Below are 72089 nucleotides of genomic sequence, written 5' to 3'. Positions count from 1 at the left end.
AGGAGGGGAAACATGCAGACAATATCACTACACTAAAATATAAATTAAGGATGGGAGGAAGAAAAGCAAGACATCTTTTGGAGAAGTCTGTTTTACAAATTTTAGCAACAACTAATTGTAAGACAATAAAATGATAGGAAGATTTTAGAGTGATAAGGTAATATTTTGAAACGTTACATAGGTCATATGAGATTATTATCACTGATGAAGCTAAAATTTGAAATTATATAAACATTGTACCAAACATTACATCAGTTTTGTTAAGATACAATATTTATCTCTAATTATTCTAATAGCCACTTCTAACCTATTAAAAAGCTTCAGTGATGAGAACTTCATATCACTTTGTTTAGTCTTCATGACGATCATAGGAATTAAACATTATAAACTGTAATTTTCAGATAAACAATAGTATCAAAAAAGAAGTGAACTCTGGGATGTTCAGGAAATTACTTATATTCCTGTGGCTAGTAAGTTCACACCCAGACCTGCTGGATTACAAGAACCCTAGCTGGCCCATCTTGGTCAGCTGATTGATTGGAGCAGCAGTGAATTAGAGGTGGGAGGAGCACAGACCTCCCTTCAGCTTTTTCGGAGGGACAAGGAAGCCAAGTCACACAACATGGGATTGAATTTATCCCACTGATAGCCAAAAGCTAAAGGTTCATTTTATGCTTCTTTTGTAAAATGGCCTCCCTTATCTGATAAAAATATTCATTCCAAATCTCCACATAAACCAGTCATTTTCAAACCTCTTGTGGCTCCATCAGCTAGCTTCCTTCATTGCTCCAGGATCCTAGGGCACAAACTAACCCTAGCATAAGGTTCCCAGGATGCTTCTCCATGTAAAATGCTGCGAGATTCATAGACTTAGGCAACATGATAGATTTAATAAATGGGCTTTCTGTAACAGCACCCTTTGGTAACTAAATCAGTTTTATCTCTTTAATACTGATCTAAAATCCAGCTCCTGTATGAGTTCATAATCATTCAAAATTATTGACAATTTCATTAAAAGGTATTTTTCTTTGTTGTCATAATATTTGTATGTACAAATAACTCATGAGGTTTTATTCTGTCATGATGATCAGTTCATGGCAAGATTGATTGTTGCTAGCTAAGGCTTCTTGAATAAAAGAAAACTGTACCTAATTATTTGTAAAATTCAGGCAATAGTAAGATCTTGTAATTCTATATTAAAGATAAATTTCTGAATCACTGATGAAAATTGTCAGAGCAGTGTAAACATACATTCAGTTAATGAGTTGATTTTCACTTTCATATATATTACACTAAAATTAGTGTAATCTTGTACATGCAAGAAATAGCCATATTAAATTTGAAACATCAGATATATTAAAGTGTTCCTTTATATGTAAAAAAAAAAATTCCTTTATATCATGTGTAATATATCAAATAATGCATTGTTTTGCATGGACATTTCTTTGACAGGATCAATATTATTTTAGAAAAAGTGGACAAGAAAATTCTTTGGGCAATACAGGTAGTGTTTTATACTGTGTCACCATAATCCTTGTGCTCCCTGCCCTCCCGTGTGGTTGATTTGAAAGTTACAACATCAAAAAAGCCAATAGAGTGTTCACTGGAATTTTCAACTTCACAGCACCACTCAGTTAGTTATGTGTTGATCACTGTTTGAAAGTGAGTTGAAATGTGTCCTGGCAAATTGTCGAACAAATGTTCCAAATGACTACAGGATTCATCTGTTCCAAATTGGACTATTCAATACTTTCATACTGGGGTCCTTATCAAGCCCTTTGCCTCTAGAAAATCACACCAGCTCTCCTTGAAATGCCCTAAAATAAAATTTTTAAAAGGGAAGATCATAGACACTAAAAATGAAAAAGTCACGTTAGAATTAAAAAAGAATTGCAAATGCACAGAAAGAACCCTGATGAACTCGTTATATATATATGTAAAGGTTGATAGTAAGCACTGTCCTCCCAGCTTTTAAAGTTTAGGGTGAGTGTAAATTTTGCCTGTGTTTTATTTAAAACAAGAAGACTGAGAGACAGTGATGTTCTTCCTCCTGTCCTGACCTAATTTACAACTGCAAAACCTGTGCAGCCACCTAATTTTGACTCCGTATTTATTTTTGAAAACATTTTTTGGCAAGCGATTTTGCTTCTCTGCCATTTCCCTTCCTTCTAACATATTTTTCTTGTTAATGGAGAGCATTGTGTTGATGGGATAATTCATTCATAGAAGAGTGCTTTGAAATTCCTGCTCAGTTGCTTTAACAAAAGAAAAAATTTTAAATAAGTGCAACAATTTACAAGGTTTGTGCTAACACTTCCTAGAATGTATACCTGTTGATACTCTAATTGAGTGCATTCTTGGGAAGAAAAAGAGAAGGACCCATGCACTTCCTGACTTTTTTTTGGACTAAAGCTAAAACTGAAATTTAAACATGTTTCTGATGGTAGCCTTCTCATAAAAACTGAAAAGAATGATCACAGCACTTATTTCTCCCTGAAATTTAAAAGTTATTTACACAGGGATACGGTAATAAAGTGCAACAAGAAATAAAACTAGAACAAAAATACTGAAACTAAATTTCTAATACCACATTCAACAATTAATTTTGAACATATCTTTTCTTAGAACTGTGTGGTGAATCTTTATATAAACGGTGATGCTGTCATATGTTTTAGTAGGTACAGTATATTCAAAAGAGTGGCCAATTTAAATGTTCTCTCTGTTATTTCTCTTTAGTCATAGGTTAATCTGTTTGTGTCTTTTAACTAGAAATAATTTTTGTCTATAGTTTGTAATTTGATTTTTGTTACTATTCAGATCTTTAGAGTGACTTTAGTTTAGGCTTTTTATGATTTTTATTTTAGCATAGTTTTAGATTTACAGAATAATTGTCAGTATAAGCCAGAGAGTCTCTGTATAGCCCACACTGACTTTCTGCATTACTAACAGAGTGGTGTGTCCTATTAGTCACAAGTAATGAACCGATAATGATACATTATTATTATTATTACTATCTAGAGTTCTTACTCAAGTTTCTTCAGTGTTTCTGTAAAAGATATCTCTTCTGCCCCATTTATTTATTCAATCTTTTAGTTATATCAGTATGCACTCTACTTATAAAAATTTATTTTATATTTTGTGTTATAATCTAATAATAGTTTATTTCTTTTACTCAAACTATTTTAGCTTTGGCTACAAGGAGCCCATTAAGTTGGCTCCTGTGTTCCTTTGAAATTCCCGTCATTGAAGTATTTTTGTTTTGTTTCAGCACTTTCTTATTTTCTTGTATTATAAAATAATTATAATATAAAATTATAAATTATATAAATATATTAAATTATAAAATAATTTTGGAATAGTACAGATTATTTGCAGATAGCTGGAGTATGATATTAGTTCAAAGTTAATATAAGTATTTAGTCATATATAGATAAGACTCTTATAAAGCATAATATATTAAAATTAAGACAGCATCAAAATATAAAGATTACAATGTGTCAGACATAAAAAATAATGTTTACTACTGTTATAGGTTAGATTTTGTCCCCAAAAGGATATGCTGAAGACCTCATTCCCAATGTTTGTGAATGTGATGTCATTTGGAAATAGGATCTTTGCAGATGTCATCAAGTTAAGTTGAGGTCATACTGTATTAGGGTGGGCTCTAATTTTGGCTGATGCCTTTATAAGGAGAAGAAAGAGACACCAGACACACAGAATGAAGACATCCATGTGAAGACAGGGGTAATGATTAGAATTGTTTTCTCACAAACTAAGGAAGACCTGGAGCTACCAGAAGCTAGAAGAGGCAAGGAAGGATCTATGCTTAGAGAACTGCAGTGAGCATTACTCTACCGATATCTTGACTTTAGACTTCTGTCCTCTAGAACAGAGAGAGAATAAATTTCTGTTGTCTGAAGCCACATGGTTTCTGATACATTATTATGGCAGTCTTAGGAAACTTATGGAACTTAAGCGTCAAAATTCAAAATACTATTTTGAGTCCTTGATGGGTCAAATATATATAAAAAAATACATGACAGTATCACAGTAAATTGTAGTTTTAGAAAACTTCTATTTAATTTATATTCAGTGCTAAACTCTGTTCTAGCATAGATTACATCATAGTGATTCTGTAATATGAAACAGTTAATATCTTCACTTTATTTTATTTTATTAAAGATATTTATTTATTTATTTCTCAGAGAGAGGGAGAGAGAGAGAGATCGAGAGTGCACAAGCCGGGGAAGTAGCAGGCAGAGAAGGTAGGGTAGGCAGAGGGAGAAGCAGACTCCTGGCTGACCATGGAGCCTGATGCAGGACTCAGTTCTAGGATCCTGGGATCATGACCTGAGCCGAAGCAGACATTTACCTGACTGAGCCACCCTGGGTCCAATATCTTCATTTTATAGGTAAAACATTTTATGAAGTGAAACTTAACACAGTTAAATGGTTAGCACAGTTAATATGTATCCATGTGAGAATATAAAATTTGAGTTATTATAGTCAATAAATCTGAACCCGTACACACACACACACACACACAAACACACACACACACACACACACCTGTCTACCTTTGAATCTATCAGAAGGTCTTTGTGTCTGTATACTTGTTTTTTTCCCCTATCTTTTTATCTATCCCTTTATCCATCTTTCTATTTTCTCCCTCTCTTTCTCTATCCCAGTCATTCTTATATTGTGTATCCACTCTTTTCTCTGTGTTCTTTTTCTCTAAAATGTTTCCATGTTTCAAAGAAAACATATATTTAGCTTTTGAGTAGTTGTGGAGTAAAAAATGGTCATATAAGTCTAAATGAAATGCTGAATGAAGTTTCTCCAAAGAAGACTTAATATGTTCTCTTTAACCCCAATGAAAGGAAATTATATAAAAAAATGAATTTCTACACTTTAAAAAAAATTTCTCTGTTTTGGTTTATCTGTATTTACAAAATAGGCATAAGGAGCTCTTGAAATGGGAAGAAATAAAACTTAAAATTTTAGATGACAGAAAATCACCAAATACTGAATGTTAAAACCTATAATGAATGCTTTGGGGTATTCTTAGAGACAAAGTTGGAGCTTTTTTTTTTTTTTATTTTTAAGATTTTATTTGTTTATTTGACAGAGATCACAAGGAGGGAGAAAGGCAGTCAGAGAGAGAGAGAGAGAAGCCCCATTCTTCTCTCTCTTCTTTTATTTTTAAGATTTTATTTGTTTATTTGACAGACAGAGATCACAAGGAAGGAGAAAGGCAGTCAGAGAGAGAGTGAGAAATCCCACATTGAAGTCCCATGTGGGACTCCATCCCAGTACCCTGAGACCATGACCTGAGCTGAAGGCAGAGGCTTTAACCCACTGAGCCACCCAGGTGCCCCAAAGTTGGAGCTTTAAATACTCCTATTATTTTTTTAACAATCATAAAAATACCTTGTGTTCAGCTCAATTACTAGTTAAGCGGAAAAAAACAATAATTTCACAGTGAAACAGATTGGGATTCTACATTGACCTGGAGATTATAAATAGGCAAGCTTTTACCATCCTTGGCCACAATCTAGGCATGGAGGAGTAGTAGCAGAATTGTGTCAGATAGAGAGGTGGAGATAAACTATGAGGCCACCACGTAACAATGATTCTTGAAAGAGTGAACGAGGAAATACAACCACAACCTCACTCCCTTTTCTCCTCTAACCTGCTCCCTGAGATGCCTATTGGCTCAACCCTACCCAAACTGAAAACATGAAATCCATTGATATGGCCATTATAAGTGAGCCACTAGGAGAGAGAGGAGGTGTCAACAGATAGGCAGTGGATTTGAAGGGGAAAATTGACTGAATTGTCATATATACTTAATGAATAACTTTTTAAATTGAATTCTGACTGATACATACCTGGTGGTCACATTGGCAGAGCTGAGAGGGTTAAACTGCTAGGACTCTCATTGATCAGTGGATAGCCTTTCACTTAATCTCACTATTTTTAATGAAACTTCTTCCACTCAGAAAGCTTCATTCCTGGAGTTCATGCTCAGCTTCATCATCTCAGTAAATGAGAGATGCAGTATTTTGCAGGAGCGAGAGATGAGAATTATCACACAGTGCAAAAAGATAAAGAGTACTTGAATCCTACTTTATCAGCCACACATCTACCTTTGAATAGTGGACCTAATTCTGTGCCTTTCTAGGGTTCTAAGATGCAATCAGTTTCTGGCTGAAATTTCATTTTGGATGGGTTTGCAAAAATGTTACCTTTTTTTTTTTTGAAATTTCCAAAATGTAGTTTATGTTTTCATTATTCATTTTGATTTTTCTTGTAATTTTGTCTCTTTACTAAAATTTTAATAAAGTTTTAAGACAGATGGATATGAAAATGTATCTCAACACTCACATCTTTTTTTAAATCTTTTTTTAAAAGATTTTATTTATTTATTTGACAGACGGAGATCACAAGTAGACAGAGAAGCAGGCAGAAAGAGAGAGAGAGAGAGAGAAAGAAGCAGGCTCCCTGCTGAGCAGAGAGCCTGATGCAAGGCTCGATCCCAGGACCCTGAGATCATGACCTGAGCTGAAGGCAGAGGCTTTAACCCACTGAGCCACCCAGGCGCCCCAACACTCACATCTGTAATCTAAGCACATGTTTTAAAAATCTCATTTTGCCTCCAACATGTGTTGGATACTAATCGTAGAAAAGAAAAAGAATATGTCACTATTTTTTTTTTATTATTTATCACTTTAATTCCAATAGAATTACCATGCAGTGTTATATTAGTTTCAGGTACATAATAAAGCGATTCATCCATTCTATAGGTCTTAATAAGTGTAAACTTAATCCCCTTCACTTTTTTCACCCATGCTCCTAACTACCTCCTCTCTGAGTCTGTTTTTGCACAAATCTTTATTATAAATTATATAAAATTACTATCAAGGCACTTGGGTATATCAGTCAGTTAGCCCCCAACTCTTGATTTTGGCTCAGCTCATGATCCCAGGGTTGTGAGCTCAAACGCCATATGGGACTCCATGCGAGGTTGAACCTGCTTGAGGTTCTCTCTCTCTCTCCCTTTGCCCCTCCCTCCTGCTCATGCTCCTTTGCTCTCTAGAAAGAAAGAACGAAAGAAAGGAAGAAAATTACTATCACATTTTGGAGGTCGAATTATTAGTATGTTGTTTAAGAGTGATGGACTCTGTGAGGGAAAGATTAAAGTATAAATGTATAAATGATAGAGTACTGTAATGGAAAAATTATGTCACTAAAAGGGTGTCTTTTGTTTGTTTGGTTGGTTTTTTGATGACTACTCAGGTGCAAACACAGAATAACACCATGAAAGTCATAAGGCAGTGAAAAAGATGAACTGTAATACAGATCTAGAGGAGGAAAGCATAGCATGCGCCATGGGGGGGCCACATTGAAAGAGCTCCAGTGGAGTGACTCAACTAGTCAGGTGGGGAGCCCAGAGAGGAGGGAGAGAAAAAGTGAGAAGATGTTGGTAGTGCCTTTACTGTCAGGGAGGTCAGAATGGAATATACAAACAAAAAATAGGAGGGGGTTTCATTGGTGTATTTGGATGTCAGTAGGTCATAGGGAGGAAAGGGCAAGAAGGGGAACTTGTGAAAGGGACCAGCCACATCACACTGGTACACCTAGTCACCTGGGCAAGGTGTGCACAGCCTGCTTGTGAGAACGTTGAGGCATTAGGAATATATGAAGTTTTGAAAATTCACAATATAAATACCTAGGATATTTAAGGCAGAGGTTCAAACATAGAAGATAATGTCTAATTTGACTGGGAATAAAATATCTGATCTGGGCAAAACATAAAGGGAACATGAAGGAAGAAGAGATGCTAAACTCTGAGAAAACTGAATAAATATAACCTTGATAAAAGTTATGCAAGTCTTTAAGAATCAAAGGATCTGGGGTGCCTGGGTGGCTCAGTGGGTTAAAGCCTCTGCCTTCGGCTCAGGTCATGATCCCAATATCCTAGGATTGAGCCCCGCATCAGGCTCTCTGCGGGGAGCCTGCTTCCTCCTCTCTCTCTCTGCCTGCTTCTCTGCCTACTTGTGATCTCCCTCTGTCAAATAAATAAATAAAATCTTTAAAAAAAAAGATTAATGAACTTCAATTTAATACCGAAATCCAAGAAGAGTACTTTGATAACAAATTTCTTTGACCTACCTTTGGATAAGACAAATAATGTACACTTCCATTTGAATGTGTAATATGTTTATAACAGATTTTTTTTAAAGATTTTATTTATTTATTTGACAGACAGAGATCACAAGTAGGCAGAGAGGCAGGCAGAGAGAGAGGGAGAAGCAGGCTCCCTGCTGAGCAGACAGCCAGATGCCTGGCTCAATTCCAGGACCCTGGGATCATGACCTGAGCCGAAGGCAGAGGCTTTAACCCACTGAGTCACCCAGGCACCCCTATAACAGAATTTTTTACTGAGTTTTTTTTTAATTGCTTTATTCTCTGGGGATTTAATTGTCACATACATGGAATTAATCACCAGAAGGATCTTGTGGTTACTATAATTATATAGGAATCTATTTACTTAAAGCACGTATTCTGATTTATGTTGTGATAATATCTATAAATTAATTTTAAGGCCAGAAAAAAAAAAAGATGAAAATGATGTGACTCTGTGGAAATAGACAACAAACAATTTTAACAATTTTAGGAAAAAATACATAGGTTCTTTAATGATGTACTGTTAATTTTTCTCTTCTCATAAAAGTAATTTTTTTTTTGCAATTTTAACGTTGTTGGGCAATTTTATTATGCTATGACTTTTTCTTAAAATCTGTTAGCTTTTTGACCATCTTTATGTATTAGCTCTCGATCTATGGAAATAAATTGCCCTGTAATTGCTTTTGTCACTGTTGTTAGAGGCTACAGGCCAAACATGGTACTCAGGTATCACTGGTGCTGTCCTCCACATCTTCTTTTGCCAGGTTTGCTAACTGCTATAAATGATGGTGTAGGTCACGTGGGAAGGGTTTCACACCTGTTGATCTTCCCAAGACTGATATGCCCTTGTATTTGTACCCCTCAGCACAACTAATCACTGTTTAGCGTTTAGCCAACTTTCTTACAAAATTGTTTGGAAATGAGTCATATAACAAACCTGATATGAACAATAATACAGCTTGAAATCTAATATCGTCTTGTGAACAGATTGTTTCACATGTGTTTCTTTCTCTAATAATTCACAATGGGATAAACATTATTCTGTGTTTTTGTTTAGCTTCCTCTGGAAAAATTAAGCTGGCTGACTATGCAAACAATTGTCAAGGGCCCATAAAATCCACACAATACATTCCCTCCATTGAAGTCAAACCTGATTCTTCCTCTTAAATACAGGAACAGAGCTTCGCAGTTGTCAGAGATGATATACTTTGTTTTTTGTATCGAGAAATGCACTCTTATTGTTTATTGTTGTCAAGTAGTTTAATACTTTTCTTTGAGTAAAATTCTACTTTTTGTATTTCTGTTAAAAATTCCCAATTCCAATACAAAAATAAAAAGGAAGGATACATTTATTCTTATTTACTTGTAGGAAATAATGTTAATATTCATATTTTGTACTTTAAAAAAATTAAAGAAAGTTGTGCAGAAAGAGAATTCTTTATATACAGAAATATAAATATTACATAATTTAGTATAATATCTTCGACAAAATGTTTTATCAAAGAGTTTTTAATTATAAACTGAATATATGTCACCTTGAAATTTACCTATAAAATGGGGAAAATGCCTATCTTCAGGAGTTTTTGTAAATATTAAATGAGATAATATGTGTAAAGCAATTAGTAAAATTCTAGTCACGGGATAGATATTCAATAAATGAAAAATGTTCTTGGGTTTATGGATTATAATGATTTTATAAATTTTATGTCTAATCTGATGATTAATGATTATTGTAATGTCCTTTCCATTATATACACTAGGGAGCATTTCAAATTTCCAAATTGATATATTAGTAAAACATTAAAATTTGATTTAGTAATAAATAGGCAAAACAAGAAAATGCAATAAATTGTATTTCTTATGCAAATTAGGACAATAAAATATAAGAAAAAGAAATATGGTTGAAGTATGTAAATGAGCAGAATGAAATGAATTACTGCAAAATATAAATTATCCAGACTGATGTTTACTTAACTATAAGATCTATAGGAGAGAACTTTAATCTTCAAGAAGTCTCTGGAAGCCTAAAATTGTAAAAGACAATGTTAGACCTTTAGATTCAGGAAGTAAAAACCTTGGCTCTATCTTTAAAGTATAGTTAAAGCAGTGGAACAGTTATATAAATGATTAATATGGTTGGTGTATTCGGGAAAACTATGCAATTATGTTTAACTTAAATTGTCTAATTACATAATATTTACCAAGTCAGACACATAGTTGACAGATCTTTACTGTTTCCCTTTTCTGCATATAAAATCAGAGTAGGTAATGCAAATTATGTTTTGTTTCCCCCTCAGTATACATATTAGTTACTTTTAAAGAACATGCACAATTTCCACAATACTTGGGCTTAGAATTTTATAACATGTTGCTGATAAATACAACTAGATCATACATCTGGAAGATATTGAAGTGGTAAGCAAGGGAAAATCATTGCTAGTGGGGCTTTTAAGTAAACAGTGGTATTCTTAGCATTGATCAGAGAGGACTTCCAATATGTTCCATGCTCCAGAGAGTTATAAATTAGTGATACTCTCAGAGTGATTTATTATTAGACTGAAATGCTGCATAGAAAAGGTATTTTGCAATTGATTTTATAGTTTGAGATTTTGAAAATACATCTTATTCAGATTCTTTCTCTCTATAAGTGGATGTTCAGTAGTACAGATTCTTTCTTTTTCAGTAATTGTCATATCGTCAAACAATTCACCAAACTTTTTATTTTTATTTGTTTAATTAAAGTCTGTGGAATGGCAAGTTAAAATTTACTTTGAAAAAAATCTCTACTAATGTTTTATAATTCATTCAGACTTTTCTGATAAAGTTCAGTGTACCCTAAAGGACATAGTATCTAAACACTACTTCTCAATTACAAAGAATGCTGAAGAATAGTAATTTTCAAATGGTCTGTTGTTTGTCATGACCATTTGGCCTGATTCTAGTCATATTAATTAAAGTCATCTGCTGTTGGGGTGACTGGGTGGCTCAGTCAGTTAAGTGACTGCCTTTGGCACAGGTCATGATCCCAGGGTTCTGGGATCCAGCCCTGCATCATGTTCCTTGTTCAGTGGGGAGCCTGCTTCTCCTTTTCCCTTTGCCTGCTGCTCCCACTGCTTGTGCTCTCTCTCTGTGTCAAATGAATACGCAAAATCTTTTTTAAAAAGTCATATGCTATTGTAAATATATTGAAAAGACCAGACATTTAATTTTATAAATTTTGTTTGCAAAAAAAATTGTGTTCATCAATTAGTCTATATTACTAACATTTTCATGTGTGAGAAGCATATCTCATACAGAGAGTTGTGAAATAGCCTGCTCTCTTGTCATTAAAGTGGCACCGAATTTTTCTATATGCTACAGGTTAAATTTCCTACTAGAAAAAGCAAGCAGACTGAGATGTTCAAACTTGAACACTCATTTTAAAGTAAAGACATATAAAGAAAACACTCTAGGAAATAGAAAGCCAGTATAATTAAGTAATATACAGCAAAAATGGACTTAAAATGAATAATAGACCTTAACACAGAGGCTAAAGCTACAAAAAAAATTAGAGGATGGGGCACCTGGATGGTTCAGTCAGTTAAGGGTCTCCCCTGGGCTCAGGACATGGTCCTGGGGTTCTGGTATTTTGGACCCTGCATAAGGCTCCCTGATTAGTGGGAAACCTGCTTCTCCCTCACATACTCCTCTTGCTTGTGTGCCCTCTCTCACTGTCTCTCTCTGTTAAATAAATAAAATCTTTAAAAAAAATTAGAGGAAAACAAATTAGAGGACTGCTCCATTATGACCTTGAGATTGCAAACAATTTATAGATAGAACATAAAAGGCAATAATTACAAAATTAAAAATGAATTTAAAAATTTAGAAATATGATAAGTTGGACTCCAGGCAAGTCACAAACTAAAAGAAAGTAACACTCACACACACACACACACATACCTCCCTAAATATATATCCTTCATAGAATTGATATCCAGAATATACAAAGAACATTTACAATTCTATAATTAGAAAACAATCCACATTTTTTTTTCCATTTTATTTATTTTTTCAGCGTAACAGTATTCATTCTTTTTGCACAACACCCAGTGCTCCATGCAAAACGTGCCCTCCCCATTACCCACCACCTGTTCCCCCACAATCCACATTTTTTAAGTGGTGAAAGATTTGGACAGTTGGACAGTTTACAATATATGATCTACAAATTTCCAACAAGCACTTAAATAGCTACTTTATATTTTAGTCTTCAGAGAAATAGGAAAATAATACAATGAACTATTGCAACACAGTCTCCATTATGTCTAAAATTAAAAAGATTGCTAATACCAAACCTTAGTGACAATGTGGAGGAATGGGAATCCTTATATGTTGTTGGTGAGAGTATAAAGCGGCACAGCCACTTTGGAAAACAGTTTGGCAATTTCTTACAAAAATTAACATAGACTCATCATAAGACCCAATAATCTTACTCCTAGGTACCACCCTACAGAAATGAAAACATGCCCACATAGGATCTTGTGTACTACATGCGGAGCAGGTTTATTCACAGTAGCCCCCAAACTGAAACAACAAAATATTCATCAACATAAATGCATAAATAAATTGTGATATGTACTTAGTAATATAAATGCATGAACAGCTAATGGACACAAAAATATGGATGGAACCATAGACAGAATCATAGAGAGCAACATCTTAATAAGGAAAGATGCCAGACCCAAAAGGATATATCTGTTTGATTTCATTTATAGGGAATTTTGGAATAGGCAAAATTAATCTGTCATGACAAAAAGTAGATCAGCGTTTACCTGGGGTTGAGGCTGGTTCGGGAACTGACAAAAATATTTGAGCCAATTAAAATGTTGTATACCTTGAGTAAGGTTGTGTTTGCATGATTATTTATAGGTATCAAAACTCATCTCACATTGTACAAAATCACTATATTTTAATGTTATACTTTAATAAACACTTAAAAATTAAAATGTAACTGCATATAATTAATTATATGTTAATAGTTATTATAGGCACACTTTGTTTTATGTAAAATTTGTGATGAAACATGGAATTGCAGTTTAATATACTGAATAATTTTTGAGTGTATATTGGCACTGCATTTCATCATATTCAACATTTATTGGACATACTGAATACCAGAAGGTTATTTAAAGGTTCGGAATATAATTTTACTGTTATTTATTATTATAAAAATTTTTAGGTGCTATAATTTATTTTACAACACCATCATGCCTAAGTCAGGAATTGCATTTCTAATTATTAAAAGTTTTCCCACTGGAAAACAGGATCCATACTGCACTGTTTCTTTCATGATGCCGTAGAAAGGAAAATTTGGAACAAATGAAGATCAGAAATTGTGCTTAAATTTTTGCCATAGTAATCTATCCATTCTGAAGTTTCTGAACTTCTTTACAAAACAATGTAATCTAAATCACTCAGAAGTTTCACCATTTGGTCACATGCAAATGCAGGATGTCATCATTTGACCTTGGCATGACATTTCAGGAACTTAATAGCCCTGGAAAGAAATATTTTAGTATCAGAAGAGGTTTTTACATATACAGCATTTCCCAAAACACTAGGTAGCTATATCCCTTTTGTTGAGAAACTGAAACTATGAAATAGTATATTTTATTTTGTTAAATCTAACTATGACAAAGCTACACTCTTAATCTCACAAAACAAACTGGGGTTTGCTGGGGGGAGGTGGGATTGGGAGAGGGGGAGGGGGCTATGGACATTGGGGAGGGGAGGCGAACCATAAGAGACTATGGACTCTGAAAAACAACCTGAGGGTTTTGAAGGGTCAGGGGTGGGAGGTTGGGGGAACAGGTGGTGGGTAATGGGGAGGGCACGTTTTGCATGGAGCACTGGGTGTTGTGCAAAAACAACGAATACCGTTACACTGAAAAAAATAAATAAAATGAAAAAAAAAAAAACTATTTCCAAATCTGAAGTTTACCATCTATATGATGTTAGAATGGCATTAACATGTCTCTCTTTAAATTTTTAATTTATAAAATGGGTATAATCATATCTATTAGTACCTTAAAATATTTTTGAAGATCATGTAAAATATTTTGATAACTCATGAGCACACGACAAACGTGAAATCAGCCTATGAAAAAGCATTTTGGGTTTTATTGGCTCTGAAAAGCAAAAGTTGATTTTGTTACTTTTGTAAAGCCTCTTTATGATATTAATAACATACCTAATTCTAAGTTTTAAAATTAGTCCTTAAGTTAGGAGCATGGCCTTAATGGCATGTTTCTTGATGTCTTATTATTAAGTTATGAAGGTAGAGTTAAGGCAGATAAAGTGTCTAATTGGGTATTCAGGCTTTTTTGGCCAATACATTTATATTTCTCTACCATTGAAATTAGGAAAAAAACTATATTGATATATGTCTTCATGTATTATGTAGTTTAATTTTTTTTAATGCTTTAAATAACAAAAATAAGCTTGTCTTGGCATCAGCACGACCTACAGACCATTGAAAAGGATGAATGATTAATTGATGGGGTTCATTTACAGGGATATGTTTAACAAACTCTATCTGGTATAGTGTGTTTTAGATATTGGGAAAATAAACAGGGATCAAACTGATGAAAATTTCTGCCCTCAGGAAGTTTATATTCTGCTAGTGGAAAGGATAGAAAAAATAAATAAAATGTATGTTATAACTTATTTTACTTGCCTCCCTAATAAGAGATACCACCAAAGACAATCGTAATTGTCTGATGGGATTCTTAAAGTAAATAAGATCTTATTAGGAAAAAAACAACTTACAATTTAAAAACCATGGGAACCTATACATGCAACATATGTTCTGACACAAAGAAGCTAGTATGAGGGCAAGAATCATGATGGCCAGTTCTTAATGTGAGCTGTAGTTACTGCACTGCCCCATATGGCAAGGTCATTCTCCAAGTGTCAGTCTGACCCCTGATTAAACAAGCCAAGATACTGAAAATGCAGGCTCTATGAAGATTTGCTGTACTTCCAGAGTGCTTACCTCTACTACATCCCCTCCATGTGCAGGTATATTTGTTGTAAGGGGAATCAAGCTGATCAAGAGATTACCTTGGGAAAAGGGTATAAAATTGAGGAATAATCCCCATTATTGCCTTTTATACCTTTCCCTTTTTACTTCCACATACCAAATGTATAGGTCTATATTCTTGGTTTCTGATATATACTATGCTTACTTTCATAAAAATTTATGTCTAAGCTAAAAAATCAATGAAATATGCCATTGCCGTTTAGAAATTTTGAGGTCAGTGTTCAATAATTTCCAACATGTGGATCCTGCCGTGGATCTATTTCTGTTGTCTTACTATTCCTGGTTCTTTCCCTTAATATACCTAGCCATTTTTTATTGAAAGCCAACTATTCTACAATGATCACAGAAGCTCTGGATGATTGGTGTGGTTTTTTCTTTCTCATCCTGTTCTTTGCCAGCAGCTACAGTAGGAAGAGATCTCCTCAGTCATTCAGGAACTTGAGTCAAGTTGTGGACAATCATAAGGCTTGTTCTACCTCTGATTTTAGCTTAATCGCAGGGTATACATCTTGCGAGGTCCCAACTGAGAGCCTGTGAATTTTACTAAGGCCATTTCTTTACTCGTCCATTAATTTCTCCACAGTTGTAAGAAGAGCAAAAGCTGAGGTACCTGGGTGGCTCAGTGGGTAAATCCTCTGCCTTCGTCTCGGCTCAGGTCATGATCCCAGGGTCCTGGGATCAAGCCCCACATCCGGCTCTCTGCTCACCAGGGAGCCTGCTTCCCTTCCCCTCTCTCTCTGCCTGCCATTCTGCCTACTTGTGATCTCTGTCTGTCAAATAAATAAATAAAATCTTTAAAAAAAAAAAAAAAAGAAGGAGAAGAGCAAAAACTCCACTTGGGTTTTCTGTCACTTCCTGTTCATTTTCTTAGGCTTTCATCATGAACAGCTTAGGAATCACAAATATTTGTGAAGAAAATCAATGCACAGAATTGGGCTTATTATCTGTACCTCCTGTTTACTAGGATATTGACCCTGAAAATCCTGTCTGCCTCCAAGAAGTCTTCATGCCCATGAAATAACAAGAATGATACAATATACAGAGATATGTAGTCTCTGTTCATGGTTTCTGCTAGCATTTCTGCTAACATTTCATCTTTGTCCTGGGTCCCAGACATGGACCTTCTCAAAACCTTGGAATTTCTTGGGTGATGGGAATGTCTTTTATTTTAATGAGACAACGATTGAATGGGGCTGGTCACTATAAAAAATCAAGCTACAACTAGCTTGTAACTCTCAACCCTACCTCATCCTCCAGAAATGGAAGAAAGGCTGGAAGATGAATTAATAATCCATCATGTCTGCATGGTGAAGCCTCCATAAAAATCCCAAAGTATGATGTTCAGAAAGCTTCTGAGACAGTAATGAACCCCAAATCCAGAGGGACAGAAGCCTGTGTTTGGGACCTTTTCAGATCTCACCCTTGTGTCTTTTCATCTGGTTTTTCACCTTAATTTTTTTTTTTTAGTCTTATACTTCATAATAAATTGGTAATTATAAGTAAACTGTTTTCTTTGGTTCTGTGAGCCTGAGGAGGAGGTTGTGGGAACCTCTGACTGGTAACCAAGTGGGACAAAAGTTGTGGGTAACCTAGAGACCCATTACTTGCAATGGGATCTGAAGTGGGGATAGCAGTCTTACGGGACTGAGCCTTCAACTCTAAGGTCTGAACTACTCCGGTTAGTGTCAGAATTGAGCTGAATTATAGGACACATAGATGGTGTTGCAGAATTGGTCAGTGTGGGAAAACACACACACACACACACACACACACACACACACACATCTGATGTCAGATGTACAGTGTGAGAGTAAAAGAAAAACAGTGTGTTTTCGGTATATTATCCATTCCATATTAGAGTTACCAAATTACCCAAGGGGGATACTTGCATGTACAATGTTTGGGTTTATTTTCATGAACTTTCCTTTCTTCAAGGATCACAATCTCTCAAATTCTGTCACACAAGTTTTCAGATGCCTGAAAAAATATTCTCAACTATTTTATCCAGCTATGCTTGTTTCTTGTGGGTAAATGATTTTGTTATTAACTATCCCAAAAGAACCTAAAGTGAAAGTCTAGAGTGTTTATGAGTTTAAACATGGTACCCAGAAGCCATCTTACTAGCAGAAATAATTATAGCAAATTTCTCATTAAATGCCTAAGAACTAGTGACGTACATGATAATAGGAAGATATCTGATGGAAAGGCATAGGAACAAATGTGTAATTAATTTCTCCTTTAAAAGGTTTTACTTTCATTTCTTAATGTCAGATCATATGAACAAGAATTTTAACACAGGGCAAAGGAAATTTCATTTTAATTTTCTTTACACTATAACCCTGTTAGATTTTTGAAAAAGTGTTACACCATCATAAATTAACATTTTAGCTTCTTTCCTCCTGTGAACATAATTAGAGGACTTGAGTGAACCACCATAACAGAACAGTATGAACTAATATAAAAAGAGTAAAAAATTAACTAAATGATGGCATTCTTATTATTTTACTTGGCATTGCTGGATGGGCCCCCCCCCTTTCAATTGTCTATACTCTGGACCAATTCCTTGTAATTTCTCCAAATGACTTTACGTTATGCATTCAGATTTACCTTATTCCTACTTGTTTCACTGGAGCATATAGTGTTTTCCTCGCTAAGTGCAGGCTTCTTATCGCTAGGATATAGGCATTCTTGAAGTATTTAGATCCACCATTTTTGAAGTTTTAGATCCACCATTGATTAACTTAAAGACGTAATTTTCAGAGAAATTTTGTAATCACTATCAAATGACCACATTTTTCAGTCAACCCACTTCACATCCATGCTTAGTAATTAAAACTCTATGCTTTGCAAAGTACAAGTTAGCATAAGCATTTCTTAACTGGCAAAACTTTGTCTTAAAGCATTCATTTCTTTCTGAAAACTATAAATCAAATGGCATGACGATGTACATTGAAAAGCAACCACATTGTTTTAATGGCTTTGTTTATAAATTGCTTTTGATATATATATATATATATATATAGAGAGAGAGAGCACTTGAAATTTATTTATTTATTTATTTACTTATTTATTTTAATAGGTATATTCTTGCTATTGGTATGTTCAAGGACACTTGAACTGTATGAGATTTCAGAGGGGCAAAAACATGTCATATCAAATACTATCAACAAAGAGCTAATGAGAAATAATTACACAAATGTTTGTCTCTCTTTCTTGCATGAGTAATTTAAATTCTAGTTAAAATTATTTAAATTTCAAAATTATATAATACAAGTTCACCTCATTTATGTTCCTATACAATTGTATAGTATCAAACAGCCTAACATTTATATAATCATAAGCATATGATGGTCACCTACATTGATTTCCATTTATATATAAGTATTGGTGAAAGATGATATCTTTTACATTGAGTTAGTTATTTTAATCTAACAATAAGTAAGTCATAGAAGAATAGTAGGTTGTCCTATAGTGATAAGAACAATTACTAAAAGTAGGGTCATTATGATATGATTATCTTTCTACAAAGTTATTTGTGGGTCCATGTACCTATGTATTTGCTTTAAAAAATTCATATCTGTAATATTCTTATGTTTCTAGTGGTGCATATGATATATCTTATCATATAATATGATACCAGTTAATCATAAATTAATATGTTATGCAGTAAACATTTCTGTCTATCCTTCTTAATAGTGTAAGTGTGGAATTCTCCTTAAAATAAATTGCAATTTTTAAAATAAGATTTTGCATAAGCTTTCAATCCTTACCTCTAAATTAGTTTATAAAAATATTACGCTCTAAGGATGTATGTATTCATCATTGATTTTTCTCTCTGATTCCTTATTTTGCCAAGTTTGGGCTCCAGTTACAAGGCTCAGGCTTTGTATTTTGCAGTTTTTTGCATTCTTTTTGAAATCAACTTTTTTTTTAGGTAGACTATAAATAAAATATAATGGAGGTCAAGTGTATCTCTGATTTTCTTTCATCACTTTTTTCCCTAAAAATGCTCTTATCTTTAACCAGAGCCAATAAGAATTTAAGATCTACCTTAAAAATTAGGGAAGTATGTTATAAATTATAGTTCACTGATTCTCATTGAAACAAATTCTCTTACTCAGAACTAATTTTATATTGTAACTACTCAGTATTTAATAAACATTCTGAAAAATAGTTTTCTTTCAGATTATATGGCTGTATGTTAGAAAAAAAATCTCTTTTGTTTTTACTGTGAAGCACAATATGGGAACCAAAGAAAAGTTTAAGGTAACCCACAGCCACAGACACACCTCCTTTCCCTTTCAGTCATTACCATTTCCCCTGTTATCTTTCCCCTGTTATGCAATAACATTTCATTGAAAACTTAAAAAAAAAAAAATCTACTTGAATAATATAACTAAAAGTTAAAGAAATGTTTACATACTAGAAACCATATGATGTGTATTTTATATCTAATCTCCTTTAATTGATGTCTTTGAGATTTATGCATGATATTGTAGGTATAGTGATTCATTTATTTTTATTGCTGTATATAAACTTTATCTCATTGATTAATTTATTCTCATTTCTATTATTTTATCTATTGCAAAAAGTTGATGACATTAACTTTCTTGTATATGTCTTTTGACACAGATTTACACAATTCTGTTGGGTATGAGTTTTAAATTGCTGAATCACATATTATGTATATACTCAACATTAGTGTATATCACCAAACAACTTTTAAAAGTGATTTTATAGGGGCAACTTGGTAGCTCAGTCTGTTAAACATCTGCCTTGGGCTCCGGTAATGATCCCAAGGTTCGGAGATCAGCCCGAAGCTGGGGTCCCTGCTCAGCGAGGAGCCTGCTTCTCCCTCTCCTTCTGCTCTCCCTCCACACCACTTATGCTCACTCACTCTCTCTTGTGTTCTCTCTCTCTCAAATAGATAAATCTTTTTAAAAAAGTGATTTTATAAATTTACACTAACAAAGAGAGTTAGTTTCTTCCATATAGCCTCTAGCCTCACTAACATTTTGTATGTCACACATATAATTCAGAATCTCAATGTAAATTTAATTTGCTTTTCCCTTATTGTGTATTGCCTCGGTTAATGGTCCATTTTTTATGTATTACTTTTTTTAAAATATTTTATGTATTTGACAGAGAGAAATCACAACTAGGCAGAGAGGCAGGCAGAGAGAGGGGAGGAAGCAGGCTCCCCACAGAGCAGAGAGCCCGATGTGGGGCTCGATCCCAGGACCCCGGGATCATGACCTGAGCCGAAGGCAGAGGCTTTAACCCACTGAGCCACCCAGGCGCCCCTATGTATTACATTTTATGAAGTGCCTATTCAAACATTTTGCTCAATTTCTAATGTGATATCTGCTTTGTTCTTAATTTATTTGTAATCAAATAGTTCTATATTTATTAGAGATGTTGAAAATGTAGTAAAACCTTCCTACAAAGAAATCTCTAGATTCAGATGGTTTCTATGGTAAATTTTGCAAACAATTAGGGAGAAAATATATCCATTCTATTAAAAACTCTTGCAGAAAACTGGAAAGGAGAGAGTATTTCTCTAATTACTATATGAAGCCAACATTGTCCTGATGTAAAAATCAGCCAGGAAAATTCAAAGAAAATTTTATTACAGATCAATATCCCTCATGAACACAGATATATTTAAAATTAAAATTAAAAAATTAAAATTTAAATTTTAAAAATTACTCCTGTAAATATTAAAAGTTAATTTAAGAATAAGTCAATGTAATTTACCATTAGCAATCTAAAAGAGAAAAAAAATACTTAATATTCTCAAGAGATGCAGAAAAACATTTTATAGAATCTAACAACAATTCTTGATGAAAACTTTCATCAAATTAAGACTAAAATGGAACTTTGTCATATATGATAAAGCTACAGTTAACATCATACTTAATGATGAAAGCCTGGTTTATTTCCACCTAAGATCAGGAACAGGAGGACTTTATATATTCAAAGTGATAGTGAAAGCTCTTTCTACTGTAATAAGAAAAAAATAGTAAAAGTCATTCAGTTTGGGAAAAAGTAGTAAACATGTCATTCAAAGAAAACGTGATATTTTATGTAGAAAATCTAATGAGAGATGCAAAAAACAAAAACAAACTACCAGAGGGGTGCCTGGGTGGCTCAGTGGGTTAAAGCCTCTGCCTTCGGCTCAAGTCATGATCCCAGAGTCCTGGTGTTGAGCCCTGCATCAGGATCTGTGCTCAACAGGGAGCCTGCTTCCTCCTCTCTCTCTCTGCCTCTCTGCCTACTTGTGACCTCTCTCTCTGTCAAATAAATAAATAAAATATTTTTAAAAAATTAATAAAAAAATAAAAAAATAATAAAACAAAGATGTGCAATCCCTTTATACTAAAAATAAGCGTTGTTATGAGAAATTAAAGATCTAAATTAATGAGCTATAGAATGTTCATGGATTAGAGGACTACAAATAGTTTATATTTCAGTTCTCTCCCAGCTGATGTATAAATTCAACAAAATCCCAATTCAAATATCTACACAATTTTGTAAAAGTTAATTCTAGATTTCTTCTGGAGAAGCTACATGAGCCTAAACTTTGAGAAAGAATAAAATTGTAGGACTTAACATTATCTTGTTTTAAGACTGTTATAAAGCTACAGTAATCATTGTATTATGGAACAGTCATAAAGACATATATATTGATGATTGAACAGAATAGAATCCAGAAACATACCCAAAGTACATAAATGTATGATTTGTGATCAACATGCAATGCAATTTAAGGGGGGGGAAGTATAGTTTTTTCTTTCAAGAAATTGTACTGAAATGATCAGTTATCCATTTGCAAAAAATATAAACCTTGATACATACTCCATACCATATACAAATTTAACATAAAATAGATCACAGATCTAAATGTAAAACTTAAAACTATAATATTTATAGGAGTAATCTATCTGGGTTTGGAAAATCTTTTTTTATGTGATACATAAAGTATGGTATGTCAAAGAACAGTTGAGACTTTATGAAAATTAAAACCTACTCTTTAAAAGACACTGTCAAAAGGGGCTCCTGGGTGGCTCAGTTCGTTAAGCCTCCAACTCTGGATTTCATCTCAGGCCATGATCTCGGGGTTGTGAGACTGAGCCCCATATAGGGCTCCACACTCAGTGTGGAGCCTGCTTAAGATTCTCTTTCTCCCTCTTCCTCTGCCCCTCTGCCTCCTGAGAAAATGATTATTATATTTTTAAAGTAAAAGACACTGTAGAAAGAATGAAAAGACAAACCATAGAATGAAAAAAATATATTTGCAGGTCATATATCTGATAAAGGACTTGAATCTCGAATTGATTAAAAAACTGCTAAGTGATTTGTTTAAAAATGACTATAGCCTTCTCAATATATTGCTCCCACTTTTTTGGTAAGTGATTTTTTTCCCTAAATTTATAAAATGATTTTCCTTAATACCCTTATATTTTTGTCCGTTTATATTCTTCAGTGGTGCATTGGCAATCCCACACTCAGACATTACAAGTATTAATGACAGTTCCACACACAGAGGGAGAGTGAATTGACTGGAAGACTGCAAGCCTAATTGCCATTTCTGGAGTATTTCCATTTTATATTTCTCTGTGGACTCTATTTTCAGTGCCAATAAGTCACATCAGGTAATGTTGATAAAATAATTGATTGCATCAGTTTCAATGTGTTCTGCTTTATGTATAGAGGGATGAACAACTTTATTTGTAACAACTGAGGTTTATCGATACCCTTACCCATTTAGAACTGTTTTGAGAGACATTAAAAATGTTGGTTAACTCATATGATGCAAATCACTTTGGGGAGAATAATTTCTACCTTAAATGGCATATGTTCTATCTTTCTGGGTAAATGAAATGTTTTTATGGAAAGAAATGAAATCTAATTGGTTGGATTATAGCAGTTGATTTGACTTCCATACTAATTTGAGTTATCTAGTATCAGATTAAATATATTGTTTCACTAGTTTGCCTGATGTTATAAGTAGCCAAAAAACCATTGGGCTAAATAAATGGCTTCAGAGACCTTCTGTAAGAGTTGAATAATTTGTCTTTGTTGGTTGAATGCCCTGGGATTCTGGGCACTCTCTCAAACCAAGAATTTCAGGTGGTGGTGGTAATGTTGCCACCTCTTCACTACCTTATAATCACACTTAATTAGTCGCAACAGGTGGGAGTAGCTGGCACAGTTGAATAGCTCTACTCACTCCACCAACAATTGGCTATTTGTTCAGCAAATGAAAAGTACTCAGCATGAGAAAGGAACAGACAATAGCTAAGCAGTAGCTGGTTTTCTACCAAGTCATCTATTCTTTTTTTTTTTTTTTCCGCTATAGAATTTGCCTTTTTTAAAAGATAAAATGGTGTATTACCTTTTCCAGGTAAGTAAACTGTGTGTGTGTGTGTGTGTGTATACACATATATATATTCATATATTCAATATGTATACATATATTCAGTATGTATCTTTTATCTTTTAAAATGTATGAATTGAAATTGGATTATTTTTTTCTTGGCTAGTGAAAATCCTTTTCTTCCAGATTCCTACTTTAATGAAAAAGTATATATTAAATATAGTTTTTAAAAGAATGAAGGGCAGGGCACGTGGGTGGCTCTGTGGATTAAAGCCTCTGCCTTCAGCTCAGGTCATGATCCCAGGGTCCTGGGATCCAGCCCTGCATCAGGCTCTCTGCTCAGCAGGGAGTCTGCTTCCTCTTCTCCCTGCCTGCCTCTCTGCCAACCTCTGTATGTCAAATAAATAAATAAAAAATATTTAAAAAAAAAAAGAATGAAGGACTTTGTAATGTGATACTGTGTTCTAGACATAAGAATAAGGACTTCTGGGGTGCCTGGGTGGCTCAGTGGGTTAAAGCCTCTGCCTTCGGCTCAGGTCATGATCTCAGGGTCCTGGGATCGAGTCCTGCATCGGGCTCTCTGCTCAGCAGAGAGCCTGCTTCCCTCTCTCTCTCTCTCCTCTCTCTGCCTGCCTCTCTGTCTACTTGTGATCTCTCTCTGTCAAATAAAGAAATAAAATCTTAAAAAAAAAAAAGAATAAGGACTTCTGGAAACCTCCCATTGAAATTATTTAATAAGTATCTCATATACATGTATGTGTATATATATGTATATACACTGGTTTACCAATATAAAAGTAAAGAGAACCAGGACTACTTCTGAGTTTGAATTAAAGTTTCTTCCATTTAGAAACAATGACAATTTGTCAATGTCTGATTACCTCAAAATGAAAGCACACTTGTTTTTTTTCCCTTTGAGTCCATTAAAATAATGATTTTTATAACTGAAAGTTGTTTATTAAGATAATTACTTACTATAATTATTTTTCTTTGGTTAGTTTTATAATAAGCCTCAATTTATTCCTTCAGGTGTCCTTTTATATATTCTTTTTTTTTTTTTAAAGATTTTATTTATTTATTTGACAGAGAGAGATCACAAGTAGGCAGAGAGGCAGGCAGAGAGAGTGAGAGGGAAGCAGGTTCCCTGCCGAGCAGAGAGCCCAATGCGGTACTCGATCCCAGGATCCTGAGTTCATGACCTGAGTCGAAGGCAGCGGCTTAAACCACTGAGCCACCCAGGCGCCCCTCTTTTATATATTCTTTAACATTATTTTATAAAATAGAGGTTTTGTCTAGGGAAATACATTTTTTTTTAATTCCTAGGCAATTTTGGAATAGCAGTGTGACAAAACTAAGTTCTATGGCTTCTGGTTTGAAGGGAGCAGTGTATTATCTGTGTAATAAATTTTCTAACTTTTATTTTCTGGGATTTTTCTAAGAACAATCTTTGTTTCTAGGAATAATCAATTTCTCTTCCCCTCAAAAAAAACTATAAGTCAGATAAGGAAAATAGAATTGTTAACATATTTTAAAAAAATAAACGTGATTTGTTTGGGCACCTCTGAATTAGAATAGGTTATCGTTTAAACAGTACTCATATATAATATAGCAAAACATTTATGTGTTAAAATATGTGTTGATGCAACTTATAAACATTTTCACTGCAGTAAATTAAATTCATGTACTTGTGATACTTAGCTTGGATTTTCAGAACTTAAATATTCTTCCTGTCTTTCAAATTTTACAATGAGCATTTTATTTGTTAAAATGGATACAAGATGAAGGTGGAAGTTCTGAAGTATAGAAATAGGTAAACTTCCACCCCTGGCCTCAAATACTGGGAGTTGACTAATGCCTATGACTGTATATTTGATCTCCCCTAATTCCTTATCCCTCTGTTACACAGACATAACAAATACTGAATTTTGTATTTATCACTGCTTTAACTAGAAAGAAAATTTTGCCATTGTGTCATATTATCTTTTTATAATACAGCATCAGCCGTTTCTTCTCATATGTTTCCTGTCCCATCTGAAAGAAACCTAGATCTATATTTTTTGACACAATTGTGAACAGCATTTTGGGCTAGACTTTGATATGGAGAAGCATGTAATATTTAGGAGGAGGAAGGAAACCCCATCAACAGCCAAAGATGATTTTTAACTGCATATATGTGTTTTAATATAAATCATCTATTTAATATGACTACCAGCCAGTGAGAATGCTGTGCATTTTCCTGAGATTTCAGCAGCCACCTGGTATTCTGACATCAACACAATTCTCCATGCCCTTTGCTTCCCCCCTCTTCAAGGAATTCTGTAAACTTTAAATTTCCTTTATTAATTTCTTTCTGCCTCCCTTAGAGATGTTTCTGTGCTTCTGTCTGTACCTCAATGATAAACAATGTATATATGAATTCAAAACAAAATGTAGTTTTTCTTTTATTTTTTTGAGATTTAGAAATGGCTATTTAAGTCTAAATTGTCCATGACTTGTTTTTTTACTCAACTTTAATGTCTGTTATTCATCTATGATATTTTATGTAGATGTGGATCTTTAATATTTAAGTTTGTAAAATCCCCCTTGTATGAGTTTAGTGCTATTTCTTTATTTTTTGTGTTGATAAACGTTTGAGTTGCTTCCACATTTACTTTTCCTTTTTGTTGTTTGTTTGATACTATAAGCAAGGTGGCCAGTTACATTCTTAAGAAGTCTCCTGATCCACGTCTGCAAGTTTCTCTAGTTTATATACACAGAAATTAAGTTACTAAAGGGGGGATCCAGCACTTTCACTTTTAAGCAGTGATACTATATTGTTTTCAGAATTGATTACAATGCGAGTATACCAGAAGTGTTCCTCTCTCATATATTTGCCTAGTAATGACATTGATGTCTTACTGGTTATTGCCAATCTAATAGATTTAAACTGGTATCATATTATAGTCTCAGTTCACACTTTAATTATTGATGAAGTTCAATAGTTTGTCTATTGTTAATTATTTTATTTTTGTGAGCTTTTTGTTAAGATGACTTTGTCAAATTCTCTAATATATTATTTTTCTATTACATATGAATTTGTTGGAGTTTCTTATACTCTCAGGATATAATCTCATTGAAAATGTACTTATCTCAAATAATTTCTCTCATTTTGTAGCTTGTCTTTTCACTTCCTTTTTGATGTCCTTTGAATAAAAGAAACTTTTGCAAGTTAGCTTTTTATATCTTATTTAACAAACTCTCTAATTCCGCAGACATAAAGATATCCTCTACTCTTACAAAAGTTTTAGATTTAGATTTTCATTTCTTTGATGTAATGTAGACCTTCTCATCTCTCTTCCATGTCTTTTTTTTTTTTTTTAAGATTTATTTATTTGACAGAGAGAGATCACGAGTAAGCAGAGAGGCAGGCAGAGAGAGAGGAGGAAGCAGGCTCCCCGCTGAGCAGAGAGCCTGATGTGGGGCATGATCCCAGGACCCTGAGATCATGACCTGAGCTGAAGGCAGAGGCTTGACCCACTGAGCCACCCAGGTGCCCCTCTCTTCCATGTCTTTTGATCTCACCTTAATATTTTTAATCTCTTTATCTCTCTGTGGTGCTTTCCAGATATCTGATTCTCTCATCAGTTAATTATAGTCTTATTTTAATCTAATAAATTAGGTTTTTGTTTTCCATGATTATAGCATTCATTTCTTTTTTCTTTTTTTTTTTTTAAGATTATTTATTTATTTATTTGACAGAGAGAGATCACAAGTAGGCAGAGAGGCAGGCAGAGAGAGTGAGAGGGAAGCAGGCTCCCTGCCGAGCAGAGAGCCCGATGCGGGACTTGATCCCAGGACCCTGAGATCATGACCTGAGCTGAAGGCAGCAGCTTAAACCACTGAGCCACCCAGGCGCCCCATAGCATTCATTTCTAAATGTATTATGTTAGGGTTCAAATCATCCATATTATTTTTAATGACATATTGTTTCTCCGTTACTTATACTTCTTCTTTTATTTCTTTAAACATGTTAAACATACTTATTTAATATTATAAATTAAAATTTCAGATATCTGAAATCCTTGGTGATCTTAACATCTTCTTTATTTTTTCTGACTCTCACTCATGGTGGCTTTTTTCTTGTTTTATTTTGTTAAATTTAATCTGTGTATAGTCTGAGGGGCTAAACTGAGAAATCTTTAGCTTGAACAAAAAGGATTTAAAATATGACTTAAGTAGGAACCACACTGTGCTGAGGAGCATCTGTTTACAAGGGGTTTGAGAAACTGGCTGTGAGTATTTGTTTTTTTTTGTTGTTGTTGTTCCCAAAAATCCATCTTTGTATCACATTAGCTCCAGTTTTGTTTTGTTTTTGTTTGTTTTTTAAAGATTTTATTTATTTATTTGTCTTGAGAGACAGAGGCAGACAGAGGGAGAAGCAGGATCCCTGCCCAGCAAGGAGCCTGATGCAGGACTCAATACCAGAACCCTGGGATCATTACCTGAGCTGAAGACAGATGCTTAACTAACTGAGCCACCCAGGTGTCCCTTGTTTGTTTATTTATTTTACTTATTTTTTATTTATTTTTTAAATTTTTAAAATTTATTTTATTTGATAGACAGAGAGCACAAGTAAGCAGAGAGGCAGGCAGAGAGAGAGGAGGAAGCAGGCTCCCTGCTGAGCAGAGAGCCAGATGCTGGGCTAGATCCCAGGACCCTGAGATCATGACCTGAGCTGAAGGTAGTGGCTTTAACACACTGAGCCACCCAGGCACCCCTATGTATTTTTTAAGTAGGCTCCACATCCAGCAGGGAACCCAACATGGGGCTTGAACTCACCATCCTGAGATCAAGACCTGAGCTGAGATCAAGAGTCAGATGCTCAATCAACTGAGTCATCCAGGTGCCTAAGGCAAGCTCCAGTCTTAAATATTGGGCAAGTAAGGTAAGTTTCTCATCAGTTATATCATAATTTTATATTTTGGATTAATGAAGTTATTACTATCTTTTGATACCTTGCCAGCTTAATTATTTTTTTCCTTGTCAATATAATTCTTAAGTTAAAAATTATAGGACTCTTAAATTATAAAAATAGACAAAGTGTGAGAAAGATAAATGATAACACACTTAAATAGCCTACGTAATACTATTTGTTAATATTATTACATATAATCTACAGAAATTTATGCTTGTTATTTCTATGTTTTTGTCTCTTGATTTGTCTGTTATCTTATTATATATGTACATGTAGACTGCTCTCTTTACAGACCACAAAGAACACTCAAAAATAGTCAATCATCTTACAGATTACCTAAAGAGACCGGAAGTCCATAAAATTTGGTCTGTGAAATTGGGATAATCTACTTAAGATGTAGGATATACAGTGTACATGAAATCATTCTGGGCACCTTTGGGTTAATTCTAGTGGGATAAGAAGCCATCCATCAAAAGAGCTGAAAATTACATATAGTGAGAGGTCTATATGACAACTGATTAGGAAAGACATGCCAGATATATTAAAATAAAGTACAAAACAAAGTAATGTCTTAATTAGGAGTATGCTTGGCATAACAGAGCAACAGGAATTTATTTATCTAACTATGAAGAGATATTCTTCCAATGATATTCAGTTTTAATCAATGATTTTGTTAATAAAATCCCAATTGCTATCTCTAAAAGTTTTTGGTAAAATCTGAGAAAATTTCTAAAGTGCATCTGGAAGAAAACCCAATATTATTAATAACTACCTTATTTGGGGGAAAATTTAAAAAACAATGGATTATTAAAGCTGGGAAAATATGCATCCCTCTGGTATTAAAATGTATCATGAAATTGCAAGAGTGCAGTGTAAAATTTTAAGGAATGTAAAAACAAGTTAAAATGATAAAACAGGAACAGTAGAAATAAAATATATAGGTTTTCAGTTGTATGTAACCAAATGCAATCATATCTGATAGTAAACTCATAGATAAGAACCTCTTAGTTATTCTAAAGCATATTAGATTTTTTAAAAACTTTTGGACCTTTCAGGAATAGGCAGGTGCTAAATGTTCTGCGAGCCTTCTACATATGTTGATCTGCTTAATGGAGTAATTTAGTAATGTCTGCCAACAACCACAAGTTTGTTTTGGCAAACTTTAAGCCTTTCTTATATTTCTTATTGTAAATGAAAAGTTTAGTTGATTCTTAAGCAACTTCCAGGTCATAAGTACATAAAGAAATTCCTAATCTGTTGTGACAGTAAGACATAATTCTAATTTTTCAAAGTTTTGGCAAGTTATTTAAATAAGTAAACAAGGAAGAAATTTTTCCCACATTGGAATGTCACTTGAGATTGAAATTTTACTCCATATCTGAAAAATCACTTAATTTCTTAAAAAAAAAAGAAAAATCACTTAATTTCTTTCATACTCCCAGCAACTGCTTGCTTTTTTAATGTTTTTATACATCTGAAAATCACCAATTTTTTTCTTTTTTTCATTTTAAGCTATCTATCACATTCAAAGTGACAAACCTTAGGATGTCTTTGGTATTTTAACATTACCTTTAATTTTCAAATTTTAATCACTTGTATATAAAACTAAAGTTCTTTTAAATTTTAAGCTATTGACTTTTAAAATGTGAAATACATTTATTTTCTCTAAAATATTGGGTTTTTCTTTCTGACCTTTTTTATAATTGTGGCATTTTCTTTCTCAGAGAAAACATTAGTGAATTATTTTAAATAATAATAGGCATCCCATTTATCTTAATTTTATGTATCAATATGTTTATATTTATACCTATTTATATCTATCTATAAAATTTGCCTACTTTTAATTTGTGTGAAAAACTAGTTATTTCAAGAAACCAAATCCCACAGTAAGCGAGGAACAATAACAAAAGCTAATTTCACCATGTTCAACAAGAAAGAATGTGAGATTTAATCATTGTTGTGAAAATTATGACAGATACACATGATGGTAACTATTTATTAAATCTGAAAGAAAAATGGGGGCACTTGGGTGGCTTAGTCAGTTATGTATCTACCTCTTGATCTCAGGATCATGAGTTCAAGCCCTGCAATAGGCTCCATGCTGTATGTGGAGTCTAGTTAAAAAGAAAAAAAATTTTAAAAAATTTAAAATAAAGAAAAATGAAGTAATATTAATGAGCAACAATTTGAAAATAAAACTTTACATTTACAGAAGTTTGTAAAGTAAAGCAGTAGCTTGAAAAGCATAGCTGTAGAAGCTTCCTATATGGAAAATATAATGCATACAATGTTGATCATTTATAAAATTAAGAAATGTGCAAGTATTTAACAACTTAAGAACTAAAATGATTTTCACTATTACTTTTCTATTCTTGTTAAATAAAATATTTAATTGGTGATGAATATATTCAATCTGAGATAAATGGACAGAAATTACTGATTTATTTCTGGTTTATGTTAGACTTAATTTTAAGATACAGACAAAAATGAATATAATGTGCTAAACTGCTTTATAAACATATAAGTACATCTGCCACTTGGAGTGATTCTAGCGGTAATCACTTAGGATATATCCATGGACAAAAACTATGGATATCTAGCAGTGGACTGGAATTGGGAGGTCCTAGTTTATGAGAGCAGATTGTTAATTATTTAGGATGTTTGTTAGCCATTCATTGACTACAGTCAGCCACAGTGGGAATAGTCACACCATGAAAATCATGCAAACAATTCATATCTGGCATTCTTCTTCTTCTTTTTAAGAGCCATTTTACCCATTACAACTATCCCTTTTCTAACACAGAGAGGGAGACAATAAAAATGTGCATAATAACTAAATATACCATATGGTATGTTAGATGGGATAAGGGAGGTAAGTTTAACAAAAATAGAAAACAGTGGTAGAATTGTATGAGAGGTAAGTAGTTGGCTGTGTAAAATAGGTTAGTGAGGGTAGTCTCATCAATGAAAAAAAGGAAGTGTTTTAAGGAGTTAACCATAGAAACATCTCGAAAAAGTGTTCTGGGCACAGAGAACAGGTAGAAAAAAGACTTTGGTTTGAGATTTTGCCTGGTACATGTGAGGAATAACAAACAAGCTATAAACTGGAGGAAAGTGAGCAGGGCAGAGTAGGAGAAAAAGCAATCAGAGAGGGAACAAGGTCAGATCAAGTCATATTCTAGAAGCTAGAAAGAAATTTTGACTTTTCCCTCTCTCTCTCTCTCTCTCTTTTTTTTTTTTTAGAGATGGAGGGAGGGGGTGGGAGGAGGGGTATAAGAATCTTAGGAAGGTTCCACACTGGGCATGACTTTTCCTTCTTGATGGGATAGAGAACCTGCAGGGTTTCAAACAGTGCAGAATCTAATATGTTTTTAAAGATAACTCTAGCTTCTATGATGAATGGGAATTAGCATGTGGGAGGCACGTGAACAAAACTGGAAGAGCTTGCATTAGGATATATGCCATAAGGATAGCAGTTTCATGAGAAAGGATAGCAGCTTACATCAGAGTAGGAACAAAGAGACACAATAAGATGTCCTGGGATTCTACATATATCTTAGAACTATGATTTAGATAGCTAAAAAGGATTTAATGGTAGCAATTGCACATGCCTTCATCACTATTAGCTTATCACTTAAAGGTGGATATTCTGAAAAGTTAAGCTTCAGTTGTGACCAGTGAATTGCATTTAGCATAAAATTTTCAAATGCATATTTCATTATGATCATTGTGACCTAGGCTTCTCACTTTTGTGGCAAGCTTAATTTGGGAATTTTATAATTTTTTAAAAATGAGTTTAACTTTTTTTCAGTACTTCTGAAGAATTAACAATATCATTTTGACTTTGAGCTAATTTAAAATTTTATTTCATTTCTGTTATCATGTGTCATGAGATGTTCTTGTTCATCAAGAGTGTTACTAACACTATAATTAATATGCCACCAACCTGAGACCATTGAGAGGCTTCACATTGGATATCTGTGTATTATTCATCTTATGTCAACATATGTTTTTTACTAATGAATTGAGGTGGTATGGGATTTCTAATTTACTTGAAACTAAGATTTATATTCTTTCAAGTCCCTGGCTCTACTAATAGAAATCTACTTCAGGGCACATTTCAAGGTACATTAGACACCATCAACTATATTCACACAATGCTTCCTTTGTTGAAACATTAAATGACCCCCTCCTCAACCTGAACACAGCATCTAGTCACTGTGGAAATTGGCAGTTAGCAGAAATCTTTCCTAAAGATGTAACAAATGAACTGTGTCTGAATTAAATAATTATTATTTCATACATAAAATGTTAGTTTAACCTTCAGAGGAGTTTTGCATTCAGGTGGTAACTTGCTATACATACTGGAAAAAAACTGAGCTCTATAAAAATAGCTGATGAAAGGAATCATCTTAGGACATCTTTATCAAACAACAGTCCCATATGATGACTTTTGATATTTGGCAATTTGCTTGGGGATACTTCTGATGTGGTTTGGGAATATAGTGAGGTTCAGTGGGGTGTGGTCTGGAACTGATGACCAAGAAAGAATTAATGAGACGTCTTTGGTACAAAATGGTGGTTTATTAAAGCATGTGGACAGGAGCCATGGGCAGAAGGAGCTGCTGCACCGCGGTGTTGAGGAGTGGCCAATGATACACTTGGGAGTTAGGGGAAGTAAGGAAAAGGGAGGATACCTACAAGATACTGGAGGTCTTGCCTCAGGTATCTTGTATGTATATAGAAATATATATAAAAATATATATATTTCTAAAATTGAAATGATCATATAGAATATATATATATATATATATATATATATGAGATTACTACAACTGAAAGAGATTTTAGATGTCACATCAAAAGTCTTACCTAAGGAATGTGGTAACTAATATCAAATGGGGTCATAAACCATAAGCCAGACACACAGCAGTAGTATTGGAATTAAGTTCATCTTTCCTAAGTTCATATTCTGTGCCACTTGAGTCATGCCATAGTGTAACTTCTGGACTTCATTATCATTTACAAATTTGTTTGGGTTATCACATAACAGTTTTCTATTCTGTAGTTCAACATCAGAATCTTATTTGATATTGGTGACAATATTAAGAATTTCCATAAAACATTTCCAATAAGCACAGTAATAATTTTGAAAAATATTTTAATAATTAAAGTAAAATACAAGGTTGAATACTATATATTTTGAGTTATCTCTTAGTAGCATTACACTTACTAGTGATGACTTATGTTATATGTAAATTAATTATTTTAAGAAGAAGGATTTTTATTTTTATTTTTTAGTGCACCCCTCCCTCCTCTTCACTGAATGATTCTTAAACCTAATAGTGATGGCTTTCAGTAAAGTGAATATCTGTGGATATTTGGCCAAGTTAAATTGCTTATGTAACATCATAAATCAAAAAGAAAAAAATACAATTCCGATAAAAACTTGTCAGATGGTATACAGTGGTGTTAAGTTGGACAATTAAATATATATATTCTCTGTATATCATAAATAGTGACAAGCTAGAGAATGTTTACCAAAGGCCATATAAAACAAGTCTACAGCTAATATCATACTCAACAGTGAAAACCTAGAAGCTTTTCCTCTAAAATCAAGAATGAGACAAGAATGCCTATACTTGCCACTTTTATTCAACATTTTATTAGAAGTCCTAAGCAGAGTAATAAGGCAAGAAAAAATAAAATGCATTCAAGTCAAAAAAGAAGTAAAACTGTCACTATTGTAGTGGATGTGATACTTACTGTACATAGAAAATTCTGAGGATTCCAAGAAACTGTTAAAACTAATAAATGAATTCAGTAAAAGTGCAGGACACAAAAATCAATATACAAAAATTTGTTGTGTATCTATAAACTAATAATGAGCTATCAGAAAGAGAAATTAAGAAAACAACCCTGTTTATAACTGCATAAAAAAGAATAAAATACTTAGGAATAACTTTAAGAAGGAGAATGACCTACACAGTGAAAATTATGTCATTGGGGTAAGAAATTAAAGACACAAGTAAATGGAAAGATATTTTGTGCTTATGGATTAGAAGAATTAATATTATTAAAATGTTCATATTACCCAAAGCAATCTATAGATTCAATGCAATTCCTGTTTAAAAATCTAATGGCATTTTCATAAACTAAGACAATAGTCTTAAAATTTGTGTGGAACCATGACAGACCTTGAATAGCCAAATCTCTCTTGAGAAAGAAGAACAAAACTGGAGGCTTAATTCATTATGCATTTATTATTTTTTTTAGATTCCACATATAAGTGAGAGCATACGATATTGTCTTTCTCAGTCTTACTTATTTTACTTAGCATAATGTCCTCAAGGTTAGTCCATGTTGTCTCAAATGGCACTATTTTATTTAAAAATAGAAACAAAACCCCCAAATTCATTACATAATTTTAGATAAGAGCTCTTGAGAGCAGCTAGGGGGAAGAGATTCCTTTTGTACAGAGGAAGGTCCATCAAAATAACATCAGACTTGTCCACAGAAACCTGGCAAGCCAGAAAGGGCTGGCAAGACATATTCAGGGCACTAAATGAGAAGAACATGCAGCCAAGAATACTTTATCCAGCAAGGTTGACATTCAAAATGGATGGAGAGATAAAGGGTTTCCAAGACCAGCAAGCTTTAAAAGAGTATGTGACCACCAAGCCGGCACTATAAGAAATATTAACCGGGGGGGGGGGGGTGGTTAATAAAAGAAGAAAGAACCCAAGAGTGTCATAGAACAGAAATTTACGGAGACAATCTACAGAAATAAGGACTTCACAGGCAACATGATATCAATAAAAATGTATCTTTCAATAATCACTCTCAATGTGAATGGCCCAAATGCTCCCATAAAATGACACAGCATTGCAGATTAGACAAAACAACAGGACCCAGACATCCATATGGTGTCTACAAGAGACCCATTTTGAACCTAAGGATACATCCAGACTGAAAGTGGAGGGATGGAGAAGCATCTTTCATGCCACTGGGCCTCAAAAGAAAGCTGGGGTAGAAATTCTCATATCAGATAAATTAGATTTTAAACTAAAGGCTATAGTCAGAGATACAGAAGGACACTACATTATTTTTTTTTTATTTTTTTTTAAATATTTTATTCATTTATTTGACAGAGAGAGAGGTCACAAGTAGGCAGAGAGGCAGGCAGAGAGAGAGGGAGAAACAGGCTCCCCACCAAGCAGAGAGCCCGATGCAGGGCTCGATCCCAGGACCCTGAGATCATGACCTGAGCCGAAGGCAGAGGCTTAAACCACTGAGCCACCCAGGCGCCCCGGACACTACATTATTTTTAAAGAGTCTATTCAACAAGAAGATCTAACAATTGTAAATATTTATGTCCCCATAATATTCACATATTATATAAATATGTAAATATTACATATTTACAGTAAGTAAATATTTATTTACAACAATTATAAATATTTATGGGAGGAGTCAACTACATAAAACAACTGTTAATCAAGATAAAGAGTCATATTGATATAAATACATTAATAGTAGGGGATCTTACATGCCACTCTCAGTAATAGATCATCCAAGCAGAAAATCCATAAAGAAACAAGAGCATTTCATGAATACAGAGAATAGTATTGTGGTTATGGTGAGGGGTGAGGAATGGGAGAAGGGGGTTAAAATGTACAAACTCCCAGTTATAAAATAAATAAGTCATGGGAATGTAATGTGCAGCATAGGTACAGTTAATAATACAGTATTGTATCTTTGAAAGTTTCTAAGGGAGTAAACCTTAAAATATTTCATCACAAGGAAAAGGAGTACAACTTGTACAGTGATGGATGTTATCTAGACTTATTTTGATCCTTTGACAGTACATACAAATATGAAATCAATATGTTGTACACCTGGCGAAACAAAATATATGTTTCAATTATTTCTAAATACTTCTAGAAATTTGCTGAAGTACAAATTAATGAAACTTTGATGATGCTTTAATCTGTAACTTAACTGGCAAGACAAAAAAAATCTCACTTTGAGAGCCATGAAGTTATCAGTGAGCACCAGCTATAAAGGTACACATTTTGTGTTTTAGATAGTATGAATTTCCCACTGTTGAAGAGAAGAATTTAAATAAAATTACAAGCTCAAACTCATCAAAAAAACCCAAAAAACAAACAAAAAAAAAACACAACAAGTTGATGTTGTTGTCTAGACACCACTCACTGCCCAATCCTACAGTGGTTGATTTTCAGATAATTAAAATCAAAATGTCAATTGGGATCAAACTTCTTAGTGCAGGTTGACAATGTTTAGGCCTTAGCATAATTGTACAAATTTGCTCAGTACACACTCATTCAGAAGAGATCTTCAAAGGAATCAGGTGTTAAAAGAAAGTGACAAATCCACAGAATCAGAGGTTATTAACAAATCTGAAATAGTAATAATAGATTCTTGTCTGTATTCTTTGTCATCTCTCTATCAAAGTAAAACACTCTTTTCTTCAAAAGCCTGGGGGTGCTAACATAACCAGGCTTGAACCTGGCCAGTACACGGGGACCAGCTGAAATCTTCTGATAGGATTCAGAAAGACAGGTCTTGCACACCTTGCTATCAACCTAAAGGTTCTTCTGGAAGTTGTTTCATGGCTTGGAAGAGAGCCGGGAGTCTGGCTCCATAGAATCAGAGGAACCAGGCATTCCTGGCTTCTAGTCTGGCTTCAGTCTCAGTAGGGAGGGGGTGCACAAGGAATGTAATGAGGTAGCTAAAAGTAGATGATTATCAACACAGACCACTAATAGAGTACTTGCCTCACTTCTCTGCATCTGGAGTCAAGTCCTTAAAATAAACTGGGTGTTGTGCAAAAACAATGAATACTGTTACGCTGAAAAAAAAAAAAAAATAAATAAATAAAAAAACGTGAGGAATGATGGCAAAGGAACACAATGGGTTACAAAGAAAAACAAAGTAACAAAACAAAACTCTTGGAAAGTGCATGGATTTCCTTAGCCTCCCAAGCCTCTGCCAGTACAAAGGGCTCCCAGTTTCCCTGTGGGGAGGAAGGACAGGTGGCCAGACTTAAGATTCTTGGGATTTTACAATCTATGGAGTAAAGCCATTGCCCATGTGGGATAGCTACTTCAGGTACTGTTTGTTCCTCCTGTCAAAAGTTCAGAAATAATAGAAGTAAAACCAATGAATCACAGTAGTAATTAGTTTAAGTTTATTGTGCATACACCAAAAAGACAGTTTGTGAACTGGAAGCACTCAAACCAAAACATTGACTAAGGCTCAGGGGAATGTTGTAATTACACAGTGAGGAGTCAGTGACTGTTTATTCTTCATAATGACTGGTTATAATATCAGAATTTTCTTAAATAACAAGGAATTGATGGTTACCTGTATCAACCTTGGGAAATAGTTCAGGTTTTTAGAGCCATTTTTATGAATTTTAAAGCCATAAACAAATAATCATGGAGGTCAAGTTAGTCTTGCAAAATAAACTAAATTAAGCTTTGTAAGACTAAACTGGTTTTGCCTGCTCAGGGGGTTTTCAAGCCTGGTCTCCATTGTTTTTCATATTAACACTTATTAGATAACAAGAGGGGCAAACAAGCAGAAAAGAGACAGCTGTCCTCTTCACCATTAGCAGGCTTTGGGTAAGAGCCCTTAGGTTCTGGAAACAGAGCTGCTTTTAAAAGCTAAGGGACTGGGGCTCCTGGGTGGCTCAGTGGGTTAAAGCCTCTGCCTTCAACTCAGGTCATGATCCCAAGGTTCTCGGATCGAGCCCCACATCGGACTCTCTGCTCAGCAGGGAGCCTGCTTCCTTCTCTCTCTCTCTGCCTGCCTCTCTGCCTGCTTGTGATCTGTCAAATAAATAAATAAAATCTTTAAAAAAAAAAAAAAACCTCTAGGAGTGGAACCCAGGCATCAGAGCTGAACTCCCCAGGTGATTCTAATGTGAAGCCATGCTTGAGAACTACTACCTTACAACCTCATTTACAGTTTACACCTGAGACTTCAGTTGGTCCTGATCGTGTGACCATGAGGTCAAGGAGGCAGCTCCAGGTAGCAGCAGAAAGGAGAGAGGTATTAAAAAAAAAAAAAAAAGCCAAGGGACTCCCCCCAACCCCCTTCAGACCTGGGATGCCAGTGTGAAGACCCAAGTTGGGAATAAGTGTGTGGAGGCTGCCTGGCAGCAACTCTTGCTGAGGATTCAGAGCCTCTGAGGTAAGAGGGGGAAGGGAGGGCTGCTGCAGTATTGGACTCTCGGCTTAGAGGTGAGAACTGTATCCTAAACTTGATAAAATGCATCTTCTGAGTGCTCAATGCATACATGGTAACTTAGTCTTTGTTTTTGTAAGAGTTAGAATGTTGAAAAACAAAATTAAATCTACTATTAGTATTGTAAATATACATAACAATTTGTTAATTCCTGATTTTTGTATTAAAATGAAAGTCATATTTTTCTTCTCACTTCAAAATAATTTTAAACTTATATTAATGCCGCAAAAATAGCACCATTTCTTTCTTGAATCATTTAAGATGGTTTGTTACATAATCTTTTACTGCCCGTGAATACTTTAGTATTGAATTTCTTACAAATACATTTTTCTATATATCCATAATGCAATGTCAAAATCAGAAAATTAACAATGATCCATGACTATCCTGTGATCTTTAAGGCCCTTGCAAGTTTCCATGATCACAGTGTCTCCACCATTCTGTTTAGTTGTCATGTCTCTTTGTTTTTCTTTAGTCTGTAACAGTTGATTAGTTGTTTTTGATGTTTATGACTGTGACCCTTTTGGAAATCACAGGCCAGTTATTTTATACTGTTCCTTGATTTGGGTTCCCTTAATGTTCTATTAGATTCACGTTACACGTTTTTGCCAGAAATATGGTAATGTGATTCTGTGTTGCTTCTGGTTTTGATTTTGGTTTGTTTCATTATTGATGGATGATGTTCAGTTCAATCCCTTAATTACGATGGTGCCTGACAATTCCTTCATTACAAAGTTACCTAATTACTTTCTTCTTTAAAAGTACTATTAAATGTTTTTATTGAGGTGTATTTTATCCTAAAATGCCATTAAATTTACCCACTTTAAATATCTTTAAATATTTCATTCAATGACTTTTAATAAACTTACCATAATTTTGTGAAAACCATCACAATAATCCACTGAGTATTTCCATCACCTTCAAAAAAAATTTGAAATGTACGCTTGTAGTCAATTTTCATTCCACCCCCAACTGGAGGTAATCAACTGATCTTCTTTCCTTGAGGCTTGCAAACAACCTATTCATCAAACTTTCACTCAGAATTTTGACAACTCATTGATGTTTAATGGGTACTGAATCTTGTTTCAATATGCATTCCCCCAATGACTAATAATGAGCATCTTTTTGTATGCTTAAATGCTATCTATGTATCTTCTTTGGTGTGGTGTATGATCAGAGATTCTGAACGTATAACTGAATTTTTGGATCCTTTTACTGAATCTTGAGTTCTTTGTATATTTTCTATATCAGGTTCTTTACCAGATTAAAAAATATTGAGAATAATTTCTTCCATCCTGTGACTTTTCCATATTTTAAGCAGTAAATTTTGTAGAGCAAGTTTGTAATAGTAATACATCAAATTTGTCCTTTTTTTGTTTCTTCATGGGTCATGCTTTTGCTGTTATATCTAAAAACATCACTAAGCCCAGGGTCATATAGATTTTCTCATAGGTTTTATTCTAGATGTTTTATATTTTTGCCTCTCATATTTAAGACTTTGATATAATTGAGGTAATTTTTGTATACGGCAGAAGGTTTATGTTCTTTTTCTTTTGCATTCAGATATCTAATTGTAGCAGCACATGTTTTTGAAAAGACTATTTCTTTTCTCTGTTGAATTATCTTTGCTCTTATGTCAAAGTTCAGCTGACTGTATTTGTGTGGGTCTGTTTCTGTGTTCTCTCTTCTGTTTGAGCTATGTGTATATTCTTTCACCAATATTATGCTGGTATAAGTACTGCAGCTTTATAATATGACTTGAAAGTAGGTACTAGGTGTCCTCCAACTTTGTTTTTCAATATTGTGTTGACTAGGTTTAGTCCTTTGCATATCCCCATCAACTGTAGAATCAACTTTCAATATCTACAAAATAGCTCACTAGGATTTTGATTATGCTTGCATTGAATCTGTAGATCAAGTTGAGAAGTGACATTTCAATAACATGTTGTCTTCTAACACATGGACAAAAAATAGAGTTCATTTATTTAGACCTTCCTTTATTTCTTCCTTTGGTTTTTCTGCTTAAAGAATTATTTATTTATTTATTTATTTTTTAGATTTCTATGTAAGTATTTCATTTTTGATGTCATTTTAAATGGTACTTTAAAAAATTTCCAATTCTAGTTGTTCATTGCTGGCTTATTAAAAAGGAATGGACTTTCATTTATTTTCCTTGTATCCATTGACTTTTGCCAACTCACTGCTTAGTTTCAGAACTTTTGAATTTTTTTTTTGATTTTCTACATAGATAATCTTGTCATCTATGAAGTTTACATATCTCCTTCCTAGCTATATACATTCCATTATCTCTTATCTTACTACTTTAGCGGGGATTTCTAATATTAGGTTGAAAAGCAGTGTTGAGAGAGCACTTCCTTGCCTTGTTCCAAATTGTTAGGGAACAAGTGTTTCATTTCTCACCATTAACTGTAAGTTGTTCTGTTTTGTTTTGTTTTACATATTCCCCTTACTAGCTTATTGAAGTTCCCCTTTACTCTTGTTTTTTGAGATTTTTCATGATTTTTTCCATATAGATTATTACTACATGGCTTTTGTTACTTGATCCGATAAAATGATAATTTATAAAGATCGCCATGAAACTTGGTTTTGATATATTATCATTTTTACATATTTTGGGGTTTGATTTGTCAATATTTTGTTAAGGATACTCATTCAGTGTTCATGAGAAATGTTGAACTATAGTTTTCCTTTCTTGTTATGTTTTCATCTAGTTCTATTATAAGTCTGACATCATAAAATGAGTTAAAAACTATTCTGTCATACTTTCTGGATAAAAAGGCTATACTCTGTTAAGTGTTTGGTAGATTTCACCTGTAAAATCCAGAGTCCAATACTTTTTTTGGAGGGAGAAAGGGTTTAAATTATTGAACATATTTAATAAAGAGCTATTCAGGCTATTTCCCTTACTATAATAGTTTCCCTTTTAATAGTTGGTATTCTTTTTTTTTTTAAAGATTTTATTTATTTATTTGACAGACAGAGATCACAAGTAGGCAGAGAGGCAGGCAGAGAGAGAGAGAGGAGGAAGCAGGCTGTCCGCAGAGCAGAGAGCCCGATGTGGGGCTCGATCCCAGAACCCTGGGTTCATGACTGAGCTGAAGGCAGAGGCTTTAACCCACTGAGCCACCCAGGCGCCCCCAATAGTTGGTATTCTGTAAGAGACTGAACACCTCATGTATGTTATCAGATTTGTGGGCATAGAGTTGCTCATAGAATTTACACATTTTTCTTTTAAAGCCCACTGAATAATTAGTCAGGAATAACTCTAATTCTTTTTTATCGAAGTATAACTGATACCCAGTGTTATGTTAGATTCAGATTTACAGCATCGTGATTTGACACCTCTACATGTTATGTGACACTCACCACAAGTATAGATACCATCTATGTACAAAGTTATCATAGTACCATTGACAACATTCCCTATGCTGTACCTTTTATTCATTCCATAATTGGAAGCCTGCATCTCGACTTCTCTTTACCCATTATGGCCATTGCCCCCTCCTCTGGCAACCATAAGTTTGTTCTCTTTGTACTTATGGATCTGTTTCAGGTTTTTTTGTTTTTTTGTTGTTTTTTTTTTTTTAAAGATTCCACATGTAAGTGAAATCACACGGCATTTGTCTTTCTGACATTTCAATTATCCTAATGCCTTCTAGATCCATAACAAATGGCCAACTTTCCTTTTTATGAAGAAAATTGTATGTGTGCATCTATATATATGTATATATATATAGATATACACACACACATACATATACCACCTTTATTTATCCATTCATCTATTATTGGAGACTTCAGTTGCTTCCATATTTTGGTTATTGTAAATAATGCTGCAATGAACATCGGGTGTATATCTTTCTGAACTAGTGTTTTAATTTGGATAAATACTCAGCAGTGGAATTGCTGGATCATAAGGAATTTATTTTTTTTAAGAGTTTATTTATTTATTTGACAGACAGAGATCACAAGTAGGCAGAGAGGCAGGCAGGGGGACACGGGGGAAGCATGCTCCCCTTCTGAGCAGAAAGCCTGATGTGGGGCTCGATCCCAGGACCCTGAGATCATGACCTGAGCCGAAGGCAGAAGCCTAACCCACTAAACTACTCAGGTGCCCCTGGAATTTCTATTTTTAATTTTTTGAAAAACCTCCATACTTTTTTCCAGTGGCTAGATCAGTTTACTTTCCCAGGAATAGGGCATAGACTTCCTTTCCTCTGTATCTTAACTCTTATTTCTGGTCTTTTTGATTCTGGCTATTCTGACAGGTGTAAGACAGTATCTCATGGTGGTTTTGATTTCCACTTCCCTGATGATTAATGAGACTGAGTATCTTTTCATGTGTCTCTTGGCTATCTCTATGTCATCTTTGGAAAAATGTCTATTCAGTTCCTCTGCCCATTTTTTAACCTGATGATGATGATAATGATGATGACGATTGATGTTGAGTTGTATATGGTCTTAGCTCCTTATTGGATATATCATTTCAAATATCTTCTCCCATTTAGCAAGTTGCTTCTCTGTTTTGTTGGCTGTTTTCTTCACTGTGTAAAAGCTTTTTATTTCCCAAAAGCCTGATTATAATTTTGAGGATATATAATTTTGAGTATGCAATGTAAAAGGTTCTTCCTAGAATATTTTTTGAGCTACATGAGTTCCATCCTTCTGAACAGCTAGAAAAGGACAGGGGACATTATGTATTGACATCCTTTCAATCTATATTCAGGAATCCTAAGTTTTATAGTGTGTCTACCTACTTCATCTCAATTAAGACTCATTACCCATTAGTTTATATTTTGCTAAGATCTAAGCCATAGGACATATGGCCAAAATATTACTGCCCTGAAATTTTAACTTCAAGAAACACAAAATTAATGAATGAGAATTATTTTGCTGATTTATAATGATCCATATAATGCTAATTTGTGATTAATGGAATGCTATAACATGACAAACACAGTCTAAATAGAGAAATAATAAGTCAGCAGCTAAAGATTCTGATAAAAACACTTCACTTTTGTAAAGGCTTTTGAGTGTTCTATGGTTGGGAGTTGGTGTGCAGGAGTATCCCTAGGATCAACGGCTATGGAAAGGAAGGAAGGAAAGTAAGACTGGGCAGATAGAAAAGTCAAATTCTGATATAGGCCCAAAACTACACAAGGAGCTCCAGGAGTAGAGTGTCTCTTCATAGTGGTTGAAAGGTAGGTTGAATTTTCTAGGCTTTTATAACCCCATATCAGTCAGTCATAGGATGGATTGCAACCTGCCCCAGAAAGGGATGTGAATTTAGTCAAAGTAGGTGAGATGATTCTTGAGAAGCCTGACAGAAAAAGGATATAGGCCAGCAGTACATTTACCAATTGGTACAAGCCCTTCATTATAGGGATTCCTTAGTCAGTTAGAGCTGCTGTAATAAATATCCTTCACTGGACAGTTTAAAAAACAATATTTCTTCCTCACAGCTCTGGAGCCTAGGAGTCTGAAATCAGAATGCCAGCATGGTTGGGTTTTGGGTGAAGGCCTTTTTCGTGGTTGTGTTCTCACATGACCTTTCTTGGTGAGTGCACAAAAAGATACATTGTGTTTCCTTCTCTCTCTCTCTCTTTCTTTTTTTTTTTTTTTGTCAACAATGTTTTATTTATTTTTTTGATAAACATATAATGTATTTTTATCCCCAGGGGTACAGGTCTGTGAATCGCCACGTTTACACACTTCACAGCACTCACCATAGCACATACCTTCCCCAATGTCCATAACCCCCTCCCCCTCTCCCAACCCCACCTCCCCCCAGCAACCCCCAGTTTGTTTTGTGAGATTAAGAGTCACTTATGGTTTGTCTCCCTCCCAATCCCATCTTGTTTCATTTATTCTTCTCCTATCCCCCTAACCCCCCATGTTGCATCTCCATGTCCTCATATCAGGGAGAGCATGTGATAGTTGTCTTTCTCCAATTGACTTATTTCACTAAGCATGATACCCTCTAGTTCCATCCACGTCGTCACAAATGACAAGATTTCATTTCTTTTGATGGCTGCATAGTATTCCATTGTGTATATATACCACCTCTTCTTTATCCATTCATCTGTTGATGGACATTTAGGTTCTTTCCATAGTTTGGCTATTGTAGACATTGCTGCTATAAACATTCGGGTGCACGTGCCCCTTCGGATCACTACGTTTGTATCTTTAGGGTAAATATCCAGTAGTGCAATTGCTGGGTCATAGGGCAGTTCCATTTTCAACACTTTGAGGAACCTCCATGCTGTTTTCCAGAGTGGTTGCACCAGCTTGCATTCCCACCAACAGTGTAGGAGGGTTCCCCTTTCTCCGCATCCTCGCCAGCATCTGTCATTTCCTGACTTGTTAATTTTAGCCATTCTGACTAGTGTGAGGTGATATTTCATTGTGGTTTTAATTTATATACTGGAACAAAAACAGACACATAGATCAATGGAACAGAATAGAGAGCCCAGAAATAGACCCTCAACTCTATGGTCAACTAATCTTCGACAAAGCAGGAAAGAATGTCCAATGGAAAAGAGACAGCCTCTTCAATAAATGGTGCTGGGAAAATTGGACAGCCACATGCAGAAAAATGAAATTGGACCACTTCCTTACACCACACATGAAAATAGACTCCAAATGGATGAAGGACCTCAATGTGAGAAAGGAATCCATCAAAATCCTTGAGGAGAACACAGGCAGCAACCTCTTCGACCTCAGCCTCAGCAACATCTTCCTAGGAACATCGGCAAAGGCAAGGGAAGCAAGGGCGAAAATGAACTATTGGGATTTCATCAAGATCAAAAGCTTTTGCACAGCAAAGGAAACAGTTAACAAAACCAAAAGACAACTGACAGAATGGGAGAAGATATTTGCAAACGACATATCAGATAAAGGGCTAGTATCCAAAATCTGTAAGGAACTTAGCCAACTCAACACCCAAAGAACAAACAATCCAATCAAGAAATGGGCAGAGGACATGAACAGACATTTCTGCAAAGAAGACATCCAGATGGCCAACAGACACATGAAAAAGTGCTCCACGTCCTTCTCTTTTTTAAGAGCATTAATCCCCATCATGAGAACTTCATCCTCATTAGCTAATTTAACCCTAATTACCTCACCAAGGTTAGGGTTCTGCATATTAATTCTAGGCAAATGAAAACAAACATTTAGTACATAGCAAGGGGATTCTGGATAGCACATCATGACATAGTCTCATTAATCATTAAAAAAGTAAAATATGTTCATTATATTCATAAATGATAACATGTATCTTTTATATCATAATTTTGTAGAAAGGATAATAACTTTAAGAGTGCCTAGGTGGCTCAGTGGGTTAAGCCTCTGCCTTCAGCTCAGGTCATGGTCTCAGGGTCCTGGGATTGAGCCCCACATCGGGCTCTCTGCTGGGCAGGGAGCCTGCTTCCTCCTCTCTGTGTCTGCCTGCCTCTCTGCATACTTGTGGTCTCTATCTGTCAAATAGATAAATAAAATCTTAGAAAAAAAAAAGTATAATTCCTGAAATTTCAGTAGAGAAAATAGCAGCTTACTTTCAAAATGATAAACACTGGCAAGATTGAATCTCCTTAGAATATTAGCTTAATTACACAAATAATATATGTTCCCATTAAAAAATTCCAGTATGGTAGCAGTGTAAGGATAAGAACAGAATGTCTTCTTCACATTTTACAATGTTAATTGTGTTTTTCCCTAAAGTAAATGGTTTTGTAAATTGTCTATAACTTTAACTATGACTTCTTATAGGTTTTAAGTATGTTTAAGTGTTAATAATTTTAAATATAAAAGATTTTAATGAAAACCTAAAGCCCATGTTCCAACAGACTTTCAATTCATCCTCGTATTTGGCTCCATCTGAACACCTGATTTAGTTAACAAAAGTCCTTTATTCCTAGGCTTTCTAAGGTTCAGGCAAGGTTTAGTCTGCTGCATCCCTCTGTTGCTGCCTTAAATTTCAATTTCTTCTGCTAAGTAAGTTACTACTTGCCAACCTGCATTAAAGCTTCCAGTCTTTGCTGCCATCTCTCCTGTTCCCTTCGATTTTGTAATGTTTGTTGGTATTTCAGAAGGAAATAATGTTAAGAATGTGTATTAAATTTATCTTGATTAACTACAGATCCATGTATGGGGATAGCCTTATTAGAATCATCACAGGTGCCTTTAAACATATTTATGCCTAAACTTTTCCTCAAATAATTCTGATTTAAGTGGTCTGCCATGAGCCTCAAGATAATTCTGATGTATGGTCAGAGACAAACATCATATAGGTATATTATCCATTTACCAAGGGATAGATTTCAGAAAGTCTGTATCAGGACCTAATAGGTAGAAAGTACCCTGGGGATGTTGAATTTGATTCACTTTACTTTAAACAATTGGGAATGTTCTAAGGAATATAGTTAAGTTCTTATATACATATATAAAATACATAAAAAGCTTATTTTTACACATTTCTACTATATGTGTGTGAAAATTTTAATAAAAATGTTTACATAGGTTTAATTCTTTTACTTCTGTCACATAGAAATATGTTTTTGTGTTCTTTCCATGTATATATAGATATATATATATATCTACCTCATTATTTTTATTAACCTTTTTTGTATTTTTTATTATTTTTTAAATTATTTATTTATTTTAGACAGAGAGAGCTCAGGAGGAAGGGCAGAGGGAAAGGGAGAGAGAATCCCAAGCAGACTCTCCACTGAGTGAGGAACTCAATGCAGGGTTTGATCTTATGACCATGAGATCATGATCTGAGCAAAATCAAGGATTGGTCGCTTACCCAACTGATCCATGCAGGCATCCCCAAATTTCTCTATTTTATAAACCACTTTTTAATTACTAGAAATACATTCTGTTTCTGCAGTTTTTATAAATATCCTTATATCTAAATATCTTCATACATATATGTAGAGTATATTTTTGGGGAGCCATGAGGCCTGGCCAAGGGCGGAGCCCCACTGTGTTAAGGCTTGAGCTGCACTATGCCGGCTAACTACAAGCAAGACCCTGCCAAGGGCAGAATGATCCCCACAGGTTAATTATGGCCCAGGCAGTCTCTCGGCAGCTCTAAGACCTAATATCTCTCCTATTGATAACTGTTGTCCTCTAAACCTACTTTCCTGGATCTAAGCACATTTTTCCAAAGTAATGGAATGCTCAAGGAAGGACAGATCGGAGGATGAAGGATCAAAGAGTCCCTATGAAGCACATAAAGCTTCAAAGTAAGCAGATGATATCACTAACTCTAAAGGCCCTTCCCTTAGGTTGTGGATCTGTTTCTCAGAGATTCCATGGGTTAATTATTCCTGTTGGAATGAGCAATGCCCTTTAACTACAATGGATGTTTAGAGCAAATAATGTTACCAAAATCTTTTATAAACATATTGTCTATATAATAATAAAGGATGCTCATTTACTAAGTATCTAAGTATAGCTTATATTTACCATAACTAACGTCATGTCGCTTCCTTGTTTTCCACTTCTTCCTCGACCCTTAGAGTACCTAGTTCATCCCTAAAACTTCTTGTTTGCCATTAACCTATATCCTGTTTTGCTGCAGTTCCTTATAGACAGCATGCAAGAATAGATGGGAAGTGCTAGCAGAGACAATCTAAGAATCAAAAGGGAATGCTAAAAATAAAAAATGTAACGGAAATGATGAGCATTTTTAATGGGGACATAATTTTACTGTGCACTGCTGAGGAAAGAATCTGTGAAATTGGAAATGAATTAATAGAAACTTCTCCAACTGAAATTAAAAGAAAAAATAATGAAAATATTGAAATAGTGAGTAATAAATGAAAAATAATGAAAATAAAACTGAACTGGCAATACCCAGTGCTGGTGAGGATGCAGAACAGCAAGGATTCTCATTCATTGCTAATGTAAATACAAATGATACAGTCACTTTGAAGGATAGTTTGTCCTTTATAAATCACTTTATAAGTCTAAACATTGGGTCACCAGACTTTCAGCACCCACATTCCTGGGCTTTCATCCATTTGCTCTGGAAATCTGTGTAGGAAATTTACATGCCTCTTTCTAAATGAAAGAAGTCTTTATGAAATGATTACATAGTATATGGTTTTAATTATGTAGTGTTCTGGCAAAGGCAACACTATACAGACATTAAAATATCAGTGAGTACCAAGGATTTTTAGGGTGGTCAAGCTATTGTATGTGGTCCTATAATTATGGATACATGACATTATTAAATTGTCAAACACATGTAACTTAAGTATATGAAGTGTGAACCATAATGTATGTGAATTAAAAAAAATAGTTTTAGAGATCTGAGGAAGGAAAGCAGTTTGTAACAAGAGAATCTTTCTGTGTTAATGTATGAAACAACCTCACCTAAAGAGGTGGGTGGAAAAGTGCTGAGCTAAGGAATTTTAGAAATGACTGGAAGATGTTAGACTAAAGGCTAAAGGCACTACATATAAACACTGCATTCTCACTAGTAAATTTTTTTCTCATATGGATATGGGTTAAAAATTCTGATACTTGGGGTGCCTGGGTGGCTCAGTGGGTTAAAGCCTCTGCCTTCGGCTCAGGTCATGATCTCAGGGTCCTGGGATCGAGGCCCGCATCGGGCTCTCTGCTCAGCAGGGAACCTGCTTCTCCCTCTCTCTCTCTGCCTGCCTGTGTACCTGTGATCTCTGTCTGTCAAATAAATAAATAAAATCTTAAAAAAAAGACAAAATCATTTAAAAAAATTCTGATACTTGTATGTATAATACAGGAATTTTAAAAAATGGATGGGAGGCAGAGAGAGGCAGACAGTGGGAGCCATGTGTCTGACTGGAAATTTACAGACCAGGAAGGATAGGAAACATAAGAACAAATGGGTAGCTTAAAATAGTTACAGATGATTACATGTACAGATAATTGTATGTGTGAATACATGGGTTATTATACTCCTATACTTATTTGCTCTGTCAGGTAAGAGGGCCTAACAGAATGACACTTCAGTAATAATGAAGTCCTCGTTTTCTAAAACTATCTTCCAATAAAAATATACCATAGCTTCTTGGATGGCTTTTTTTAGAGCTGGGGTAGTAAATACACAAGATGAGTCTGGAGCACTTTGTGCTGAACATAAGAAGGTGAGACATATAAGACATATAACATAACACATATAAGCTGTAACCTTGCAATGTGAGTCTAAGGGACACAGGAGTCATCTGAAAGAGCTCCCAAGGATTAAAGATGGAACAAATTGAGCAATAAAATAAATGAGTTAATATTGGATTCTAACTCACAGTATGAGGTATCTATGAGTACATATTGATATAAATAAGTGGATGAATAAATTAACGGGAAAGAAAAATCTCCCAGAGTGAAAAAAAAATTCTAGGAATTCATGTAGATACTCCTAGAGTATACTTTTTTTCCTAGAAAAAAATTCTAGGAATTCACGTAGAATTCATGTAGAGAAGCAGCACGATTCCTTACTCCTTAAGTGTGGGCTATGCATAGAGACTTCCTTTCAAAGAGTGAAGTATGCAAGGGAGCTGGGAGTCACTTTATAGTGGAGAACACTGATGAACATTTCTTCAGGCAGCTAATCAAGATCTGCACTAACACCACAAGTCATGTTGCTAGTATATGATCTCGATATGATAAAAATGACACTTACCTCTGTAATCATACTCAAAAGCATAACTCCGGTCTAATAATTAGAAAAACAGGAAAATTCCCTTAAAGGGGTCTCCTACAATATACCTGGCCAGTACTCAGTACAGTTCCTTGGACCCGCAAGGCTATAAAAAATGAAGAAATGTGTGAGTGCTACAACAAAGAGACCAAGGAGGCATGACAACTAAATGTAATGTGCTACCTTAAATGGGCTGCTAGAACAAAATAGGACATTAGCTTAAAAACTAAGGAAATTTAAATAACTTACAACTTTGACAATATATCAATGGTAGCTCATTAATTGAAACAAATGTGTACCTAATAACGTAAGAGGAATGTAATAGGAGAAACCGTACATGGTGTATGGCAAACTCAGTATATCTTCTCAGTCTTTCTGTAAATCTAAAGCTGTTCTGTGCAAAAGTCTATCAGATGTGATATGTAAAAATTGGTATGTGTATTTTTTATTTGATCTTGCTTTCTTGAGAAACAAAATATTTGATGGATATGGGTATTTCTTTTTCCATTTGGGTAAGTAATAAGAATCTAAGTTTTATAGTTGTGTTTTACCTTTGTTTTGTGTAGTCATTTTTTCCCAGAATTATTTAATAATAGTTTATTCTTCCAAAAAATTAAGACCTACACTATTATGTTTGGGAAAAGAAATATTCACTGTATCTATAACAGTAGCCTACTCAAAGAGATAAGCTATTGTTGACAATAGACTGTTCTAAGATATTCACACTAGTGTTCTTTAGTAAGCATTTATTTCTCAGTTTGTATTCCAAGATATCGTTTGTACATATAACCATTTTATATTCTGTATCTTACTTAATAACTCTTCATTCTAGTCTCACATATACCTGGGCTCTTCTGGCTTCTGCCTTAGAACTTAGAGATCCAAACTGAAAAGTATTCACCTTAAATTTTATGGAGTTCCTAGCGTATTGACTCTATTTGTAATGCAAACTTTAATAATACTTTCCCAAGTTGGCAAGATACTATGTTTGGCCTTTGCCTCTGAGAATAATTTGCCACTTTCAAATAATTAGGCAGGTCCACATATTAGCTAAAAAGAATTTTATAAATGTTTGTTTTATTGATACCAAATGTGTATGTGTCTCTCTCACACATACACACACACACACATACACACAGGAGTCTAGTAAAAATATTAAACAAACGTTAGCATTTATTACATTAATTATAAAGGATAGAAACACTATTACCCCTGTTCAACTGTTTAATGGTAAATTTAAATGATTAGTGGACCTAATTTTTAATGATTTTCCAGTTAGATTCTAAATAAGTAATGTAGAGCATCAGGCAGTTGGAAAAACAAGATCACAAATTGTGTTTTTTTTTTTTCCTCTTTCATGAAAAGCATTTACTTCTATATACATGCACTGAAGAAATCCATGCACATCACTTTTCTTTGTTAATACCATTTAACAATAATTCTAACAGCTTAGAGTAAAAATTGAAAAATTTCATGCTTATTTCTAACATGTTTATGTTAAGAACATGTTAAACATAGGACAAAATGTATAGTGTTTATGTTCAATTTAGTCAAACAGTTACTGAATTACAGACTCTCAAGTTTGGAATTCTTTATTTGCAATGCAAACTAAACAACAAGTATTCTATATATTTGTTACAGGCTATTTGTATTGTTCCAAAAGGATTTGAAGCTTGCTAACTCAGGTCCCATCAACAAACCAAACAGAATCTTTCTCATCATTCTTTTATAAGAAAATAGCTTAACAATTGTTTTTCCTTTTGGGAATTTTTCTTTGTTATTATTTATAAATAGTTTCTCTTCTATTTTACAAAACTCAAATAATAGCTATACAAGTAAAAAAAAAGATAAAGTTAATGCAGTTTTCATTGTGTTTACAGGCTTCACAAAATTGTCCTCTGGATATAATTTTCTTAATTGTTAAAATTACACTGAGAATTATAAAATCCCATTACATGCTAAATAAAACAGATTTTCTTTAAATGACAAGCTAATTTGTAGTGCCATGATCAAATATAAACTAACTGTAAGTAAGAAACTGTTTCTTCTTCACTAATATTCTGACTTTTCTGGCAATACTGTGCTATTTTAAGTTATAAGAAGGTTAAAGAAACTTCCTTGTGATTTTGTGCCCATATGTCTTTATTCCCAAATCTGAAGTGTATATTAATTTGCTTTTTAATAATGAACAGAATAACCATTTGCAATTAATTAAATTCCCAAGTAGCTTTAGTAAATTTAGTAGCATAATGATTATGAAGATTTATTCAAAACATGATTTTTAAAACATACTTGGGGTGGTTCAAACATGTCATCTAAAAGTTTGTACTTCATATTAAAATTAACTATAATTTGAGGATTTCAGTGCTCTCATATATGCTGTGCTAACAATCTCAGGGTTTAACTTTCTTGTCAATCTTCATCTTACTATTTTTAAGTAAAAATTCCTTCTTCTGGTGCAGAACATAAAGCAGAATAGTAGTTGAATGTATTCATAACTTCTTTGGCTATATGTTTGTATTATCCATCTGTTTCAACACACTTTCTAGTGTTGTTTTGCCTCCAAAGGCAGCTAAGAGAATTAATATTAATGGAATAGTGGTAGAATTATAATGAAGTCAGGCAAATTGTTGATAGAAGAATAGAATAGATGTACCTTTACTTTCAAGAATGTGTCATACATGGATTGAACTAGAGGGTGTTATGCTAAGCAAAATAAATCAATCAGAGGAAGAGAAATATCATATGATCTCCCTGATATGAGGAATTTGAGAGGCAGGGTGGAGGGTTTGAGGAGTAGGGAAGGAAAAAATGAAACAAAATGGGATCGGGAGGGAGACAAACTATAAGAGACTCTTAATCTCATAAAACAACCTGAGGATTGCTGGGGAGAGAGGGGTTATGGAGCGGGTGGTTGAGTTATGGACATTGGGGAGGGTATGCGATATGATGAGTGCTGTGAAATGTGTAAGCTGGACAATTCAGAGACCTGTACCCCTGGGGCAAATAATACATTATATCTTAATAAAAATAATATGTCATAAAAGTAACAATATTCCATTAAATTTGTAAGTAGAAATTTTCAATTAATTACTATAATCTCTCTAATCACTTCTTCCTAGTATATAAACAAATACTGGATGTATTTTCTAAAGAGAGTTGTGACACATTTTTTATTTTTGTTTCCATTCAGTGATTCTTCTGCCCTCAGAGTCATGTTTACACATTTAATTTGAACCTTTATTAGTTTTGCTGTGAAGAAATCATCAGGTTAAACCAAACTTCTCCTTGGCCTGAGTCTTAATCATCATACATTCTCATGCAGGTTGTGTTTACCTGTGTTTATAAAAAGGTCATTTCTTTGAAACACATATATCTAGTCTTTTTCTTAAGGCTATCATTCTTTAGTGTGTGTCTGTGTGTGTATTTAAACTATCTAGTTGAAAATAAGTGGACATATCATGCTCTCTTTAAAGTTTAATAAAACAATTAGAATATAATTAATATATACATACACACACAGAATTCAGAGTGTATACATCAATGTATTTGACTAAAAGAACGGAAAGACACAAAGTTGTTGACAGTATTTGTCTCTGAGGGAATATAAGATATTTATTTACTCCTCTATTTAATTCTTATACATATGAGTATTTATTACATTTTAAATATGAAACAAAATCTTTACTAGAGAATGATCTTTACTCTTATCATTTATTTTTTATTTATTATTTTAGGTTTATTCCTTGTAATGTACATTTTTGTATATAAAACACTGATGTGTTGAATAACAAAGGAGAATATTCCCAAATACTTTAGTTTTTTGTTACAGAAAACAAACCTGCTAACAAACAAAATCCATCATCTGGAGGCAGTGACATGGGCAATGTCAAGTACTCAGAGAAACCATCAGAAACACTGATTACTCGAGTCAAAGAATATGCATGAAAATCACCTATAAAACTTGTTAAATATTTCTGCAGTCCAACTTTTTTTATTGTGATTTAGTTTTATTTTCTGTGCACCCCAGAACAATCCTTTAAGTGCAAATTAAAAACCTCTGATCTTATTATTTATGTGACTCAAACTAGTTATTCCTGTTGGTCTTCTGTTAAAATTTATCAGTAAGACCCTTTAGATGTAGATCATCCATGGGACAAAGGTTAAAACTTTTGTATATATTTTAATATATACTTTACTAGCTTTTAATTATCTCTTCTGATTTCAGTAATTCCAAGCTGTCAGTGACTCCTAACATGCAGAATGCTATCTCTTACTTCTGTTCCAAGAACCTGTTTCTTATCACATATCGTATTATACAGATTTTTTTTTTTTAAGTAGTCTCCACAAGGCTTGAACTCCTGACCCTGAGATCAAGACCTGAGCTGAAACCAAGTTAGATGCTTAATTTACTGGGCCACCCAGGTACCTCTATACAGATTTTTTTCTGAGTTCCAGATTATTCAGAGTATGGAACAATGTTGCCAAATAGGAGAAGAACTGGGTAGCGCAAAGAATGCTCTGAAGAAGGACCATCAGATAAATAGAAGGATTTTTGTGTGGACTTAAAGTATGATCCCAAAAAGAGGGCATTTTGACAAAGTCCATTTTTTAGATGTTTGTTTTTTGACAAGTCTTAATTCCAAATATCTGCATGATTCCTGTAAAATTTGCAGACTGTTTGGGCATTATTTATATTTAGAATCAATAAATTAAAATAATAATAATTCCAGAAAAAATGTTGAAAAAATAGAATCTATTTGTAAGGGCAGATTCACTTTTAATTTGTCCATTTGCTATTGCATTCACTAATTTTCTTAGAATTTTATTATACTATGAAAATCATACAGGAGAGAAATTGATTTGGACCAATATTTCTGAAATAATAAATTGAAATCACTTTAGATATTGAGCCATAGTGAACTTAAAAACATATAGACTTTTCCTGAAAACCAGGACAAAAAAAAAGGGGAGGGGGTGCAAACAAACAAAAACCCCAGAGTAAAGGAAAGGTACTCTGTCGCTTCCTTTCCTGAGGAATTAACTAACTGCATCTTGCATTCAATTTAAAGACTTTGGAATCATCATTTTTCAAATAGGCTACCTGGTTTGTTTCTCTATCCCCTGAGGTGAATTTCATGTTTGTGAAGCAAGTACAGTTCTCACTGGCTTCTAGTTAAAGTCACAAAACTTTACTTTCTTTCTCTTCCATTGCAGCAAAATTTTTAGAGTGTATCATTTCCTTCGAGTTTCATGTAATTTTCTCAGTCAGTGCTAGCAGTTTTCTCCTTTGGGCCATTGATTGCTGTTTCCAGATTATTAACTTTCTCTGCTAATTTGTTCAATTTAGACTTCAAACCTTTATGCCCTCTTTGCACACGATCCGTCTTTTTGTCAATTTTCATTAGTAGGGCATGAGTGCAAAGCCACTAATGACAGACAGTTCTATTGGTTCATTTGATTGCTGTACTACTCACAGAATGCTCCAGGTATTGGCTGGGAAAAAAATAACTCGGCGTAGCATTTATATTGATAATTTTCCTGGCTCCTTTGATCTAATTCTAACCATTCTAAAGTTCTCTCAGTCAAAGCACATAAATCACATACCTTTCCTGCAGATAAACCACCTTGCATCTTGATGACCGAACATCTGGATCCAGTCTGTTTATATTTCACTTCATTGTGTGATGCCAGGTTTACTTTACTTCAAGTAAAGAAAGTTATAATGAGGTTTTGAATATTTGCCGAGTTGATCAAATTAATTGATTTTCAATCTTCAATGCCAAATCCCAGTGTGGTGACACATGTATTTTAAGATACTGGTAGAAGAGGTATAATTTAGGGTCAGAATTTACTATATTAGTGAGCGAAATCGAAATAAGAGAGATGAATTTTTTATGAAACCTTTGCATTAAGAACTATGATCTCTAATGATCATTGTTTATTTTTTTTAATATTCTGGTAAGATCAAGTTTTAGTTATAGTTTTTGCATACACAATTTTTGTACTTAGCAATACTTAGATATGTGTTTAAGTAATTCATGCTCTAAGTAGCATGTGCAATAGACCTCAAATATGTGAATCAAAGTAAAGTTTAAGAAATCATTATTATTTAGTATCAAAGGTTGTTAAAAGAATTGATACCTGTGATAAACCACTGATCACAATTGTTTTGCTGTTAATAAAACTTACATTTCTTAAGACATAAAAAATTCAAACCATCTGGGTGTACATAAATGCCATGCGGTATAACTGAAATGCCGGTGTTTCTATTATGTCATTATGAAATGTTAGGAAAGTCTTTGACACTTCTTATGGCTGCTACCCAGAGTTACATGATCCACAGTTAACATTTAGGAATATTTTCTCATTCTAAGTAGGACATTTAGACTATGCAACCTATTAGGAGAATGTTTTACCATTAAGACTTAACATCCCACCAATGATTCCATGGTATTCTTATGTTTCTATTCCAAAGTGTAGCATATTTCTATAGGATATAGGATATATTCCTATAAGATCGCAGCAGGTGGGGGTCTCAAATGTTTGACTGAAGAATGTCATTGATAGCTAATACAAATAAAAGCATTTTTTGGAATCAGAAATTCTCTGAACTTTGCAGATACAATTATGTTTTTATGAAGTAACATTCATATATGAGGAAGAAAGGACATACATTTTTACATATCTATGTTTTATTACAAAAGCATACTTATGCATGAAGTTAAATAACAGGTGCTTCAGTTCTACTTACTTTTTTTTTGAATAGTAGTATCTTAAAAAAATAAGCTAAAAATATTATAAAGGTCAGGTATCCTAATGCTTGTTTCTAGTATAGAATTTAGTTTCAAAATTTTCAGTGGATCAAATTCCAATAATTGGTCATATTTGTTGAAATATTTGAGCACTAACATTGAAAATTAAAACTAACAAACAAGTTTTTTAATCTCAATGAGTGGATTAAAATGATTTCATAAGTACATAAACTAAATATGCTTTATCAAATATTCCAATGTATTGTTTTCCACAGCCAGAAGTTATTCTGTTGGTACATATAAAATTCCAAAGCTCAATATTATTATCATAATGTAAAAAGCTAAGATTGATATTTGAAGTCTCAGTATAATGTAAGATCATTTTATGTAAACTTTACAATAATAACAGATATGTCCATACTAATAAAACCAGAATAATAATTCAAAAAACAGTAAATTTTCATTAGCATATGTATTTAGAAATGGCATTCCAAAATAGTCTAGTATTAAATTAGAGTAGAATTAATAGTCCACCTACATGAAATGTGTCAAAACTCAAGATATCACTAAGAAACACATTAGGTCAGAAACAGAAGGCATTTTTATAATAGCATGCAGTTGGTAATTATTGCAATTTACATTAAATTCTCATACTTCTTGTTTCTTCTGCTTTGTGAGAGAAGCAGATACTGAGTAGTTAAAGCCAATTTTTGTAGCTTCAATAAAATATACCGAATTTAAATGGCAACTTTATAGAGTTAACACAATAGTTTTAAAGAAAGGTTAGAATATTGAAAAATCAATGAATCAAACATATCCATCAAAGACAGTAGTCATATCTGATTTATTGATCTTAGATGTGGGGGAAATAGCTTTATTGTCTTTATAAATTATTTCAAATAAACATTACTAACAAATTATTTTTATTCCTATTTAGAAAGTCTGCAAATTCATAAGATAACTCAATTCTTCCATGACTGGCATTGTATTTAAAACATTTGGATCTACATCTATGATGTAGGGAATATAAATAGCTGCTTTTAAAAATATCAGCCTTGACTCAAAGCAGACAACTCTGTTCTCTACATTCTCATGAGTCAAATGGAAACAATCACACCTCTGCCTGTTCTCTTCACAGTCACAGAGATGTCCTCACACCCTTGTCAAATATATTCCTGGGGGATAGCATATAAATCAAACTTATGTAAAATATTATATTTTCGTTCAAGACTCAGTTAGGAACCTGTATCTATATTATTCTAACCCCTATAGTCATAAGAATTCCTAGTTTAGTACTCAGCAAGTTAGACTCGTCAGTTCTGTTCTTGGTATTATTTTGACCTTTTTCTTCCAGCCTCTTACTAAGTTCCTGTCACTCTCCAAGTTCCTAGAAACTCGTGTCACTTCCTCTAAAAACTATCCTTAGAGACAAATCCTCTTACTGTCCTTTGCCAGTATTAGACATGGCAGGTTGAAGATGAGTCAGTCAGTGGGGATTGAGGCAAGAGGCACAGTTCAGAAGACAGAGGCTAATGGGGACAAAATGCTAGCAAGGTTCATATGATAGGTTGTGTCTGGAAGCAGGAAACTTCACTATAAATTTGAAGCTACAGAACTACAAACAGGGTCTCAAAAGAGAATTAAATCGAAAAACATGTCCCAAGAATGAAATCAGATCTGTATTAGTGTTCAAGGTCAGAATCTGACTAAGGATAAATGTCAGATCCTGAAGCTCCAACAGCAAGAATTATCCATCTATTCTTTTGAGCTGAGATAATTCAAGTCTTCACCAGCCATCCTACACTTTGAGAATCGGGGGATAGGATGTGAATTATTTGGAAGTCCTAAGAACTTTAATCTATCAAGGAATATGAGAATTAATGAAGCAGCTTTATTCTTTTTCTGTCAAAGCTTGCTTGTGCAAGACAATAAGAATATAAAGTATGGAGACAAAATTTCCTTCTTTTTATGGATAAAAAGATATTATCTTTATTCATTTATAAGGTTGTTTCCACATCTTGGTATTTGTGAATATTGCTACAGTAAACATAAAACTGCAAATAGCTCTTCAAGATCCTGATTTTAATTCCTTTGAATATGCACTGAGAAGTGGGATTGCTGGATCATATGGTAGTTCTATTTTTAATTTTTGATTAAAATATTATTATAAAAAATTAAAAACTCAATACTGTTCTCTATAGCAGTTTACATTTCCACCAACAGTGTACAAGGGTTCCGATTTAATGACATCCTCCCCAACCCTCATTATTGTTTTTGTTTTCCTTAGCAATTGTCATCCTAACAGTTACGGCATGATGTCTCCTTATGCTTTTGACTTGTGTTTCCCTTTTGAGCACCTTTACATGTATCTTTTAGACATGGCAGGTTTATATCTTCTTTGGAGGATATCTACTCAAGTCCTTTGTACATTTTTGTTTGTTTGTTTGTTTGTTTGTTTGTTTTTTGGCTTATTTACTTTTCTACCATGAAGTTGTAGGAGTTCTTTATGTATTTTGGATATTAACCTCTTAGCAGATAAATAGTTTGCAAATATATTCTTTTCCACAGGTTATCTTTTCACTCTGTTAATTATTTGTTTTGCTTTGCAGAAGCTTTTTACTTTGATATGATCTCATTTGTTGTTGCCTGTACTTTTAGTGTCATATCCAATAAATCATTTTCAAGACAAATGGCATGAAGCATTCTATTTTAATGTAGCAGGAAATCTAGTTTTCTAAAACACTAATAGGATTATGGAAAGCACATTTCTAGTGTTCACTTTTTACAAAATGGGCTTGATGAAGGAGGAACAGAGAAAAACTTGAGAAGGTATAAATAATAGAAAACTTCAGTACTGCAATATTATAGATTCAAGATTATCTCTTAATGATAGAACCTAACATATTTATTTTCTTAAATCTATCTCAAGGAGACTATTATTTCCATTCACTAATTTTATCTTGTGCTTTTTATAACAAATCCAAACTTTAGATTAGGCATATATACAAAGTATTACATGCTGGAAAAATGTCCTCGGTCACGATGGCTGCAAAACGTTATTTTATATCCTATCAATCACCTAGAGACTAACTATAAAGAAACAAAATTTATGCTCCATGAGGTATATAGTTTGATATGCATGTAAGCACTTTAAATTTGGTTCCAAATTTAAATTTGAATTTTCATTAGTGAGTCGTCTTATTGCCTCAAATACAATGATTGTGTAAAATTTATTCCTCAGACTTCTCATATGATTTGATAGCTCTGTGTTGTTGCATGCATTATTTCATCTACCTGAACGCTTTTCCTATCTATCTCCTGCCCCTCTCCCAGTCTTCGCTGGGAAAACTGATGGCTTTTGGTATCTACTTAGAATTTCTTTCCAGGGCTTCTTATCTGTGATAGGATATGTTTGTTAGGATTCCATATGCTTTTTGTGGAACTTATTCACATCACTCAAAAAGTATTATAGTTACCTATCTTCTAGGGAAACTACAAGCTAGCTATCTGAGGGTAGAGACCATGTACTTCTCCATCTTTATATTGCTAGTAATTTTCTCAATACTGGACACATAGTAAGTACTCAATGAATATCAAGTTCTTTAATATCTGTATTGCTTGTTTGACATGGAATTTATATTTTCTACTTTAAGTTAACTTCTATTTATAAACATCAATTGTAGAATTATATAACACCAATTATAAGCTAGTAAGAGTAAATTATTTCTTACAAAGTTGCTTATACTTCCTAAGAAAGTTTAGACTGAGGATTATTTTTAGTTGAATTTAATGTTGATTACTGGGCTAAAGCTATATATTCTACAGAGTAATTTGTTAGATTTGTACAAAGTTCTCTCCAATCCAATGTTTGAAAGCGGCAGATTTCCTCATTTTGAGACTGGTTATTTTTTTTTTTTTGAGATTTATGTGTTTTTAAAGAATTTTTAATTGAATAATTATGATTTTCATTGTTTCTCCTAACAGGTTTTTGTTTGTTTGTTTGTTTGTTTTTTAGTTTGGTTTTGTTTTTTATTTTTGCTTATTTGAGTTTTATCCTTTTTTAGAAAGTTTTTATGATAAAAATAAGATGAATGGACATAATTTCCCTCTCCTTTATTTATAGACTATTCTCTGGTTTGTGGGGAGTCTGTTTGCCTAACTTCTTATGTGTAGCTTAAACTTACAACTTACTACAACTTAGCTTAAAAATAAAATATTACAGTGGGATTGGGAGGGGGGGAGGGGGCTATGGACATTGGGGAGGGAAAGTGCTATCGTGAGTGCTGTGAAGTGTGTAAACCTGGCGATTCACAGACCTGTACCCCTGGGGATAAAAATACATTGTATGTTTATTAAAAAAAAAAAAAAAATTTGGAAGGGGAGGCGAACCATAAGAGACTATGGACTCTGAAAAACAACCTGAGGGTTTTGAAGGGTCAGGGGTGGGAGGTTGGGGGAACAGGTGGTGGGTAATGGGGAGGGCACGTTTTGCATGGAGCACTGGGTGTTGTGCAAAAAGAATGAATACTGTTACGCTGAAAAAATAAATAAAATGGAAAAAAAATAAATAAAATATTACAATTCTTTAATTAAAATAAAATATAACCAACACTGTTGAAAACTCTTGTATTCCTTCCTCTGTCAATGGGCTCTCTCGCTCAACTATTGACCCCAATAGTTAAACCAGAAATGGACAAGACTGCTTAATTCATGTTCTAACTGAAACCCATTCTTCTTCCTTCTTATCACACTTCCTTGAGGCATTGATGAAAGTATTTTCCAATGACCAGAACATACCAATCCCCAGGACAAAAAAGCCCTGATAAGAATGGGATGACTGGAAGACTTACATCTCACACATCCCTACCCTCTCATGATCATTTGTTGAACACATATCAACACCACCCATGATCGCACACTCTGACTGCTCTCTTGCACCTACCTCCTCTAACCTCTCCTATAAAACTCTAGGTGTCCATTTTGCCAGTGGAGAAGTCACTTGTTAAGGCATAAGCCTGCCACCTCCCCTGGTTACCAGCATCCAAAGTAATATTTCTCTTTGTCTTTTCTAAACCCTCATCTCTTGAGTTATTGGCTTCTCTTGAGATGAGTTTATCTGGGTTTATTCAGCAACAGTGTTGGCAAACCCAACCAGGAGCTACACTTTCTATTTGTTGAACCCCCTTGGGATCCCCAGGATGGAGAGTTGGCCAGGGAAGCTTACCCATTTGTTTTCTAAGTTAGCAGCTGTGGCAAATTGATGACAGCTCCATATTCTTCCTTTCTGACCTCAAGTCAGTAACTTCTATCCTCTTTCTCCCCCCCAGTTGATTATCCTCTTGTTTTTTAAAAATATGTTGACAATATAAATATTCCTTAAATAATTACTATAGTTTTGCTTGTTTTTAACATTCAATATGCTAACAAGTTTTGTGTATTCTTTTGAAATTTGTTTATTCAGTAGTATTTTGGGAGAAATTTATGAGATAGCAAAGACTAACAATTCTATGATACTTAAAATGAACATAAATAGTTAACATGGCTATAATCTTTGATGTTTGCTTTGATCATTCTTATTTTATACATAAAGAGAATGTGTCATGGAGTGGTTAAGTGTCATCCATAAAGCTGAACAACTAGTATGTGGCTAAGCCAGGCTTAGAAACCAGAAGGTTTTGTTCTAAAAATTTAATTATATTTGTAGTCCCATTAGATTTATTCACATTGATGGCTTTCACTTTTGTTCCATTTTCACAAGTCTATAATATTCCATTGAGATATAAGACTTTTAAAATTTTTTTAAAAAGTTCTTAATGGGTATTTGTGTTGTTTCTCAATTATTTATTTACTGCTATTCTGCCTTTCTAAGAAATCTCAATTATTCAATTCCTGTGGCTCTAATCAGGATTTTGGGATCTTTTCATGTTCATGTGCCTTTATCAGAAAAATATCTTTATGGCTTCAATATTATATACTGAGAATTTTAACAGTGGTTGTTTAATTTCTCGATCAATATACTGAGAATTTTAACAGTGGTTGTTTAATTTCTCAATCAATCCTTTAAGCTATAAGTTCATTCAAAATCTCTGTAGGGGTTAGTCTTCTATTTTGTTCATGGATTATTTATTTTCAAATTAAAAATGCGTGTTTTCATTTCAGTAAAAATGTAATCCAAGATACACTTTCTTTTCATTATTTATTTTTTATGTGTAAGTTAATATAAATCTGTACTCTCTCTGAAATTTAATGTAAATTGCTTCAGGACTAATGAACTGTAACCAAAATTCTTTAATAAGCATTCATGGTTAAATGACTCAACTTCTATTGTATGTAGGTTTGACTCCGTTATGAATATGTTCACTAAAATTATAATAGCACTGATATTCAGGTCTTAACCATTCTTGTGGCTTATGGCAAATGTACCTTCTATTCACTTATAGATCATTGATATGTGGCATGTAATTTGATCCATCTTGTCACAAACATGTATAACAGGTTATGTTCATTCCATCCCTTATTTCTAAAATGATCAGATATGGTAAAAAAAAAATGGTAGAGGTAGAGTTTTATCAAAATAAAATAAATGAAATAAAAAGAACTCCAGTATGGTAAGATTACTTTCTCAAAGAAAGAAAAACTAAGATAGGAAGAGTGTCAGCAAAGAAGTACTGTCCTTGAAGTGCTCTCTTTCTCTCTCTCTCTCAATTATTACTGATTATTACTCTACTTACTATAAACAGTTTTACACTAATACCTCAGATAAATTTTATCATAAAAATCTAGTTTTGTCGTTGTTTTGTTTTTTTTTAATTTCTTTTGAAGCACTTTCTGTAAAATATGCTTCTAGTTGATGAAATTAGAATAATCTGCCTTCCTTTTCTTTGTAAGTAAGAGCCTCCATATATTTACTTAAATTCATTTATTTAAATTCATTTGGAATCTCAGGTTCCCTCTGCATCTCTCTTTGTCTCCCTCTGTTCCTCTCTTTTTTCTGTCTTTCTTGCTATGTTTCTTCTCTTTCTTTTTTTTTCCTTTCCCTTTGTCTTTGTCCATCTCCTTTTGCAAGGTTGAAAGCTGTACTAAGGATAGACTATGGCTTTCTATTTAATACAGCCTTTGGTCTCAAGTCAAAATGTGATTACCTGGCCATGTTTCATCGAGCAACCAGGAAATACTAATGCATAGAATACTAGTAAAAAGGGCAGAAAACATAGAATAATTTAAAATTACTTTCCTATTGGAGTCATACATGAACAAAGTAAAAATAAATCATCGATTGAGCATATGCATGAATAAATCCAACCTAGTTAGTTTGAAAACTTATGAAATTCATAAAAGCTTAATGAAATCAAGAAATTCTATTAACCCAAAATACCAACAGAGTTCATTAGAGATAATTAAGCTTCTCAGACAACAGATAAATGAACAAGTCTTAGTATGAAAGTATGTGGGAAAGCATTAGAGTTACCTCTTTCAACATTATGTTCACTCTCATCTCTCTTTATGACATTCAGAATGAAGCAGCAGAATGAATATTAAAAGCAACACTATTGAAAGGTTATTTTCTTATATATTAGAGCTTTTTGAAGAACAAATGCAGATATTTAAGGCATATAATTTATTTTTAAAAGGATTTGATAGGTTAGAGTTAAATTCAGTTTGTAATAAGGTGGTATTTTTTTTTTGCCTTCTTCATTAGATAAATTTTGTATTAGATATTCAGAACTATACCACTTTTAAATTACATCAGTATTGAATTGTCAAAAAACAAAATTCAACTGAGTAAATTTGAAGATCTAATTGGCTTTATTCAATTACTTAGGAGTCAGGCAATAACCATTTAACAAGTAGAAAGGAGCTCTGAAGAACTATATGAAATGGGAAACTTTTATAGGCAGCAGGGGGAAGGGATAAAGAAAGAGTGAGTTACTACATCGTCCTTTGGGACATAAAAAAAATAGGTTTATGTAGCAGAGTTTCTCATTGCTACTGACTAGAAAATTCCAGAATGACCAGTTAAGACGGCAATCTTGGAGAAAGTTGAAATTGCAAATAGGTTAGATATCAAGCTTTGGTTTGGTGACATGGGCTTAGCATAAGTGACTTCATCTGGGGCCTGTTGTCTCTCTCTCACTTTTTTTTTTTAACAGAAACATTTTATTTATACTTATAACATAAATTATATAAAACTTAAAATATAAAATAAAATGTTATCTTTCTAAATTCAAAAACCTCAAATGAAAAGTAGGTGTGACCACAAATTAAACTCCTTTTTAATTTTTTTGTCACTATTACGTATTTCATGCTATCAAAAGACAAATGACAGAGAAATTTATGAAGTGTTAAAAAGCAAGACTGTAGGCCCCAAATGAAATCTCTTATGCTAAGCCCCACATCACCAAACCAAGGCTTAATTATAGTTTGGGTCTTCCAGAAATGAAATCTTAAACCAGTGGATCAGGAATTGCCTAATCAACAGTAGTTAAATAATCAGCCTGATAGACCCCTACATTTTTCCATAGGAAAGTTATCTTGCAATAAAAAACTCACTCTTTGGCCTAGTATAACTCTTGCTCTTACTCCCTTCTGCCAATAAAAATCTTTCATTTTGTACAGTTCCTCAGAGCTCCTTTCTATCTCTTAGAGTGGAGTGCTGCCGAATTTGAATTTATTTTTCCTCAAATAAAATTTTGAAACTTATAATATGCCTTAGTTTATTTTTTAAAAATATTATTTGTTTATTTATTTGACAGAGAGAGAGAGATCACAAGTAGGCAAAGAGGCAGGCAGAGAGAGAGGGAGAAGTAGGATCCCTGCTGAGCAGAGAGAGTGATGTGGAGCTTAATCCTGGGACCCTGAGATCATGACCTGAGCTACTCAGGTGCCCCTAATTTGTCTTATTTTGTTATTGGCTTATCTAGCTAAACATTTGTCAAAATTTTTAAAATCTTTTGAAACTATCAATTTGTTTTTATTGATTTTTATCTATTGAAAATAATATATGATAATATATATTATACTCAGAATCATTTGTTTCAGTTTACTTTTCGGTGTTTTAGAATTAATTGGCACTATATTTTAAATTTTCTTAGGTGAATGATGACTTTTTTTTAATAAAGACGTTAAAGCTATAAATTTCATTTTTTTTAAAGATTTTATTTATTTATTTGATATAGAAAGAGAGAGATCACAAGTAGGCAGAGAGACAGGCAGAGAGAAAAGGGGAAGCAGGATCCCTGCTGAGCAGAGAGCCCAATGCGGGGCTTGATCCCAGGACCCTGAGATCATGACCTGAGCGGAAGGCAGAGCCTTAACCCACTGAGCCACCCCAGGCGCCCCAACAATAAACTTCATTTTGAGCAGTTTACCTGCATCCCAGAAGTCAGATATGCTGTCTTTCTTTTCTCCATTCTAATCCCTACTGTTTTGTAGATTTATTTTTTAAAGCAGTTAAGAAAAGATGAAAAAATACATAATTTTATAGTTTATTTTATAATTACCAACATAATTACCTTAAGGAGCATTCTTCGTTTTTTGTTGTATATTTTAATTATTATCTAGAATCACTTGATTTTAGCACAATGAACTTAGTATTTCTTGAATTATTATATACTAACAACGAATTTTCTCAGGTTTTGACAATCTTTGAATGTTTTTATTTTATCTGTATTTTTGAAATATGGTTTTGCTGGATCTAAAATTCTTGTTTGAGATATTTTTACACTCACTACTTTGAATAGCTTCTTTCTCTTCCCCATTGTTTCCATTGAAAGTCATCTATTAACCTTATATGGGGTTCCATGATCCATTTTTCTCAATATCTTTGTCAATATTTTGACTCTGATGTGTCTGGGAGTGGATCTTTTATGTTTCCCTTATTTAGAATTGTTTCTTGGATGTGTATACAATATTCTTTATCAAATATAGAAAAGTTTTAGCTATTATTTCTTTGAATATTTTTATGCCCTTTCCTCTCTGTCCTGTCCATCTTATACTTTCATTGTATATATGTTGATGTACTGAAGTATCCCACATTTCTCTAAGGTTTTGTGTATTTTTCTTCATTCTTTTGTTCTCCTCTGTTTTTCAGATAGTGTCACCTTCAATATCTATCTTCAAGTTTGCTTCTCTTCTGTCAGCTTAAATCCACTCTCTAGTGAATTTATTTTTTTATTGTAATTTTCAACTTTGTAATTTTCATTTGATTATTTTTTTAAAGACTGTATTTATTTGAGAGAGAGAGAGACGGGGGTAACAAGAGAGAGAGAGAGACGGGGTAACAAGAGATAGCAAGAGAGAGCACCAGTGGAGAATAGAGGGAGAGGGAGTAGCAGACTCCCTGTGGAGCAGGAACCTTAAACAGGGCTCAGTCCCAGGACCCTGGGATCATGACCTTACCCAAAGGCAGATGCTTAACCAACTGAGCCATCCACATGCTCCTCATTTGATTATTTTTATAATTTTTATCTCTTTTTTGACATACCTTACTTTATGACATATTGTTATTATACTGTCTTTACATCATACTATCTTTACATCATACTGTCTTACATACTGCCTTTAGTTCTTTGAACATATTTATAAGAGATTATTTGAAATCTTTAGTCAAATCTAAAGGGCTTTTTCAAAAACAGATTTTATTATCTTTTATTTCTGTTTAAGGGCCACACCCTCCAATTACTCCTCATGTCTTGTATGTTTTGTTGAAAACTAGACATTATAGACATATATTAATATATTATTAGTAAATATATATAATATATATTTAATTAATAATATAGTAATATAATTGCTATTATATCAATATTAATATATTATAGCCACTCTGAATACTCGCCTCTAATCCCTGATGGTGATACTGTTTTCATGGTCAGTTATTTATTTGTTTAATAACTTGGCTAAACTGATGATATGAAATCTATTTCCTGCACAGTGTACCTCTATTGTTTCCTCTCAGATTTCTTCTTTTTATCTTTTAGCCTAGTTAGACAAATGTTTTCCAAGATCAACATAAGCCACTTATGTCAAAGATTATGCTTACAGCCCCTTACCAAATTAGAGCTTACCTTTTCCACTGCGTGTGGGTGTATGTGTGTGTGTGTGTGTTAGAGGCTGTTATTATAGAAAAATGTTATTTTGTCCCACTTTCACCCAGGGACTAGTAGCTTAAATTCTTCTTCTCTAATCACTCTAATCCCCCCTGAGAGTGTGAAGCCCTAGATACAGGCAGAGTCCTCTTGATTTTATTTTATGCCTGGATTCCTGAGTTGCCCTGGGTCATAGTATCTTATTGTTCAGGCCATGGTTGGCAGAGGCTTTGATTAAGCTCCTGATGCAACTGAGAGTGCCACTCTTTGTTTACTTAAAATGTTTTCAACTTGACTCCATTTTCTGCTCTGATTGCTCTTCAGCACAGGCAACCTAGCACTTATTTACAGCCTTCCTAACCCCTAAGTTGATGGTAGATCTAGTCATTCTTTGGAGAAAAAAAATAAAGTGAACAAAAAAGATACCATTAAGACAGTGTTTCTATAAAATGTTATTTAACACATTACCTATTTTTTAAAAAATACATTATTTTAATTTGACACATTAGAGTTTTAATGTCATGCATCTTTCTCGCAAAACCTCATTTAGAGAATACAAGGTCTACATTGTGATTAATTTTGCTCACTAATATTTTCATACAAACTCAGGCTTCAGAGACTATTATAATTTCGAATTGTGCCTTAAAAACTTTCTAGGTGTGTGAAATTTCTTAAATTTCAAAACTCTCACATTTATTTTTCAAATCTGCCTGACAGATATAATTATGCCTATTTCATAGTAGTAATTTGAAGATTAAATTTATAATTCCATAAATCAGGAATCTTTTTGTCATTGTTATAAACTATGATGAAATTTTTAAATAAAATTGAAATTATATTGCATATAAAGATTTAGTCTTGCATTAATTATAAACATAAGTGACTATTTTGTATGAATAGATTTTTAAGTACTTTAATAATTATATTCTACTTTACTGTATGAATGCGCTGTGAATTCATTGGTGTTATTTTTTAAGTTTTAGCTATGCCCTCTAACTCTTCGGTCTTCTCTCTTTTTTTTTCCCTTAGATTTTTTTTATCCATTTGACAGACAGTCACAAGTAGGCAGAGGTCACAAGTAGGCAGAGAGGCAGGCAGAGAACGGAGGAAGCAGGCTCCCTGTAGAGGAAAGAGACTGATGTGGGGCTTGATCCCAGGACATTGGGATCATGGCCTGAGCTGAAGGCAGAGGATTTAACCCATTGAACCACCCAGGCACCCCCACTCTTCTCTCTTTTTGCATAACCTAGTTTTTGTCTTAGTTGAGGATACATAGCCTATTATCCCATTAGTGGCTTCCTTTAGTAAACTTTAAAATTATTATTTCCCTTCTTATCGTCAAGATTAAAGTAAAATCAAATAGGATATCTTCAGTCTAACTTGTATGAGCTAAAAGTTAAACATATTTTCACTTCATTACCTCCTTTGACATTTTGTTGGTATAATCTGGGTAATGGTATTTGTGGTGATTAAGGTGATGATGATAACAGTTGATCATGTTTAAACTGGCATTCTTAGATACTGTCTTTCTTTATTACCACAACCTAAGTCTTATAAAATTCTTTTTTGAGGGGTGCCTGGGTGGCTCAGTGGGTTAAAGCCTCTGCCTTCCGCTTGGGTCATGATTTCAGGGTCCTGGGATCGAGCCCTGCATTAGGCTCTCTGCGCAGCAGGGAGCCTGCTTCCTCCTCTCTCTCTGCCTGCCTCTGCCTACTTGTGATCTCTCTCTGTCGAATAAATAAATAAAATCTTAAAAAAAAAAAAAGAATTCTTTTTTGATGGTGTTTCTCTTCGTTTTACATCTAGGCCAATAGGAGTGCAATATTTCTGAACTTTTATTCAGAAAGTGTTTCCTGTATTTCCCAGTAGTTAAAAAAATGAGTTTCAGTGGCACTCAGACTTGTGGCTACCTGAATAGTTTTATTATCATTAAATCATATTCTTTTTATTCCCTTTTTCTCCTTTATTTTCCTGTGGAACTTTTACATTTTTTAAGATTTTAATTCCAGTATGGTTAGCATAGACTATTATATTAGTTTCACATGTACAGTATAGAAATTCAATAATTCCATATATTACTCAGGGTTCATCATGATAAGTGTACTCTTAATCCCAATCACCTATTTCACCCATTCCCTGCCCTCCAATCTGCCTCTCCTCTGGTAACCATGAGTTTGTTCTCTATAATTACATGTTTTTTGATTTGTCTCTTTTTTCTCCTTTTTTTCCATTTGCTTGTTTCTTAAATTCCCCATATAAAGTCATATTGTATTTATCTTTCTCAGACTGGCTTATTTCACTTGGCACTATACTCTCTAGGTCTATACATGTTGTTGCTAGATCATATTCTTCTTATAAATTGTAGTATTCTACAATATAAAGAATTATACTATAAAGAATAGAGGTAATTTTTACTTCATTTTAGGTAGTATATATTTTTTTGCCTAGAAACTTAAAAAATTTCTTTTTTTAAACCAGAATTTGTATCTTTTATTTCTTATTTTTTTATAAACATATAATGTATTTTTATCCCCAGGGGTACAGGTCTGTGAATTGCCAGGTTTACACACTTCACAGCACTCACCATAGCACATACCCTCCCCAATGTCCATAACCCCCCTCCCCCTCTCCCAACCCCACCTCCCCCCAACAACCCCCAGTTTGTTTTGTGAGATTAAGAGTCACTTATGGTGGGGCGCCTGGGTGGCTCAGTGGGTTAAAGCCTCTGCCTTCAGCTCAGGTCATGATCCCAGGGTCCTGGGATTGAGCCCCGCATGGGGCTCTCTGCTCAGCAGGGAGCCTGCTTCCCTTCCTCTCTCTCTGTTTGCCTCTCTGCCTACCTGTGATCTCTGTCTGTCAAATAAATAAATAAAATCTTAAAAAAAAAAAAAGAGTCACTTATGGTTTGTCTCCCTCCCAATCCCATCTTGTTTCATTTATTCTTCTCCTATCCCCCTAACCCCCCATGTTGCATCTCCACGTCCTCATATCAGGGAGATCATATGATAGGTGTCTTTCTCCGATTGACTTATTTCACTAAGCATGATACCCTCTAGTTCCATCCACGTTGTCTCAAATGACAAGATTTCATTTCTTTTGATGGCTGCATAGTATTCCATTGTATATATATACCACCTCTTCTTTATCCATTCATCTGTTGATGGACATCTAGGTTCTTTCCATAGTTTGGCTATTGTAGACATTGCTGCTATAAACATTCGGGTGCACGTGCCCCTTCGTATGTTTGTATCTTTAGGGTAAATACCCAGTAGTGCAATTGCTGGGTCATAGGGTGAAACTTTTAAAATTTTTGATTGATAATTTAACTGCATAAAAATACTAAAATACATTTAAGGATCAAATTACTTTTATTAATTTGTCTTTATTTATTTATTTGTTTTTTAAAAGATTTTATTTATTTATTTGACAAACAGAGATCACAGGTAGGCAGAGAAGCAGGCAGAGAGAGAGAGAGGGAAGCAGGCTCCCTGCTGAGCAGAGATCCTGATGGGGGGCTGGACTCCAGGACACTGGGGTCATGACCCAAGCCAAAGGAAGAGGCCTTAACCCACTGAGCCACCCAGGTACCCCAATTTGTGTCTATATTTAAACTTTGTTTCTTAGTGTACAAAATCTCATATTGTTCCCTTTCCATTATTT

The sequence above is a fragment of the Meles meles genome, chromosome 4 (assembly GCF_922984935.1).
Source record: "Meles meles chromosome 4, mMelMel3.1 paternal haplotype, whole genome shotgun sequence".
Lineage (NCBI taxonomy): Eukaryota > Metazoa > Chordata > Mammalia > Carnivora > Mustelidae > Meles > Meles meles.
The sequence above is the reverse complement of the archived record's forward strand: the minus strand, read 5'-3'. Positions refer to the sequence as shown.